This window comes from Lontra canadensis, unplaced genomic scaffold, assembly GCF_010015895.1.
Source record: "Lontra canadensis isolate GAN:19392208 unplaced genomic scaffold, GSC_riverotter_1.0 scaffold55, whole genome shotgun sequence".
NCBI classification, from domain to species: Eukaryota; Metazoa; Chordata; class Mammalia; order Carnivora; family Mustelidae; genus Lontra; species Lontra canadensis.
The window spans coordinates 7,579,148-7,651,236 of NW_022631049.1; the positions used below are offsets into that span (position 1 = coordinate 7,579,148).

Here is a 72,089-nt window from a genome sequence, read left to right on the forward strand (position 1 = left end):
AATCGTGTAAGACTGATGAATCACAGACCCGTACCCCTGGGGCAAATAATACATTGTATGTTAATTTTTTAAAACTCTGGGTTTTTTTCCCCCCAGCTTGAGGTTTGTTTTTGTTTTTGTTTTTTTACAGGTTGCTATAAATTATGGTTGGAGGTAAGTCTAGTATATCTTAATTATTAATATTCCTCAGTTTATACAATAATCCACACACACTTGAATTTCTACTTGATTTGTCTTTTCCCTGAATCACAAGAAAATGATTGTCACCAAAGTCAGAGATTTAAGTTAGTCTAAGTTAAACTAGAGGCTCTGTGGGCAGCCTCAAATTCACTCCGATGCTCCCAGAAGCGCCCGGGAGAGGCGCGGTCATTACCTGCGGAGGAGACCGCGGCCGGCCGGGAGGGGCTGGCCGGGAGCGCGCGGTGCGCGTGGGCGGTTTCCCCGGGGACCGCCTGCGAGTCTCAGGGCCGAGACTCCAAGGGCAGCTGATGGCAGAGGGGAGGCCGCTGGCCGGGCGGCTGGAGCCTGTGTCGGGGTTAGCGACAGCAGGGGCGTCTTTATTTCATTCCAGCCGGCGACGGAGGGTGGGGCGGCTGGCGCCGCGGGAAGGCGAACCCTCCGGGGAGCAGGCAGAGCCCACGTCGGTGGGTCTGGCTTTTGTGCTGTTTTTCGCTCCCCACTGGGATTCAGAGACTGTCTCCTCCGGAGAATCACCTTCACGAAGACAAAACGTAGGACTGGTGACCCCACGTCCTGGCCACCGCCGGCCCGGGTGACTGTCTTCGAGTGGAAGGGAGGGGGCGTGGGGAGGGAAAGCCTTCTGGCAAAACTAGGCCTTTCGCAAGGTGTACCCCCAAATTGTCAAAGTCACGATGAGCGGACGTAGGCAACAGCTTCCCGAGCTGCTCCAAAACACAGAGTAACTGCACATTTTTAGGGAGTCGCCTCAGGAGTTGCCGATAAATTGGAGTCTGTCTTTATTATTATTATTTTTTTATTTATTTGACAGAGAGAGAGAGAGATCACAAGTAGGCAGAGAGGCAGAGAGAGCGGGGGGGGGGGGGGGGAGCAGGCTCAGCAGGGAGCCTGATGCGGGGCTCGATCCCAGGACCCTGAGATCATGACCTGAGCTGAAGGCAGAGGCTTAACCCACTGAGCCACCCAGGTGCCCTGGAGGCTGTTTTAGAAAGTGTTTTTTAAATTAGGAAGTGTGATATCCATTGTTAAAACGTGAAAAATGACAAGCCATCAGACGCTTCCCGGCCCTTCGCCGCCTCGGTGACTCTGGGCTCGGGGGTGGCGGTGGCGGAGGGCAGCGGCCGCGCAGCTGCAGCAAACAGGAAACCTCCAGCAGCCCTCCACGCGGTCCCCGCCTCGCGGCTCCCACGCACTTGCCTCAGAGCCCACAGTTCCAGTTCGCCCCCGGCTCCCGGCCCGCGCTGGCGGCGGGATAGCGAGGCCGGTCGGGGGCGGGGTTGGGGGGTGGGTGCTCGGCTCAGGTCGCCGCGGTTGTCACGCGGCCGCAGTCCTGCCAGAGCCGCTCCAAGGCTCCTCTACAGCCCGTGTCTTATCCGGAGGCTCCAGAACATCCTCGGGGGAGGACGCAGCGGATAAACCTTCCGACTGGGTAATCAGCCCAAGTGACGGACAGACTGTTAGGTCCGGGGCGGCACCGCGCTGGTGGCCTATGAGGGGGTGGGGGAGCCCCCGCACGTGTGCCTGGGGTGAAGCTGATTTGACATAAGCAATGCCCTATTCATGATGCAGACTTAGTGAAAAGCTCTTCTCAGGAAACAAAGAACATGGAAAGCAGGCCTTCTTCCTTCTTCTTCTTTCTTCTTTCTTCTTTCTTCTTCTTCTTCTTCTTCTTCTTCTTCTTCTTCTTCTTCTTCTTCTTCTTCTTCTTCTTCTTCTTCTTCTTCTTCTTCTTCCTCTTCCTTCCTCTTCCTTCCTCCTCTTCCTTCCTCTTCCTTCCTCCTCTTCCTTCCTCTTCCTTCCTCTTCCTTCCTCCTCTTCCTTCCTCTTCCTTCCTCTTCCTTCTTCCTTCTTCTTCCTTCTTCTTTTCTTCTTCTTCTTCTGATTTTATTTATTCAGGGGCGCCTGGGTGGCTCAGTGGGTTAAAGCCTCTGCCTTCGGCTCAGGTCATGATCCCAGAGTCCCGGCATCGAGCCCCACATCAGGCTCTCTGCTCAGCAGGGAGCCTGCTTCCTCCTCTCTCTCTCTCTGCCTACTTGTGACCTCTGTCAAATAAATAAATAAAATCTTTAAAAAAAAAGATTTTATTTATTCACTTGACAGAGAGATCACAAGTAGGCAGAGAGGCAGGCAGAGAGAGAGGGGCAAGCAGGCCCCCTGCTGAGCAGGGAGCCCGATGCAGGGCTCGATTCCAGGTCCCTGAGATCATGACCTGAGCCAAAGGTAGAGGCTTAACCCACTGAGCCACCCAGGTGCCCCCCCAAAGCAGGCCTTCTTAAGTGACGTCCCTTTAACCCTCTCTCATTCCCTGTCGGGGGTCCGGGCCCTGGAAGTCCCTGCAAACCGGGTATCCTCACCGGCGTTGGCTTACCTTTGCGCTCTGTTGCTCATCGGTTTCCTCTGCTTGGAAACCTTCCTGTTCAGCTCTGGTCTATGCAAATCTGACCTCCCCCTTAAGGCCAGGTGTTCGACTTCATCCCCAAAGATGCAGGAACGTTGACCTCTCATAATTATGAGCACTTACAACATGGAATCATCCCACGTGGTCCCAGCCTCTCTGCCACGGGCACTGGTCTCAGAGTGCACGGCTCAAAATAAGACCACCTCTCCCTGAGCGTAAAGACCAGTCTCATTTTCTGCAGGCACAGACACACCCACAGGCTTATTTATCCAAGTGCATATTGTGCACCCAACACACTTTTTAGGGTTATTCACGAATATTCTGGTTTGTTTCTTTCAGGTCTCCTAACGTTAGATGTGACTTGCTTTGGCCAATGAAACCATCCGAGTGGAGGGAACAGTAAAGCAAGTTCCTCTAAGACCCCAGGATTTGAGTGAGACAGGCATGTTCTGGGGACAGCCAGGAGACCGGTATGGGAGACGGAAAGCAAGGGAGGTGTGTCCTAGAGGTCTCAGGGACTGCATCACATAGGGGGCTTTGTAGGCCGCTGTGAAGGACTTCGGCTATTACTGAGTGAAACTGGAGCCATCTCAGGAATTTGAACCAAGGATCTGAGGGGCAAGGGAGAGCGCAGGCATTCCCTGGGGATGGTAGTGGAGTTAACCCTCCAACCGAGCCTTCCCCAATGAAAGATTTTTTTAATTTTCCAGATCATTCTGTCTTGCAGACAAGTTGAGAATCAGTGCTTCAGAGAAGCCAGGGGACCAGTTAATAGAAGGTAAAACTACAATCCTTATCTAAAACTTCATTTTTATTGCTTTCCTAATCGAACCTACAACTGACAGTTGACAATTGACATTAGGTTATCCCCTGCTTCCCATTACACAGGGTCTTTGGACGGACATACTGGAGGGAGACCAGAGATGCCTAATCTGCCAACCAGGGATGCATATTGACTGCTATAAATCATAAGGATTTATGGAGCCTAAATTGATTAATTCTGTTTTTAATTTCAGAAAAGTAGAATTCTCTTAACTTAAAAAAAAAAACCTGATACCTTGTTTTTCACTTTAGAACCTCTTTTTCTTGCCCTTAGTATTTATCACCTTTCCTTCCCCTCCTCTGCATTCCCTTTTCCTCTTCCTCTCTTGCCAAAAAGAATTCTGCCAATTTCATTAAATGACTTCAAGTTGAAGTCTAAGAAAATCATAGATTCTAAGATTAAAAAGTACAATGATTTTCACATAAAGCAAATTTTTATACCTGAACAAATGATTTTTGAACAAAAGTGTTTGACTTTCAGCCCAAGAAACTAAAATATCAAAACAGTTCCAACAGATTTAGAGAACCAACTACATGATCTTCAAAAACCACTACTGCCTTCTCATCTCAAATCATGGAGACATGGAGACTCACCCTCCAGGAAGTTTCCTTCTTGGAGCCCTGCTCCTCCTGAGATGAAGTTTTACTGACACTGTAGTTCTGTCATATGCCAAATTCATCTGATCATGAAGCAGCAAACCTCTCTGAAGGTCAAGTTGAACTAGTAACACTAGTAACAGGCACTTGGAATTGACCTTGAACAAGGTTATTTATATATGCCTATGTGACACCCTTATAATCATATTGTCATTAAAAAGTCCAACCTAGAAATATTGAGGAAATCAGGACAGAGCACAATGCAAACCCTTAGGATAGGAGAAGACAGAGAATTCAACACCCTCAGACTTAAAAAAACAAAACAAAACAAAACATTTACTTAAGTCCTAAAGTGAATGTAGTCTAGCAACTTACATATTTAAAACAAAACCAAGGGAAAAACCAAGGCAAGTATTCTGATTTCAGACTTAAAAGTAAATACTAAGGAAGAAGGACACCAAGCAAACTTCCTTTCTGGGATCTAGGCACATTAGCCATTTTGTTGCCCTTATTAAATACTAACACCTCTTTTTATTTTGTTAAGGATGACTGCAGCAAAGTCTGTTAAAATACATCAAGAAAAGTGGACAATTATAAAAGTTGAATTTACATCAGCTACATGAAGACTTAATAGCAGGTTAAAAAGTCACTTCCTATGTGTTTCTACTACATCAAATCACTTGAACATTATAGTTGTTTTGTTAGGAATATTTTGGAGACTTTTAGTTAAAATCACTTTCATTAGTAAGCAGTTAAAAGATCAATGGCTAAAATAACTTAAAAAAAGCTCTGCTCTTGAGGCACCTGGGTGGCTCAGTGGGTTAAAGCCTCTGCCTTTGGCTCAGGTCATGATCCCAGAGCCCCACATGGCTCTCTGCTCAGCGGGGAGCCTGCTTCCTCCTCTTGCTGCCTGCCTCTCTGCCTACTTGTGATCTCTGTCTTTCAAATAAATAAAATCTTTAAGAAAAAAAAGCTCTGCTCTTATAATGATATATAGTGAATTTTTGTTTTCTTCATTAAATAGAATCAAATATACACTGAAGATCATTATTTGGAAAATTTAAAAGACAATCCTTAGAATGGTTTCAGTATGCTAATGGTGAGGTACACATAGAACCCATTGGACCTAGAACAGCCACAAACTCTTCCGGCAAACCTTTGATTTTTTAAACACTAAACAATTTGAGTCGACAGCAAAACAAACACAAATAGCAAAATACAATACAAAAAGGATCTTGAGGAAGGACACAGCATGGCTACAATCAAAGTCAGAATTTGACTGTCACCTAGTTAGAGCCCTCCTCCATCTATAAGAGACTACACTTAAAAGAATAATTTTCAGAGACCTCAGTGATGCCTCAGTCAGACTGAGTTGGATCCATAAATCTCAAAACCCTTAGTGTTTGAAAGGAACTCCCCACTCACCTCAGTTTGGTGTCATTCAAATCTTAAAAATCATTTTCCCATCTTTTTTTATGCTACATTATAATCCAGCATTAACATTTAAGCAATATTATTTCCTTTCTGGGTCAGCTGCTGGAATAACATTTCCTGTACCGATGTCCAAGCAAGTTGATCTAATGCTAGAACATCTAGAGGGGGCTTTATGAAAAGCTGAAATGACAAAGAATAACTAATTTAAAATAAGAACGTATCTTTAATTTCAAAGTAGGAATTATAAAGTTGGTATTGTCTGTATTTATCAAGCTTCATATATGCAAATTTCCTATATGTATGATTTTTCTTTAAGCCTGTCATCCAGTTCTAGGGGTCAATTCTAAGGAGACACGGTTAAACTGAAATATCGAGAGAGGTATTGACTCTCAATCTGATCATTCAAGAACTAGCCTCAGAAACTATGAAATTGAACCAAATAAAACTGCCATTTTTGTAGATCAAAAACTGTCAAATGAGAAACTTGAAATCAGAAATTTCAATTAGAGGGATGCCCGGGTGCCTCAGTTGGTTAATCGTCCAGCTCTTGATTTCGGCTCAGGTCATTATCTCAGGGTTGTGGGATTGAGCCCTTTGTGTCAGGGCTCTGTGCTCAGCATGGAGTCTGCTTGTCTCTCTCCCTCTGCTCCCTCCACTCTCACTCACTCTCTCTCTCTCTCTCTCTAAAAATAAGTAAAATCTTTAAAAAATAAAAAAAAAAAGAAATTTCAATTAGAAATTTCACTGGTTCAAACTAACATCTGGAAAAACTCTTTGTACCTATAAGGAAAGCCACAGAGAAAGTACTTTGGTCCCGGAGACCCAAGCCAATACACCTAAACTATAAGCAGAGGAGGACACATATGCAGTATGTTTAGATAATCTACTATCTAGGTAATGGTATAACTATTAACATGAAACACAGTCTTTTAAGAAGCTTTTTAGATACTCTGTATCACCTTTTATAAGGTATCTGAGAAATTACTATGAATCTCATTTAGACAACAGGCAGCAGCGGAGCACAAATCCCTTCCCTATCTCTGGTAAATGGGTGGTTTTGTGGCAAGTAAATGAAATCCCATGGACGGCATGCAAACTAAGTTTTTCTGGGGTAGTTCATTTAAGAATAGATTTTCACCTAGAATCAAAATTTATGGGAATTTCAGTCTAAGCAATTAAATGATAACAAGGGAAGAGTACCCCAATATTAGTTTCTTGGTAAGTAATTACTTAAAGGGAAAAAATAATTGAAATAAACCATTTTTAATTAAAAATAAAAAACCCTACTTTCAATGTTTGAAAGAATTACAAAAAACAAAAACAGTTCTCTAAGATACAGAACTACACTTTGACAGGTGAACAGGCACTAGTTACATGTAAGCCAAATAAATTATTTGCCTCAACCTTATTTCCAGAACTTGTTACCTTTAATCAATGTTTTCATTACACATTTTATAACAAAAATTGGCTTCTGCAGTTTATAGAACTTCACTTAAATCACCAACTCAATGTACTTTAAAATCCCTCTAATTCAATTACGCAAGCCTACAAAATAAGTCACACTTTCAGACATGAACACAGGTAATACAACAAAATATTAGAATTAGCAGAAGCAGTATCACACACACACTCAGACACACCCACACACCCCACTATTGAGCACTACATACACCAGGGACACTAAATGGTTAAGATTGAGACCGCTCCCAATTCCCAATTCTCCAAAGGAGTAAGAAATCTTTATCATAAGAAGACAAATGTAACCGAAGGACTTCAGGCTTCTTTGTTTCTGGAACGTTTTTATGAAAATAACCATTAATTGCAACTGACTTGCTTTCAGTAATTCTTCCTAGAATCAAGAAGGACAAGTCTAGTTCAAATTATGACTATCAGTTCTATCTTCTTTAGCCAATAAACCAAACTGAACAAAAATTCTCCTAAGGTATCCTCCTAACTTCAAAATTCCGTTTCTAGGCAGAACACAAATGCTGCCTGAAGTACCAATCACCAACACGCACACACACACGTTATGCAATTGCCTGTTTATTTAGTGGCACCAGTTTTGCAAACTAGAAATTATTTCTACTTTTCATCTCACATACAATCTGCAATCATTCACAGGCTGAATGCAATTTCTTCAACAGACTTAAAAACAGAAAGTACATTCTTAAAGTTAGAACTGAATCCACATGTCTTCTTTGGACCAGGAAAATGGTACATAATACAAAATATACATTTATGGAATTTCTTTAGAAGTTTGGATCACATAAATGGCAAACAGTGGGTGAGTTAACTGTGGAGAATTTTGTTATACACGGTTTAGGAAAAATATTTCTGCAGTTGTATTAGTTTTACATTTATAGATTTAAAAAATGAATATATATATGTATATATATATATATAATGCAACATGCTTTAACATGTACATGATCTCTCCACTCATAACATTTATACAAATTAAGTGAAATAAACCAGTTGAACAGTGAAACCAACTACTGTTGGGGCGAATTACTATAAACAAGATACTTTCCTGCAGGTATATGCTGTTGCCTTAATCAATGGCTAACCAAGTAAGACAATGGTTTGTGTTTCAATTCCCACAAATGGAAATTAAGTAAGCTGTAACTGAACATCCAATTTTGGCAACAAATGCAACAACCTAATGAATTTTTTCATGGTGGTTATATTTTAGTAGAAATCCCATTAATTCTGTATATTAATGGCTGTATGTTACATCCTATCTTATGATTGAAGTGAATTCAACATTTAATGAACTCTAAGACAAGGGAGCTCAAAACCTGAGTGAGATCTGACAGTTAAACGTGTTGTGAATATACTGTATTTGCATGACACAGGTCAGAAACGTTACAAATTTCCATTTTTTATCTCCTTTCTGTTGAGATTCAAATGGCAAAGGTGGAGTGATGTTATCCTCTAAAACCAGTCTAAATATTCTGTTTTATTCACCTTTAATCATTCACTTTCCCCCAAAATATCTTTAAAAAGGGTATTTTCATAGCCAGCTCTAGACTAGGCTCCCATCTACCTCTTCCATCTTTAAAAAAGTGAAACCCTTTCTTAAAATAGATTCAAATTATTTTGATGCCCTTGAAATTTTTATGGGCTTTGCAGGAAAAAGGCTGATGAACCACTGCAATATTGTCAGCTTTGGGGAAGTAATGCACATTATGTGAATTTTCCTGGTTAAGGAAGTTCCTAGGATTCATCAATTTCAAAGGGCCCGGAAACCTAAAAAGTTAAGAACCAAAAAAAAAAAAAAAAAAAGGGTTAAGAACCACTGCTAAAATGAGTTTGTACCCACCACTGTAGCTAATTATTAGTAATTTTGTTCTGCAGCTACCCTATCCCCTATACAACTCTTACTTCAGATAGTACCATACAAACACAAATGTTACTAAATGTCCTTTACTGGATCAGAAGGAAAAGGGGGGTGGGGGGGGGCAAAGAAAGGAAAAACATTAAACTTTTCTAAACATTTAATTCAATAAGAAAGCTAACAGAAAACAGAGTTTTGGAGCAATTAAAGAACAAAAAGATTGGGTTTTGTGGTGAATAAACATTGCATTTATTTTTCTTGGTTAAGTTGAAGCAGCAGTAATTTTTACTATTATCTCCCTTGCTGGAAAAATCAAATGATCTGAAGAAGTAAAGGTTGGTTCTTGCTGGCTTATGTGATGCAACAGTTCTTAATAATATACAGCTAGGCTCAAGAAGACCTTCCAACGGCTTTTAAAATAATTTAAGAGTAATCTTCTGTGTCTTTCTCACTGGCATCTCCCCACCCCTCCATCTCCCAATTTTTCTAATTTTTGGCTCACTTTTATATAGTGTCTATTGGCCTTGGTGAGGTAATGCACCCAAAAAATGGAATTGGCCTGCTTAAAGAGAGTGAGAGAAAGAGAGAGACAGAACCATCACCAAGAGGGTAGCAGAGGAAATCAAGCAACATTTCGTGCTAGGTGAGGGGAAAAAAAAGTCACTTTTTGTTGTATCAATTCAAGCAATATTTTTCCCCATCTAATAGGTTGTCAACTTCTGTTTAAATATATCTGAGTTTTTCTAGGTGGTGCACTCCTACATGCTGGTAATATAATCAGGAAAATTTAAGAGCAGAGGCCCCTAAGTTAACATAAAAAGCAGGTAAAAGGGAAAGAATCTATGTAAAGGTGAACAGAAGTAGAAATGTTCATTTGACAACAAAGTGGAACCAAATGGCTCTCTTCACTTCTGTATGGCATTCTGATTATCAGTAATAATACTTGAGACTTATTATTCTGACCAACAAAATAATACAGTAATTTAGTCCCAACATTTAGAAAATGTATTCTTAAATATTTCAAGCATATTCTAAAGTAATGTATAACTTAAAATACAATCCAAAACTCATGGCACATTATCGAAAGAAATAAAGTAAAATTAGGCTTCTAAAGTTTTAAACTATAGAAAGTCGTCCTATGACTAAAAGAAAAACTAATCAGAAGACTCAATTACACTCAATTACAAAATGGTCACCTCACCAGCAATATCTGCAAGCAAAAGTATGAAACACTTTAAGGTTCCTTCCAAGAAAAGCCTCAAAAGAGGAACATTTATGTACTGAAATATTTACATATTTTCTACTACGAAATCCTAACAATACTGTACAAATAACAAAACACCATAGGCTTACACCTCTAATTCAAACTTTATGAATTAAAAGTATACCCCATGAAATTTAAAATGAAAAAAAAAAAAAAGAAAACCTGTTAGCAATTTTGTCAGTTCTTTCAGAAATCACACACTGAATTCCCATATGAATTTGTCCAATAAAGATGGGCAGTAAAATTATTTATAAAAACTAAAACACACAGTAATCATTTGGCTAAAACTAGTCATTAACACTGGCAGTGTTTTCAAAAAACAGGATTTTTTCTTAAATAAGATAAATTTAGCTATATATATATTTTTTTCCTTTTTTCTTTTAAATGCCTTAAACTCAAACTCCACCAGTATTTCCCGAGTTGGAGAATTCTAAGAACTCCATGACCTATTTCTCTGACTGCTGTCAGCAGGAGGAGTAAAGGCCATTTGTTGAAGGTATTCAAGCATAATGAATAGAACTGAGCCTCTTCCGTCCAATTTTATTACTATGCTAACCAAAATTTTCTTCTGGATGAGATTTCTAACTTTGTTTGAAGAAAATAAATGGAAGAGTTTTCAAGTGAATAATGGAAGTACAAATGAGCTGGTTAGGGCAGAGGCCCGCCTTATTCAGGAAAATTACCTGGCAGAGAGTAGTAGGAGGGCTGTAGCTATTTTTTTGGATGTGTGATTCAGTTACAATATTAACATACATTAGATTATAAATTGTACTCAAATGTAAACTCCTTGAGGGCAAGGACCTCTTCATGTCTTTATAGTTCCAAGATACTTGGCCTAGAACAATGTTTTACAAATAACACTCAATACATCTTGTGGAAAAGCTGGATTAGTGGAACCAGTATGTGGCCAAATGGATGGTCATTAAAAGTGTTGGTATAATTCAGATTATTTGAATTATGTACTTGATTTAGTCTTTAATCCAAATTTCTTAATGTGGTTAAAAAAATAAGTGGCTGGAGCAGTACACTAATTGCATAGTACTCTAGAAGCAAGCATTATAATAAAAAATGTTTGAAACAGTTCTAAAGCTGAATAAGAAAAATACCACTTGGATTTTTTGAAAGTTAATGCTAATATTGAGAACTGCTTCTGTTATCTGTAAAAGTATATTCCTGAAGAAAGTGTAAATTAAGAGAGTTTACTTTGCTAAAACAATAAGAGATCAGTAATTTTTTTTTAATGTTAGGGTAACAAGAGTCTGCTACACAAAATTAATTTCCTATTAAAAGCAGCAAATTGAGTTCATCCTATGAAAACACTTAAACGAAAGTACATTTTGAATGGTATATATCATACAAGGACTTTCACCCTCCAAAGGAAATAATATACAGCGTATCAAAAACTTTTGAGGCATTGCCCTGAGATGCTAATTAGCACACAAAAGGGGGTTGGGAGGGCAAGAACTTAAGTGGTACAAAAATGAAGTGCACAACAGAGGTGCAAAAGTGCCTTTTAAAAGTGTGGTTGGTTCCCACCCCCACCCTTACCCCCAGGAATCAAGAACACACACAGTCTGCAATTATAATGTACACTTCCTTTTTTACAATGAAAAATTATATATAGTATGGCAATGCTGACTCATGTGGAAAAGATTTAGTCTTCTCAGAGAACACTTCATAGTTTTCTCTCACTTCCAAGCTTCAGTTCAGTACTATTAATTTTAACAAGGAATATCTTAACCTCCTATTTAAAAACTCCCAAATAAAAAAACAACTCTAAATATGCTGTTATGGTTTGAAATATAGCTTTCCATCACATATTTTTATACTTGTGACTTATAATTTTGCATCTCAAAAGCTAATTCACGGTTTTGAAATTTCTAGAACTAAAAAACGCAGTCTACTTTAAGTACTAAGGAGCTGGTTTCTTACACTAGGAATTTAGTTGTCAGCGCTAGTAGGTCTAGGAATCACTCTCCACCAGCAGCAGCACTGCGATCCGCTGACAGCACACGGAGGTGGCCTCCCAAGCCATAAAAGAACATCTCATACTTCGCACTCTACCACAGATTTAGACACTGAGCATTTATTTGTAAGTTTGGAACTGGTTCTGTAATTCCAACTGTTACGAATTTCTAAAGATAAATAGTTTATGTTTTTCTTCATTCATGCTGGATTGAGTTATAAATTAAATACAATTAAATTACATTGAATCGCCTCACAAATAAGAGGGATAATGGAAAGGTTTTGCTGGTATGTAACTACTTAATCTGAGACATTTCACATTACCTGGCCCACTATTCCCCTAACTTTACATTAGTTTTAAGGCTATATATACAAATATGTATATTTCCAAGTTAGGGAAAAAAACAAATATAACAAAACTGATTATACTACTTTTTATACACAGTTTCGATTTCGTGTTCAATGTTGTACTGTAATCTTACATGTTAATAGTTTTCTAGTGGGGAATCTGCCTACTGAATGATTAAATTACACGGCAATAAATACAATATCCAACCTAGACAGACAAAAATACAGAAGGGCACAAAACAGTAGTCTTTTCTGCGTGACAGATTTAAAAACTTACTTTCACATGCTTAACCAAAGGAATTTAAGCCTAAATTAAATTAGGTTATTTTTATATCTACAATTCTTTAAGCTTTGAAAGTTATTTTTAAAGGCCAACAGCTAAGTATTAGCAACATGCTATATTTCAAATCACAAATACATCTTAACTACTTGGATTCTAAAGACATGGGCCAGTTAAGAATCACAGGCAAACACACTCTCTCTCTCTCTCACACACACACACACACACACACCCCCACTAGAGTGTTAGATTGTCAAGCTCTGACAACTATTTTAATTAAACAGTAGGCAAATTCAAGCTGATCCACATCTTAATGAAAAATAAGCAGCCAGAAAGAAATCCATTAAAAAACACATTAAGAAACAACCACAGACTTAAATCTTGTAGTTTTTGTAACGGAAGGGAAACAGTTCCATCCGTGCCTTGAGTAACAGTATTTCCCAATTAAAAGAGACTAACATCTTTCCCCATGAGAAACTTCTCATTTACAATGGCATGGTGTTTTAAAAGGGCAGGGTAAAGGAGGAATTACACATACATGATTAAATTTCTTGTTTGTTAAATCAAGCTTTATTGATAAAATGGAATTCAGAATACCTTACTAGGAACAGCAGCAGGCCCAGCCAATCATGATAGCAAAAATGTGGCAGTCTCCTACTAGGTGTAGGAAGCTGCTGCTTATCAATTAGTAATTCAACGTAAGGACTTTTAAAAGAGGTGCAAAGAATCAAGGCATTTTAGCCCCAAGATTGATATTCTTATGAATATACTTATTACCTGCAATACTCCTGGCAATAAGGCGAGAACAACCTAAAAGACAGTTAAATGAAGGGACCAGCTTATCAACAGTGCCAACCCCACTGCCAAGACAGTTTTCGGTTAACTCCCTGGATGTTCGGCTTTGTAGGATTTGGAATTCTTCTCCATAATCGTGTGCACATTTGAGCATCTAGCTGACATGGCTGCTGCTCTCCCTGTCCCGACCCCAAGTCCAAACACAACATGACTTGAAAGGACTATGTATCTGTTGCATCACACAACAAACCAAACATTTTTTGCAACTTTGATAGTGATTTAAAGCAGTTCATAATTAAATATGAGCATTTTGTACAAGGACAATTACACTTTACAAAAAACAAAATCATACAACAAAAATTGCTGGAGTCTGATTTACAACATGAATTATGGTTTGAAATCACGTTTACGTAAGTCTCAAATTTACAAAAAAAAAAAAAAAAAAAAAAAAAATCAGTCCTGGGCTAGCTGTTGTACTGCTGAGTTCTCCGGTGTGATCCATTCTCACCCACGTCATACGTCCTTCTTTAAAGTTGAGGATGGATGTTTAAAAGGTTCAAGGAAGTTGAGCTGTACTCTCCTTTGGAGGTGAAGGTAAACTCCATGGCTAAATGAGCAGTTTTACCACATGTCATCAGTTGATGTAGAGTCCTTTATAAAAGGAAACAGAGCAGAACAAGGAACTACATTAAAGCTGAAAGGTGCCAAAATACATTACTTTCCGGATAATGCAGAAAGGTAAACTTTTGTAAAAGTTCACATTTAGACTGCAAGTGCTTTTTAAAGTGTGTGTGTGTGTGTGTGTGTGTGTGTGTATGAAATATCAGTATTCAATCTGCTCAAAAAACTGTTAGCCCTTTGTTTTGTTTTGGAATAAAATATTTCAAATACAATTTTACCATGAGGTTGACCAAATGTATTTCTAAACCAGTATAATTACTAAAAAAACATTTATTTTCTTCAGTTAAAACCCAATTTACCTCCAGAACACTACTTTATAAACTTGTACTACATAAGAGATTAAGGCTTCAAGTAACATGAGATTTGAGGAGGTGTCATAACGCAATTTCTATCTCAGAGCTGTGCCCAAATGATGGTAAGTTAGAACTGTTCTGTAAACACCACACTACAACTGAATTCTAACCCGGAAATTTAACTTGAGAATAGGACATTCTAATGTCTTTTTATAGTAGAATTCTCTACTTCAGCATTTAAATGAAGTATGTGTTTCAGGTTCTGAAAGTATTTCCAAACATAAAAACTACTTAGTGGAGCTGAGCATTCTGAAGTTCCATTGCAGCTGTTTATAAAACTCAGAATAATTCAAGATTCTGAGCAGAGGTATCATTTCCACCTTCCAAAAAATCACTTAGTGGAGGCAAACCTTCTGAAGCTGATTGCTTATAGAAGCTTTAAAAAACAGGAAGAATTCAAAAGGACTTTCTTTTCTGAGAGAAGTGGCCACTCACCATGATTATGTCCCCAGTCACTAGAACTGTGGTGCAGCCAGAACTCAGAGCAATCGATCAGGGGTATGTGTAAGAGAATGGGTGCAGTGAACAGCTCTGCAGAAACAGGTAGGAAGGATATGCATTTAGAGTGGAGGGAAAGGGAAAGCAGACACAGCCAAAATGTTACTTACAGTGTCATCATTTTTGTAAGGATTCAGTCTATTGTAAACGGCTTCAATTACATTCCGCCTAAATTAAAAAAAAAAATGCAGAAAGTTAATTCTTTAGAACACAGAACTTTAATAATTCAAAGTTAGGTGCTCATTAAAATGTCAAAGATAATCTTATACTTAGAATTATTTTAATTCTATTTCTCACTGTCAATAGGTATCCTCACTTTATTATATATAATAAATTATTATAAGGTATTTGAGACCCAGTGTTAAACTAGAGGTGAATTTACTCTAAAATATAACATTCTACCAGCCCAATTAATAGACTAAAAGTCATGGTTAAAAAAAAAAAAATCAGTCTATATATGGTCTACTTCATTTGAACTGGCTTATGTGGTTATGAGTCAGCAATGATGATGCAGTTTTAAGATCTAATACTATACTCTTCTTAAGAACTGAATGTTAGTTTTGAAGTAGAAGTTTGTTTCAACAGCTGTTGTGGTAAAATAATTTAGATAAATTTTACATTTAAATTTGTTTTTTTGTAATGCCCCCTTTAAAAAACTCTATTAAAGCTAAAATGTCAAATATGACATTTCCCTGCCAAGTCTAGGACATTCTGAATAACATTTTATTAAAACAATCTGTAGTGGTATTTGTAAGTTATAGCCTCCCCTACTTCCAAAATAGATTTGAAGCAATTTCATAGACCGTCATTTCACAGAAGGTCATACTGATGAAAAGATTTCCAAGAAATAAAACCTTCAAATAGGAATTTTAACAATTACTAGAGAAATGATTATAAAGAACATAGTAGGGAATCAAGGAAATTGTCAATATTATCTTTGTAGGTCCATTATATGGATATCAGAGGTAAAAATGTTTGAATTATAAAATTTTTTTTTGAATTATAAAATTTCTTAAAGTCTCCACTTTAGTTTATAAAGATGTAAAGCTTAATATCTGACAAAAATTAGTCCAGTTCTATGAACTGAAATGCACACATAAAAAGGCAACAAATGCATCCCCCTATTGTCCCTCATAACAAAATCCAACCAACCAGGAATCAACAACCAAAAACACTGGGAAAATCAGAGATGTAGAAAAATGGCCTAGATGGAGGAAGAGAAAGATGCTCATCCCCGGGGTACTCAATTTGACTGACAAAATCAAATTAAAATCATAGCAATTAAAAACAACAATCAGAATTTTGTAGTGCTGCGTAATTTAGCTTCAAAAATTGTTTCATTGTGTTAATTTACTTATCCTATAACCCAAGCCTTCGCTAAAGACAGCCTTCAGTGTAATGAGTGACATTCTGACACCTATTCTAAATGTGCATCATGTATCATTAATAGTGAAAAACATTGAACCACAGGCTAAACATTTTGAAAACATTAAACATTTTGAAAACATTAGAAATTAGGTAAGTACACATCTGATCAATGAACACCTTACATTTTTATGTACTGAGATAAATTATTAAGAGTACTCAGAATGTAACTTACTTGCTTGCCAATTCACCCCCTGGTGGGAGGCTGGGGATGTTCTCACTTGCTAATGTGCGCATCACATGGACTAAGTCAGGGACGCCTTCCCCCTGCTTCTTTATGATTTCTGGGGATCAGAAGTACTTTTTTTGTAAGTGTTGTCCAAATTTAATTAAAAAAAAAAAAAACTGAAACAAAGATAACTTAGGTTTTTAAAGATGGCATTTACCACATCTGAGATTTTCTAAGCTGGTATTAGAAAAATAAATCAAGTTGACCTTTGAAAATTTATGACAAAGGGAAGCAAAAAATGATACAACAAATGAGATACTTTCCAGATTAACTTCAAAGAATGAAAATAAACAGGATAAAAATGTGAAAAAAATTTCATATTAAAATCAATGTATTTATTACATGATCAAGGATATGGGTATACAAATGAGAATATTCTTAAAATGCCAAACTAGTTACTTTTGAGGAGGTCAACTCCTCTCTTTAGACTAGAAAGAAACATGTTTCCTGAATTTTGCACAGATTAAAAAAAAATAACAATTTCAAAATTTGAATGGAAAAAAAAAAACTCCTTTAAGTATAAGGGAATTTTTTGATTATATACTAACCAAATCATTTTTACGTATGTTTATATTCGCAAAGTGATACTTAAGTATCATGTGCAGGTTAGGTTATATAACTGAATACCATTCACAGCTTAATTTTTGTCTGAAATATCTTTAACAGTGAATAGATACGTAACACTTAAAATTAATTTCAAAACATCCAGTTATTAAATGGGGATAGTGATATGATCTGCAGTGTTGCCACAGAGATGCATACTGTCATTCATACCACAGAACACCAACAATTATGTACAACCAACTTAAAGAATTCTCAAACTGTCAAGTATAAGAAGTCTTTACTTGGAGTTTTAGCATATTTCTTCTAAATGCAAGATCATAACAAAGGTATTTGTAATTTAAAAGTTCAAGTTTTGCTCAATTATCTGTTTTTAAGCGTTTATACTAAGAAATTCTCTTTGTCATCATTAGGGCAAGAAAATTATCATTCTAGCTTTCAAATTGTAAATACCTTTGAAAATTACAATGCATATAAAGATCTTCCATCCTTCGATCAAGTCTCAAAATATCAATTCCTCATTAAAGCCACATATTAAAAGACAGACAGTGCTACCCATATTTCTTTAAATGGCTCAAATTGTCCTTTTGGAATTAAGGCCGAATTTTACCATGATTTTTTTTTTTTTTTTTTTTGGTATTTAAAAAAAAAAAAAAACAGTCTTAAATCGAACAAAAAGCAAGGATCTCAGATTTGGTTTGCCAAGTTCCTTTATTGTATAATCTTTAACATCTAGAATTCTACATGGTTCTAATGCTGGAAATCTGCTGTACAAAAATAAAGGGTTTTGATGTTTACCTAAGCTGCACAATTTCACAATCTAAAGCTGTAATACACTTAACATACAGTCTCTGCTAAGCCAATACAATTATTGGATAGATAACTAAATACAACAGAAATGAACACTGATGAGAAATTTAATCAATGAGAGTATCAGGTCTAAAAAACATTACCTTGATTCATCTATATTTGATGTATCTTACATCTCCTTTATTAAAATATATATTAGGGTATTTTAATTGTGAAGAAAATTACAGGAAGACAAACTCTTTAAAAAAAATTAATGTAAGGCTTTAAAAACAGTTAATATCTCTTATTCCACACGGGACAATACATTTAAACTGTCTTACCATTAACACTATACTAGCATTGCTTCTTCTGCTTTTAAAAAGGAAAACAAGATGAATTTTATGAAATACTTCTTTAATTGCTCTTGGACTATACAATAATTAGAACTGTAAAAAGACTGAATGCTTTTACTAAAGAATATATGTATAGAAGATCTGTTTCCCATACTCACATATAAACACATTCTGCTCTTCCCTACTCCCCTCCACACCGCGTCTGAGGGATCCTATCAGTTATCTCCAAATTAGCAACTTTAAAGCTTGGGTAGTCAACAGAAAAGATTTTAAAAGTATATATGTACAGGTACAATCTTAAATTGGCTTAGATGGACCACAACCTTAAGTGATATAGTTTAAATTATGAGCTGTGTCTTTTTATCACAACCCTAGAGAGTCAAGTATTTTGAAGGGCACAGGTAATAGGAGAGCTAAAAAGGCTTTCCTCTTTTCTGTGGCATGGACAGAGAAGCCAGAAGTATTCAAAGCAAATAAAAGGAGGTTTAGTAGGTCACAGCAATTTTGAAGCCAGGTATTTAAACAAATAAAGAAAAAAAGAAAGAAAGAAATGTTCAGTGCCTGTTCTGGAAGCTGAATGTAGTATTTTTTACTTAGAACAACTTTTGCAATGTAAATAGTTACATTCTATGTTTTAAAATACAGTAGCATTTTAATTAACGTAGTATTTATTTTCTAGTTGCAGTCTTATCAAACCTACCTCAATAAAGAATATGAAATTTGATTTGTGACATAATAATCTCAGATTGAATGATACAAGTATAATATTTCAACATATCAAAAATATTGAGATTGATGTAAACTCTGTTCAGGTAGCAATTCTTCCTTGATAAAAAGCAATATAAAACTAATATTGTAACATAAAATTATGTATCTAAAGCAATTATTTAGAATTGCACCAAAAACTTAAAGAGTGTACACTAAAGAGAAAAGCTGTATTTCTAAAATGTGATCCTGTTTCATAGTAAATAAAACTACTTATTCATTAAATCAATAAGAAAACATATACCCAAGTTACTTTTTTTTTTAAACCCATTACTTGAAAGTGCCAATAAACCACATACCAATTTATCCCAATACATATTCTTACTGTTTCATTTTTCGACTAGCCAGCAGTCTGAACCAATGTGATATGACTTGGTAGCATTCTAAATATTTTACTGTATTATAAATAAATATCAAAATGATTTTTTTTAAATATAAAAATTCCAAGAGCCTTGGGTAATAGTGAGAAAACAAACTTAGTAGATAGTATGTCCAATGAGTGAAATACTAAACAGTTCATACGCATACTAGATATATCACTATCAAGTGGGGGAGAGCAATAAAAACAAAATAGCAGCTCTAGATAGTACTGAAAGTCAAAACCAATCATGATTCTAATAGCAGACTGATTATAATTGATATCAAACAGTAAAAAGGGAGAAAACAAAATTAAAGTGCATATTAATTTTAATAATGCAGGCACAGCAGGATATAATAGTGTGTAGGTCAATGCTTACATGCTATTAGATCTTTAACGTGCAAATTCATGACATTAGGAGCCCAAAATGCATTTTAACGCTATCATAGGCATGTCAAGTTTTTCTGCTTAAAAGAAACTGCATCATCTACAAGCTTATTGCATATATGCAGCCAAATGGAATCTCTGGGGAGACTCAGCATTTAAAGCAGTAGCTTCGTAAAAGGTCGGTTATATTTTTTCAAATATTTAAAGGCATTACACTTGAGAGTTACAAACATCTTTCTAGTTGTCTCAAAGTAATTTGCAGAATTATGACAAATATATTCCTGAAATTCCCAACTTATTTCTTGCTTTTATTCAGCATTTGTATTTCTGCCAAGTAGAAACCTAATGTATCTTCTATTCAGGTCTACGTTGTCTTGGTGAGGAAGTTTATGGCTTAGTCAAGAAGCCTTGAAAACCGTTTAAATAAATTTTTAAAACTGTGGCACATGGAAGTTCCTAATACCCAGGCTGTAATCTTCAAGTTATTAAAAAAAAATCCTAAAGACCTTAAATTCATACACATAGCTTTACACAGAAAGATGGTATTCATATTATCACCATCATAAATAAACTATTTATAATTGAATAAACCACAAATCAGACTTTCCTGGCATAAAACTACACATGCCAGTGAATTCATCGAGAATTTTAAAGCATACAACAGTTTTTAGCCTTTTTAAACAAAAGTATCCTGAAAAGAATGTACAGGGTCACACTAGTTCTTATTTCTAATATAACTGTAATAGGACAATCAAAAACATCTGAACAGTTACTACAGAAATGCCCTTTCCCACTTTTGTACACTAAACACTAGATGTCAAAGGCATGTAAAGACCTAAAAACTAAAATACTAAAGTTTGATTGTGTTGAGGTTTTTCTTTAATAAAGCTACTTATTTTTTGTTAAATGATCCACCTTCTACTCTGCTTTCCAGGTACTTGTCCAATTCTGCCTCCTTCTTCACTGCTTCTGGTGATACTTTGGGTGCATTTGGAAAACAGATCAATATCACACTCATGTTGTCTCGACTTCCCTGGGAAGAAAAAAGTTGGAGAAATATTATGCTTTCTTCTTGCTCTTTAAAGCCTTGAAAACTTTTACAGCCATGACAATTTTAATTATACTTGTTCTAGTAATGACATATATATATATATATATATATATATATATATATATATACACATATATATGTATGTATATGTGTGTGTGTGTGTGTGTGTATATGTTGTTTTTAAGGAGGAAAAAATATGCATATGTGGAGAGGCACCCCCCACCCCCAAACACATACAGTGTATATGGTATACAGTATAACCAACACTCCAAAAGATAGAAGTACTACATGAATAAAAAAAATTAAAAAAAAACATAAAAAAATAAAATGATTGTTACAAATGATTGTAACAATCATTTTATTTTTAAATGCTCTAAAACAAAAATACTACCAAACATTTACTGGTGGCCTACTTAATTTGAAGATACCTAACACAAATACACACACACACACACACACACACTCTCACTCAATCAACAAAACAGAAAATTCCAGAGGATCTGACCTATCGTTACATGTATACTCAACAAATTTATATTTAAAATAAATTTGGAAGCCAATTAATTTGCTTCATAATAAATATAAATATGGAATTAGTAGTAAAACTAAATATATATAATTTAAAAACCAGTTTTTTAACTTTCATAATTAAAAAAATGGCTTAATTTTTAGGAAGTACATTCATTTTCAAAGACATCTATTCAAAATGCTGTAATTAAAATACTTGAATCAATGTTAGCCTCCTCATATTTCCCTCCCTATTAGGAATTAGAGTTAACTTTTACATATTATGTATTTGATTCCTCAAAATGGGAAAACTGACCTTATACCGTAATAAGTTTAAGCAAACCATACAAAGAATTTAATATCAAAAAGAATCTTGGAGAAAAACAGTATAAAATGTGGCAAGTGATAGGGTACTGAATAATTTTTTTAAATGGAGAATGTAGACAAGATAAAGTATTAGCTGAGTCAAAACTGACTAGTGTCTGAACGTGACAACTCTCTCCAAGAAAACAGCTTTTAATCTAGCCAACAACTATTTAGTTCTCAAGAGCTACAGAATAAGGCCAATAAACAGATACTACTTTTATGCGCACTAAAAGGGACAAAAAGCACAGGCACCACTGTTCAGCTCTCCTCAAATTCAGCAATCAATAGTTTGCACTATTAAGTCCTTGCTCTATTGGTTTTTTTAAACCTATGTGCTGGATGTTACATAAACTTGATTTGTTACATAAACCTGATTTCTAAGTATGATCAGATTTTTAATTAAGATTTTAAGTAGAGCTGGCAGTATGCTTATAACACTACAAAGAACAGTAAGATGACTTTCTATTTCTGCACGTTGAGAGAAAAATCAAATATGCAGTCTCAGAAGAGTTTTACAAAATCAACATTTGTTAGAGGAAAAGAAAGAAAATCAAAGAACAAGTTAATGAACAGTACGGACAAAAAATTTAATTTCTCAGTAGTCCTGTGAGTTAGCTACTATTAGCTCCATTCAATAGCTGAGAGAGGTCAAACAATTTGTCTGAGACTGTGGAGTACAAAAGAGACAGAGGTAAGCCTGACTCAAGGCCGGCCTCTGCAGTCTGCTTCCTCTTGCTTCAGCTTCCACATCTGTAAGATAAAGGGGCTGAGCTGGCTCATCTACGTACATGACCCCTTTGATCATCCCAACAACCCCATGAGACAGGGGGATAACATCTCTTACCTTTTTTACAGTTACAGAAACTGATTTTCCAGACAGCTTAAATAGCTTACCTGAAGTCATACTCAGTCTCATACCAAGTTCTTCTGATTCCACGTTCAAGGCTATTTTTATTACATCAAACCAAGTGATCACTAAATCTCTTTGTTGCTGCTACAGATTGATTAGACTATAGTCTCAAAGTACTTCCATGAATGTATGGTGATATCATATGATAAAAATAAAATATTAAAATTCTAAAATGCTTTTCATTTATTAGACACAAAGGCCTAACCCTCCCCCATGCCTTTCCTTTTAAGACATGCACTCTGATATAGTCTTTCTGCCTTTGATAATCTCCCACAATATTAAAAAGCTGAGGTAGTCATGGTTACTAAAAGACCATTTAGATTATAATTCTTGCATATTGGGTAATTTCTTTCTTTAAAAAAGTCCCTAAATTTTCATGATTGGTAAAGAGTATCCTACAACTTTGTGCCAAGAATTTATTTCTGAGAACTAGTTTCTATAATGATTAAATACTAGAGTAATAGTTAAGATGACATAAAACCATTTTTATCTCTTAAAAAAAAGTCTAACTACCTTATACAAACAGGTGTCGACTACTTCATTGCAAACTTTCTCAAGGTCATCAGTGACTTCAAGTCTGGATCTTACAAAATCACAGAGCTCTTCATTTCCCATAACATCCCAAATACCATCACATGCAAGGATAATGAACTGATCATCTTCTTCAGATCTTTCAATATCATGGACTTCAGGCTCTGGTGAGACAAGCTGCTCTGTAGGACCTTTTCCATGGACACATTTGTAATCAAAGTCCCCAAGGGCCCTCGATACAGCCAGAGAGCCATTCACACGCTGAATCATGACAGAACCACCTGCATTCTGAATTCGTTCTTTTTCCAGCGGATTACTTGGTTTGTGATCTTGTGTGAAGAAGTGAACTTTCCTGTTTCTACAAAGTAAACCTCTCGAGTCTCCACAGTTAATGAAATAAGTATGTTGAGGAGAAATTAAGACACCCACAGCTGTTGACCCACTTCTATCTGCACCATGTTTCTTCTCTGACATAACTCTCATGTGTTCATCAATCTCCAGAAAACCTGTTCTGATTCCATTCTTTACATTTTCCACAGAAGGTGCTCCTGCAGACCCTTTAAAATCCTGGTTATTGGTGATGTGATCTAACAAATGCTCACAGCAGTATTTGGCAACCTGAGAACCAGCATGCCCATCATACACAGCAAAGAATGACCATGTTTCAAGTCCACTTGGCAAACCGATCACAGCCGTATGTGCATCCTCCATTTCAACTCGCCAACCTTGCATGCTGCTTAGCCCATACCGCAACCCATTACCCTGCCCCTGGGCGTTATGTTTTTCCATCTTTGGCTTGTCTAAAAATGCTCCCATTATGTCGTGATATTCTAGGTCTGCAAAAGAAGAGAAACAGGAAAGTCAGTAACTATCTTATATACAAAATACAGATCCAACAATATTTTTAAGAGTGAAGAAGAGACAAAGAAAGCTTTAAATAAGAAGTCACAACTCTCATAAGCAGACACTCCTTGTGTTGCTGACTTGGAACCTAGAGATTAATAAGAAAGAACTGGAGAAGAGGCTGATCAGGCAGAGGTTAGAATGAACAACAGGCAGAGAGAACTAAAGCATCAGAATAAAAGTAGCTGACCTGACACTCCCCCACCAGGCACAACGACCTGAGGCAGAAAGGAGACTGGCAGTGGTCATCAGCTTACATGAACCAGGCCAAGTGTTTCAAGATGCAATGAGTATGTGAATCTCTTAGGGAATCTCAGACCTAAATTATATGTGTATGTTAATCCAGAAAAAGCCCAATGAATTCATAACATACCAAAAGCCTACTAATTCAAACATCTTGGTTGAACATTCAGGATTTTCCAGTTTCATTCTGAACTACCTAGAGTTTTATTGCTACTACATGAACCCTCTGAAAAAGTAAAAAATGACCTACTCACAATGATCCAAATTTACACACTCATTCCTTTAAGCCTTTGCTCATGTCAGTCCGCTTAACTGGAATCCCCTGTCCCTCCTCCCTACTTACAGAAAAATGTATATCCATCCTTTAAAGTCTAGTTCAAATTCTACCTTCTCCACAGGTTTTTTTTTGTCTCTGACAAAGCCATTAAGTTATTAAATTATCAAAAGGAGTACAACCTCAATTATCAAGTTGTAAAGCAATTATACATAAATACAACAGTGCTTATTACATAAAACAAAACCAGCCTATTGTGATCTACTGATGCCCTATTACTTTAGCAGTTATAACATGTATATTTATTATTAGTATATGCTATGACCATTAGGTGTTAATAGTAAAGGAGACTAGAGGGCCTAGAAACAGCCATGTGGACAAGGATTAGCTAATGTAATCCTTTCCCAATAATCAAAAGCTAAAAACTCTGGTCTGAAATGGGCCCACACAACACAGGGGGACAGTTGGTTAGAACTTAGGTTGACCTTTACTTGAGCAATAGCCTAGGAATGTAGAGACGTGGGGTACAAATCATCAAATAAGTCACAACTGAACTCAAACCAAACTGAAAGAAGGCTAGAATTAAATTTGATGGAGGTAAAGTGGGGAGGCAAAATACGGCTTAGGTCAAAATACCTAGGTAAATCAGGATGCAGTTATGAAACTAAGGGATTGATGATGCTAGTGAGGCTAAGCTTTGAGAAGAAGTTGGGAGAGAAAAGGTTAAGAAAAACTCCTTAGGAAGGTCACAGTGTCCCAGTAGCCTTTCCCCCCCTTCTTCTCCTACCAGGGCCAAACCTATAGACAGGAGAGAAGTCTGTCTGATTAGTGTGATAAAACAATCTTCCGCCTACTCCTCTGTCCCCTATTACAATTCCACTAATGAAGGTAAATAAGGAAAACTAGTCATCATTTACTCCTTATGGCAGTATTCATCAGATTACCAGATACCAAGTTGATATACATTATTATGACAAGAGTGCTTTGACTGGACAAAGGAATAACATAATGATAGTAACTTAATAGCAGACAATGTTTAATAAGTCTGTATCATTCATTCTGAACAACCCTCTAAAGTGAGTAATAATATCTTCAATTTGTAGATGAATCTCAGTGAGACTAAACAATGGCCAAGGTAACTCAACTGATAAATTTAGAGGAATCAAGACTCTAATTCAAGCCTCTCTGAATCTAAAGCACCATTTACTAAGGCAATGGTCTTGATCATGGATATACAAAAGGATTATTTATGGACTTTTTGAAAAACTACAATTAACAAATCAGAATTTCCAAGGTAGGGTTGGAACCAAGGCACCTGCATATCTGTAAAAAAGATTAGATGAGATGCCTAGATAAGTACATCCAGATGGCTAGATGATGACTGAGCCATTGTGAAGTCATCTGCTGAAGGTCAACAGCAATTTGCCTCATCTCTGTACCTCAATTCCTTTAGCTAGGCTAAAGGGAAGGAGAGAGATATAGTTAAGATGCGTGATAATCTAGCATTCCTTGTCTGTACAACGAACATATTTATACTTACCTCTGAATGTTGCTTCAAGATTTAAATGAGGTAGGCAAAAATAAGGTATTCAGTGAACTATTTAATTATTACTACATTCCTACATATATAGTTACATTAGATTCTGGTATTATCTAACAGGGAATTTACTTTCTTTTGCAGAAAAGCCCAGTAGCTATTTTCCAGATGTACATATAAAACTACCAAATAAATAATTATTTGAAGACAGGGTAAAATTTCTAAAAACAAAACCCAAACTTTTGAAAAATATGTATTAGAGATGTGAAAATGTAACAAACCAAGCCAGCCATCTGATAAAATTTTAGGTCCAGCCCATAGCAAATACAAAAATATACATCAAAGACAAATTAGTAATTTAGTGGTTGGACTTTCACATAGTGAAAATAGACAATTCAGAAATCTTACCTCCTGGGATTCTGAGTAATTTGTAGAATCCTAGTGAAGCAGCCAACAATAGCTACATAAATACAGCAGATGGTTATGTAAATATAATACCAGAAACTACTTACTTATAAATACTATGTTTACATAGTCATCGTCCAGAAGTGGACTACTAATTATGTAGTCAAATTATTAAATTGGCATCTATCTATAAATAGTAAATCCCAAGGGGTTTAATTTGCCCAAGAAAGCTTAATCTAGTTTCTGAGAGAAATTCTAGTTCTTGCATTGTCTAAAATCTCCTCTGAGCACATGCTGGATGGATCTCACCACAACACTAGCTTATCAGTTGATCTGAACTTTTCAAAACAAAATACTATGACAATCACAAGACTGAACTCCTCTTTGATATAACCAGAAATTTTGGTGAATACTTTTTGTCTTTGAAAACCAAACTAACTCCTAAATTGAAAAATTCTAAGGCTGGGCCGGGAAGTCATTCATTAAAATTCAGCCATTGGCTTTTATTAAGCAAAATTGATCTCATAATCCTAGCAGAAAGTCTTAAACCTGTTATTTGGTTTAATCTGCTTATAAATCCCCCCAATAAAAGATCTATATATTCAACAAATTAGCCCAGAAATAAGAGTTACTCAAGTGACAGTTTGAGCAGTCTCCTAGTAAAAAAAAAAAAAAAAAAACGGAGGAATAAAAACATGTAAAGCTTTTTTCTGTTTACCTATGGGGACACAAGCTAATACAGAACTCCTCCAGGGTCCACAAACAGAGGACAAAATAAGACATGTAAACAATGTGGAGAAATTATATTTTAAAGATTAGGGATAATTGGGGGGGGACTATATAAAAGAGAGACTAGGGGCTCCTTGGGAAAGGGGTAAATGGAACAATACACAACAGTGTACACAATATGGCAAATTCAAGTCATCTGCAGTGGGATGTGAGATGTAAACTCTCCACTGCTACCAAATATTTAGCGTATTCTACACTGTCTACTAATGCTTATATGTGAATAGACTTTGTCAAACATGAAGACAAATGTTCACCTGACCTCTAAAATGCACATTTACTGAACGATAGGATTTGTAAGTTTTTTTTTTTTTTTTTAAGATCTGTTTATTTGGTACAGAGAGCGAGCTAGCAAGAGAGACAGCTAGCAAGAGAGCACAAGCAGAGGGAGAAGCAGGCTCCCTGCCAAGCAAGGAGCCCCATGTGGGCTGGAGTCCTGGGATCACGTCCTGAGCTGAAGGCAGACTGACTGAGCCACCCAGGTGCCCCCTGAATGACAGGATTTAACCAATATACTGCAAAGCTGGGGTTCAGTGAAGAAACACAGACCCCTTGTGGCTGAATCTCTGCAAAGGATAATTTAGAATACACAAACTACTTTTGACTTCCCAAGCTTTAAGACATGGTAATTCATAAATTGTATTTTGTAATCCAAGGCAGCCACATCATAGTTATTTATGGTAATGACAAATAAGTGCATCGACAAAACTTTATACCAATTTGAGAAAGGAAAAAGGCTAATCTTTGGGTAATTTTTCTCTCATTTGAGTCCGAAATTTCTCATTGACCTTTATTTAAAAAAAAAAAAAAAAATGATTATACAGGGGTACCTGGGTGGAGCAACTGGTGAAGCATCGGACTCGATTTCAGCTCAGGTCATGATCTCAGGGTCCTGACTGAGCCCTGCGCTTAAGACGCTCTCTCTCCCTCTCACCTTGCCCTCCTCTCTCTCTTAAAAAAAGAAAAAAAAAAAATTACACGTATTTATATTTACAAATTTAATTTTGATTAACTTGTAAAACACATCAGAGCCAAAATGTAGAAATGGTCTGTCTAAATCTATTTTACAAATGAGAAAGCACACATTTGCTGAAGGTCACAAAGCTGGTTCTACAGTAAAAGCTGAGAATAGGAACCCATGTTTCTGGAACTTTACTGCAATTCTATAAATCCTGTCCTGTGTACTAACTTGCAAATGAAGTTAACGGGAATCTAAAAACAGGCTTTTTAAAGGACACACATAAGTAGGGAAGATTGTCACAGAACAATGCTGAAACTCCCTTAAGTGCCCTTTTTTCCTCTGCCTACTCTAACTTGTTTTCTAAATTTCTATACTGCCAAAGATAAAGGATGAAAAAGAAGGAAAGGTAAAGAGAAAAGGGAAAAAAACAATAAATCTAAACTTTGTTTTTTTGTCTGGGACTGAGGGAAAACCAGAGTGAACACTTTCTGGCAAAGCTAATCTCAAATACTCAGGGGCTAAATAAAATGTAATAATGAGCAAAGAAAAATAAGAGGATATATTTTTAAAGGTTCAGAAGATATGGGGGAGAAGGGGACACATACCTCAATATTCATTATCTCCAAACTAGAAACAACCCATTAAGATACGAGATGACACTCAATGAATGAAACTACAGGCTGTCAACTTTAAGTAAGTAAGTAAATAAATAAAGGTGCTCTAAAAGTGGGTACATGGAAATGAAAAACAATTATTGAACTAAAAATTATAACAGAGAGAATGAATAGCCAACTGGATACCATGGGGCGGGGGAATCAAACCAATAAATGAGATCACCTCAAGGAATTCTTTTAGAACTCAGGTCTTTCTTCATCTGGTTAATTCCAACATACAAACCCACCCACATCTGTACCCATCCTATCGCCATACCTTTCTGTTATAAAAGAGGACTCTCTGTGTTCTCACTTAACATAAATCACTCTACTAGAGCTTCGAGGCCCATGCTTCAAAGGAATCTTATACTACTTACATGTCTTCTCTGGAACCTTACACTATTATCCTCTTCTTTATATTTAACCTCTCCTTTTCAATTGGAGTACAATTTTTAAAGACACTCAGATGCCAACCATTACTAATTAAGACTTTATGTAACTCCTTCTCCTGTAGCTACCCTTCTGTTTTTCCCTTCCCTTTGGAGTCTAACTTCTTAAACACACGTGTTTATGCTCCACACTGCTGCATGGCCATCCCACCAAAATAAGCTCCTCCACAAGTTGCTTAATCCAGTGGACTTTTTAGTCCTCGTTTCATTGCTTACAACAGCATTTGACATTCCCTCTTCCAACTTCCCACTGGCTTTTCAAGATGCTACACACTCTCAGCTTTCCTCCTGCCCCTGGCTTTTCCGTCCTTGTTCCCTTTGCAGGCCCATCTTCATCTTCCAAGCCATTAAATACTGACATTCAAGGCTTAGACCTAAGCCCTTTTCTCACTTTATGTTAGCTTCCAAACTACTATTCATGTGTATGGAGGAAAGGGAACCGGAGGGTATTTTAAAATACACAAGAACTCGAAGAATACACTCATAATTTTTTAATAAGAAATCCAGCCAAGCAAACATTTACTCACTGTTTTTTTGTTTTGTTTTTTTTTAAGATTTTATTTATTTGTCTCAGAGAGAGAGAGAGAGAGAGAGAAACAGCGCAGAGGAGCACAGGCAGACAGAGCGGCAGGCAGAGGCAGAAGGAGAAGCAGGCTTCCTGCCAAGCTAGGAGCCCAATGTGGGACTCGATCCCAGGACACCGGGATCATGACCTGAGTCGAAGGCAGCTGCTTGACCAACTGAGCCACCCAGGCGTCCCTACTCACTGTGTTTTAAAACTAAGTTCATCTCTACGACTTGTCATTTGTTTAACTCTTAAATAACTTGCTTCTTAAAAATAATCTAAAAAACAAAATCCCATATATAAAGTAAAAAGAAGTTGGGAAATTGCCTACTTATCCAATTTAATACTACGGAGACACTCCCTTTATGTGTATAAATACAAATACACAGATTAAAGTAAAAATTTAGAGATGTATCCAATATATGACTTTGGACAAACCCTTTAGCTTAACTTCTAACTCTCGAGATTCCTTGATAAACAAACAAGAATGATTAGCCACTTTCAGAACAACTACCTTGTTCTGAGAAATGCACAAAGCAAGAAGCCTAAAGTTCTAAGAGTACCTAGGTAAATGGCATCAGTAAATAATACTTCAGTCTAAAATCATGCTGATGAATTCCACTTAAAAATACTTATTCTTAATACCAAGATAAAGATTGTGAGATTAAATTATTCTGCAACAGAAGAGTCAACTTGTAGAGAATGAAAAAAGAAAAAACCAGCTACCAACTAGGACTACAAGCTGGTAGCCTGAATTTGATCTTCACATACATTTTTAGCCTCTGCCCCGAACAGGGGCAGTCTCCAGTGCCCCTACTACTCCTTACGGACCACATGGCATCTGAGTTTGCATCATTTGATAAAGAGGACAATACATACAATCCATGAGGATTTACTCTAATCTGATTTTTAATGAAGTGGCCACCTCATCTCAAAGTAGCAAAACAAAATGATACCTGTAAAAGGCTGAAAAATGGCTTCAAAGATACCAGGTCCGAATCCTATAAAGATCGCCTTATTTGGAAAGAGTCTTTGCAGGCATGGTTAGTTAAGAAACTTGCAATGAGGGGATTATTTTGGATTATATATTGGGGCCCTTAAATGCAATCTCAAGCACCCTTGAAAAAGAGGCAGAGGAAGAATTCTTACAGAGAAGTGAAGATAGAGCAAAGAGAGATTTGAAGATGCTAGCCCTTGAAGATTACAGTGACATATAGCTACAATCCAAAGAATGTTGAATTCTTCCTAAAGCCTCCAGAGTGAACACACTCCTGCCAACACCTTGACTTTGGCCCAGTGAAACTAATTTTGGACTTGTGCCCTCTAGAATGGTAAGAGAATAAATGTGTACGACAAATAAGAAACTAGAATATAAAAAGTATTAATAGAGCTAAGGAAAGAAATTTTAAGAGATTAAAAATTATTGGAATGTTTTAAATGGCATGAAAAACAATAATGAGCAAAGAACCTATAGAAAACAATCTGCAAGGGGTAAAATTTAAAATAAGAGAAAAATCATCCAATATGCAGGTAGGAATAAAGAGATAAAAGTGAGTAGATTGAAGATAAAAACAATGCAGATGCAACAATTTAATTCGTATACCGTAAAAAGAAAATCAAATAATGGAGAAAAAATAGAACTTCAAAGAAAAAAGAAATTAATCCAAAACTGAGTGAAAAGCTGAACTGATGATTGAAAGTGTTCATCAAGTAATAATTTTAGTAGAAAATGATCAATACCAAAGTAATGATAATGAATTTCAAGAATACAAGAATTTAGAAAAATAACGCATGCCAAAAAATAAAAACAAATCAGCCTGGCCTCAAACTTCTTTGTCACATGATATGCAATAATGAAGTAATGTCTACAGATGTTGAGAGTAAAGAGGGCTATTCCCAGAATTCCATACCCAGCAAAGCTGGCATGTATATGTGAAGGTAACAGAAAAGACAGCATCAACTATGCCAACACTAAAAAAGTATCATCCAGGGGCGCCTGGGTGGCTCAGTCAGTTAAGTGGCCAACTCTTGATTTCGGATCAGGTCATGATCTTGAGGTCCTGGGATAAAAGCCCGATGTCAGGCTATATGCTCAGCCAAGGAGTCTGCTTGTGGATTCTCTCTCCTTCTCCCTCTGACCCTCCCCACACTCAAGCTCTCTTGCTCTAACAAATAGATCTTAAAAAAAAAAAAAAAAAAAAAAAAAAAAAAAGTATCATCTGTGTACCATTCATGGAAAACCTATTTAAAGGAAGATTAATGCCGGGGTGCTGGGGTGCCAGGGTGTCGGGTGGCTCAGCTGCCTTGCCCCACATCCGGCTCCCTGCTCAGCAGAGAGTCTGTTTCTCCCTCTCCCTCCCTGCCTGCTGCTCCCCCTGCACAGGCTCTTGCAGGTATGTTCTCTCTCTCTCTCTCTCTCTCTCTCAAATAAACAAAATCATAAAAAAAAAAAGATTAAAAATGTACAGTGTCCAGTATTGGCAAAGGAGTAAAAAAAAATATGCTTCTCATAGGTAGGAGACTAAACTGCCACCTTTCTAAAGGATATGTAGGACACACATCAATTTTAAATGTTGACTTCCATTTAAATAATTTTCTATACTCACATTCTGAAGTGCCCTTCTATTCCAAAAGTATTTTTAAAATAAATGGACTATAAAACAAAATTAAGAAGACCAAACCACCTGCTAAAGATAAACTCTTAAAATACAAAGCTTTTTGTGAAGCTAAAACTATACAAGCCTCCTGGATGCGACTAACAGAGATGGGTAAGAGTCTACATCCTGCAGGGATAGTAACAGAAATTAAAAATGCCCTGTGCAAAGCTGGGATAGAACTCAAGCTCACCGAAACTCATGCCTGGGGTGAAGGGGGTCTGCTGCCTATAAAAGGAGATGGAAAAAGCTACTTATTACCATAACCTGGAGCTATCATTTAGATGAAATGAGGTGCCCAGTGAGTAGAAGAGTATAGCTCTTTTGGTTTGTGTCTTTTCTTGGAGAGATAAACCTGAACCTGATCTTATCCAGAGTCAGGAACCACACCTCCAATGTAAGACACGCTTTCAGACTGGGCACCCCACGGCCAAGATGTAGACACATGCAAAAACATGGATAAGAAGGGTAAAAACAAAGAAAACAAAACAAGAAACTTCCATTTAGTAAGAGAACACAAAACCAAAGTCCAAAACACATGAGGAAAACAAAAACTGTGATGGACAGCCAACAAAATCAACAATTGTAGGAATTCAAACTAGAAGGAAAAACAACAATCTGAAAATAAAATGTGTGTTTAGGATCCTTCCAAAATTAAAAAAGACAATAGACTTGAAGAGGAAAAAAATTTAAAACAGTTAGAAATCAAACCAGAATAGGTGGCTATTAGAGACAGTGAGAACCTGAAAATGAGAAAAATATTCATTGAGAAATAAAAACTGAGACACATGAACTCTAGCTGGATAAAGTCAAGGGGTTAATAAGTAAATTGAAAAATGATACTTAGAAACTGCCTAGAAAATAACACAGAGATTAAAAAGGAATACTGGAAAAGCAATATTCCAAAATATAGGGGTGTCTGGCTGGCTCAGTGGGTAGAGAGTATGATTCTCTGGGTGAGAATTCACTGGGTGTGGTGCAAAAACAATGAATTCTGTTATGCTCAAAGAAATAAAAATAAGTAAATAAAATAAAATCTTAAAAAAAAACAAAGAAAAATATAAAAGTTAAATTATTTCTGGAATTGAAGATAATGCATCTTTAGATCAACAATATATCTCAAAGAGTACCTCTATATAGCACAACATATGCACACCTCCTAGGCATAGGGGAATGTGCTCAAGATATCAAGTATGGTAGAACAAATACTAATATTTATTCCATGATTAAAAAATAGGGCTCTGGGGCACCTGGGTGGCTTAGCCCTTAAGCAGCTGCCTTCAGTTCGGGTCCCTGGGATTGAGCCTGCATCAGGCTCCTTGTTCAAGCAGGAAGCCTGCCTCTCCCTCTCCAACTCCCCCAGCTCCTGTTCCCTCTCTGGCTGGGTCTGTCAAATAAATAAATAAATAAAACCTTGAAACACACACACACACACACACACACACACACACACACACACACACAAAAGCAGGACTCTGTCCTGCATATTATTTTACATATATTAACGTAATCACTGCTACAAACCCATACAATCTCACTATGATACTATCTCACTATGTCTGTTTAGAACTTGTCCAAGGTCACAATAAATAGTGGTGACAGGACACAGAAAAGGAATCTTTTTAAAAACTGGTAGAGAGAAAAATTATATACAAAGGCCTAACAACCAGGTAGAAACCAGACTTCTTAGAGATCCAAATTTCATAATACAATCAAATATACTGAAGGTACTAATAGGAAGCAGGGGGTTACCTATTAACCAAGAATTCTTTATTTGCTTAAGAAAAACAGAAAGTAATGTATAAAATATACTTTCAGATAAAAATTACAGACATTACAGGCCATCCTGAAAAGATTACTAAAAGATATACCTTAGCAAGAAGAAAGGTAATTCCAGGAGTGAGATACAAGGAACAGTAAGGACAGTGAAATATTTGGCTGATTAAAGTAGGTATTAAATATAAAAAAGAAAATGCAATCTTTAGGCTACAAAATGAGTAATTGTACAGAGTTATACAGATGATGAAGGAATGTTGTGTTTAATCAAATATCAGCACATAGGAAAAAAAATCACCACATATACAAGGATACAAGCTGCAGTGAATAGGAGTAACAACAAATACAAGATGTAAAATAACTATGAAATGTTTAACAAGATTTTTCACACAAACACAGACACACATACACACACCCCCGGAAAATGAGAAGAAATTATTTAAAAATTTATTTCGGAGGAAACTGGGAAAGAATTAAATGCCACCTTTGGAAATTAAGAATTAAAAACATTGATATTAAAATTTCAAAGGATGACAACAGATTAGAAACAAATGCAATAAATGTAGTTCACTGAGTTGAAGAAAAAAAAAAATAAAATTATGTTCACTTCAAAAAACTTAGAACCAAAGGATGAGGGGGGGTTAGGAGAAAAAGAAAATCAATTCTCCAACAAGTTAAGTAGCATCAATAGTCCACAGAAGTAACTCTAAGAAATGTTAAGAGTTGGACTTTGCAGTGCTTCTGAAAGTCCAAGAACTATTAACTAATCTCTCTGCTGAGGACAACTCCCTAGAACATGGCTCTGGTAGTACAAGAGTTCTTTACTTATTTATTTCACTGAAAGAATCAGAAAACACCGATGAAACAATGGCACCTTACTCTATAAGGTACAGCTTCATCTCATTTAACAAACGCTCCTCTGGTATCTCATTTTCTAAATATGCCTAAATCATAACAATCTTTAAATTTGTATATCTCTGGTTAGAGGTAGATGTTTCTTTCCTATGGGGTCTATTAGTTTGCAGCTCATAGGGCTAAGGCCTCTGGAATGTTGTTCTAATCTCCCTCAGGCCTAAAATATTTTCACATGTTTCTCTAGTTAAATATTCTTATAATAAAGCTCAAGTTTATAGATGAGTCAGTTAAATCAACAACTATTCTTTAATTTCTTCTCCAAATACAAGTAACCTGTAAGTTATGAAGATTTATATAGAGTTTTTTTTTTTTTAAGATTTTATTTATTTGACAGAGACAGAGAAAGTGAGAGAGCACACAGCAGGGGGAGTGGCAAGCAGAGGGAGAAGCAGGCTCCCCACTGAGCAAAGACCCCCCAATACGGGGCTGGATCCCAGAACCCTGGGATCATGACCTGATCTGAAGGCAGACACTTAACTGACTGAGCCACCCCAATGCCCCTATAAAGTTCTTTTGAATAGAAATACTTATTATTAAAAAACCAAACAAACAAAAAACACATTTTGTAAACTTGGGTTCCAATACTAAAAACATTCACTTAAGTCACATGATATTTTAAATGTTAAATAACGAATCTCATTGTTCTAAAGAAATTATCTTCATCACCTGCTCCTTTAGAAAGTTATATACAAAATATTATAGGCAATATTTCTGATAAGGGACTGATTATGGTGTTTTAAACCTATCATCCAAGATATAAAATACAAGTACAAACAGTTCCCATTAGTTTACATTCCCCTTCTCACAAATTTTGAGTTGGCACTTTTACTGATTGTACCTAAAATCCCACTAACAATTCTAGTCCAACCAGAAGGCCCCAATCTATCAAATTGAATTAGATTTTCTTTGGCAGCGGCATCCCTCATTCCCCTGGCTAATTCTAGATCCCTGAAGTAGTCCACTGAGTATGGAGGCACCAGAATAGATAGGTAGGATTCTACCCCTCCAATTTGAAAACCTCATTGCTATTTAAATCTGTGGGATTTTTCCAAAGTATTCTAAGGTGATAAGGATTTCCCATGCTACCCTGGTTCAAACCTGACCATCTTCAAACCCCGCCCCCCCCACCAAAAACAATACATGACTTATAGTTCAGCTTTAAAATTCCTATACAAAGTTCTGGAAAGAAACTATGTCAAGGGTACCAAACCTCCTTCACTGACATTGTGACTAAAATTTGAAGTTCAGAACGGAGAATTAAAGAAAAAAAATTCTTATCTTCTACTACATGGTAACATCTCTGCCTTTTCTTTCTTCCCTCTAGGTCTTATTCTCTCCTAAGCAACCTCCAAGTTTCATTCTTCTGTTCACAAATTCAGTCTCCTTGCAAATTTTACACCATTTCTATTCCTGTTCTCACCTAGAGAACTTTGTACCTCCCCAACCTGATCAATTCTCTTCTATTTTCCTGTTCTTGCCTTTCTCATCCTTGGGTTTAGGAGAGTAAGAAGGTAGAGTTCAGGCAAGTCAGCTGCTAGGTGAAACATTTCAGTTAACTCATGCAAGCCTGAGTTTGAAAGGTTAGCTACTAGAGCAACACTTTAGGGGAAGTTGAGGGACTTCTGGATGAGGACTAATGGTACATATTCTTTGAACCTGTAATACAAGTGAAGAGACTGATTCTTGGTTTAAATTTGGATACAGTCTTCCAATAACTGAATTAATTTTTCCTGGTCAGAGGAGGAGGAAACAACCATTATTTAAGCTATATAAGGAGGCACATTATTCATCGTTGGTTATCTCATAAGATACACAAGAAGTTTATAATGGCTAGAAATCACCTGATCAAAAAGTTATTTAGATTGCATTTATATGAAATATCAAAAAAATGTATAGAGACAGAAAGTAGATGAGTGGCTGACAAGGGCTGAGGGAGAGGAGAATGGGGAATGACTGCTAATGAGTGTAAGATTTCTCTGGAGGTGATGTAAATGTTCTAAAATTAAATTGTGGTTAATGGTTGCACAATTCCATGAACACACTAAAAATTACTGAGCAGCAAACTTAAAGTGGATGAATTTTATACTATGTTGAGTTATATCTCAATAAAGTCATTTTAAAAGACTGCTATGGTTTTCTGTATTTTTATTTTGCATAAAAGATTTTATTTTTTTCAAGATTTTATTTATTTGACAGAGAGAGCCACAGTGAGAGAGGGAATACCAAGCAGGGAGCCCAAAGTGGGGCTCGATTCCAGGACCCTGAGATCGTGACCTGAGCCAAAGGCAGACACTTAATGACTGAGCCACCCAAGTGCCCCTATAAAAAGATTTTAAAAGATGACTACAGAATATATGGTCCAACACATAAAATACTATATTAAATTTTTTCAAAGATTACTGGAAAACTTCCTCCGCTGCCCAATATTTCTTCACCTTGTAGCTTCAACCAAATACTGACTTCACTCTTCAAATGAAATATTTCTTCCAAATAATCAAATGAATTATAATGCAAAAGACTGTTACTGAGTTAAAAAATACCTAAATTTAAATGCCCTAAATTCAAACCTCAAAAATGAAATTTCAGGGGCGCCTGGGTGGCTCAGTGGGTTAAAGCCTCTGCCTTCGGCTCAGGTCATGGTCCCAGGGTCCTGGGATCGAGTCCCACATCGGGCTCTCTGCTCAGCAGGGAGCCTGCTTCCTCCGCGCTCTCTCTCTCTCTCTCTGCCTGCCTCTCTGCCTACTTGTGATCTCTATCTGTCAAATAAATAAATAAAATCTTTTTTTAAAAAAAAAATGAAATTTCAAAAAGCAAACCAAAAATGACCAAGCAAACCAACCAAAATAAGTCAGATACAGCTCTTCTATGCTAAATAGTATTTCCATGAAGTCCACAACAAAAGGCATTTTTTTCTACAAAACTTCATTCAAAAATAGTCTTTGCTGAATTAGATAAAAAATTACAACTACCCAAACCATAGTCCCTTGTGCAGTAGTCTCAATTTCATATACTAAGCGTAGACAGAGCTTGCCACTTTTGATGTTTCCTTCATGTTTAATGTATCAATATCTTCTAGACATGTACTGTGATATGAATTACATGCTCTATAAGGCAGTCTTCTTAAGTTTTTACAAAGGTATGTACTGCACAATTTTTTTAAAGTTAAACTTTAGGGTGCCTGGGTTGCTCAGTTGGTTGGGTGACTGCCTTCGGCTCAGGTCATGCATGATTTCGGAGTCTGGGGATCGAGTCCCCAGTCTGTTTCTCCCTCTGACCTTCTCCCCTCTCATGCTCTCTCTCACCGTCTCTCTGTCGATACATAAATAAAATCTTAATAAAAAAAAAAAGTCAGAAGGACATAATTGCCTGAAAAATATTTAAGCTCAGGGGTGTTTGGGTGGCTCAGTGGGTTAAAGCCTCTGCCTTCAGCTCAGATCATGATCCCAGAGTCCTGGGATGGAGCCCCACATGGGGCTCTCTGCTCAGCAGGGAGCCTGCTCCCCCCGCCACCCTCTCTGCCTGCCTCTCTGCCTACTTGTGATCTCTGTCAAATAAATAAAATTATTAAAAAAAAAATTACTAAGCTCAATTTAGTTGGTGGGTTCTACTGACTGTAAAAATTAGATACTGACCTATTATCACTAACCATTACAGTGTGAGCAAAACATTGAAAAGATGTGGAAAGCACAGAGCTATTTAGTTTTTAAAGTTTTCTAAGAATGTTCTACAGTATTCACAATCTCAATTTGCTTCATCTGTTAACTATTTCAAATTTCTGGGGTCTTTTGGTTTTGTTTTGTTTTTAAAGATTTTTATTTATTTATTTGAGAGACAGAGATCACAAGTAGGCAGAGAAAGGTGGAAGCAGAGAAGCCCGATTCAGGGCTTGATCCCAGAACCCTGGGATCATGACCTGAGCGGAAGGCAGAGGCTTTAACCCATTGAGCCATCCAGGGGCCCCTCAAATTTCTGTTTTGAATAACTTGTCTAAAGAAGTGGATTCAATTTCCAGTTTGCTATTTTTTAAACCTTGCATATTTGAGGATTCAAACTCAGACTGACCTAGAAAATAATAACTGACTCCCTTAGCCAGTCCATTCTTTTTCCTTTTGCTTAAAACAAACAAAATCCCCTGCGTGACAGCACATTTTAAAATGTATGCTGGTAACCTGAAAGAGGGGGAAAATAAAACTTATTAAATATTTAAGATGACAAAAGGTTTATTCAAAAACAAAATATGCAGCAGTTTTAAGTATTTTACACATATGAAATGTCACTGCTAGGAAAAAAAAAAAAATCAAGAAGTATTTGCCCCTAAGAGAAAGACTTCTGTCCATACAATCTAACATTTTTCCAAAACAGATTCATTAAATGAGTCCACAAGTTTTGATGAGATGCTTTGTGTATATGGAAAAGGGTACTGGGAAAGTAAGCGAAAAAAAAAAAAAAAAATATATATATATATATGTATACACATACACACATGTGTGTGTATATATATATATATATATATATATATACCTCCTGTACTTGATTAGCCACATCTCAAATGACATGACCTAAAATGAGTTTCTCAATTCCGTGCTACTTCTCCTACCCAGCTCCCTGTCTCAGGAAATAGATCTACCATTAGTCATAAGCTCGCAGAATCCTGTATTTCACCCTTATCACAGTATGTAAGACCCTGTGAATTCTTCCAATTTTAGATTTTCAGATTCATGAGGGAAGGAATCATGTCTTTTCTATTCATACTACTTTGCGTATGGAGAGTAGGACAAAGGAATGATAGTAGGACAAAGGAAATGATAGCCATCATCATGACTTCTCTCTTGTCAACAGACTCAGGAATTCTTTTCTACCCAGGAAAAAGTATTCCCATAGAAGAGGATCTGCAGACTAACTCTAACCTACCATTTCCATTTTGTTATTCTACAGAATGCATAGTTCTAATATTTAAGATCTCTACAGAAATATAATTGATTTCTAGTAAGAAAACATTGGACTCTAAAGCAAATATGCAGCTTACCAATTAAAAATCTGATTTTCAGATTGTGCTCATTAATGACTTAAAAGTTTCTTGACATCATTAGTTGACACTCTCATTACTGAAAAATGCCACATAAGATATATTAGAGATGACAAAAGAGAAAGATGTAGTTTTGACTAGAAGTTAGAGCCTATACATTTTCTTTTCCTGAGCTATTTATTTATTCATCTGATCATCCAATCAATAGTCACGAATGGGTAAATTTCTTAAAGTGTTTTCTGTATGGGAAGCAAGGTATAAAGTAATTTAGGAATAATTTCTGAGAGCTAGGAAACCCACTTTCAATGTATTTTAGACAAAAATATCTTTAACTTAGTCTGGGAGTTTTACTATATATAAAATGAATTGATCCCATAAGCACTTAAGGAGCTCCTTATTCTACCGACTATAGCAAACTAGTACAAGATCACACCAGATGGCTGACTAGTTGTTATAGTGCTTGCTTATACCGTCAGGAAGCATTTACACAGAGAAAAATGAAGATGAGATATGGAGTAACAGAGGGTGTTAAGCAGAAAGTTTCTGCTGATAGCAGAAAAAACCTGCCACTTCTAAGATCAGCCCCTAACATCCAGAACAGCCTTACTCTCAGCAAGGATAATAATCTACTGCTTTACAAAAAGTGAAAATTTTATTTACCATCTATTTATATTCTGAAGCATGATAACATACTACAGAGATAGTTTTCTAAAGCCTGGTAAGTTTTGTAATTGTTTGCAAAACAAAAACAACAACAACAACAAAAACAACGAAGAGCCACTCCTTGCTTATCCTTATAATTAATATTTTCATTTTTGGAATTTGGTAAAGGAAGCTGTAACTTCTGTAGACATAATATCAAATTAAATGCAATTTTCTACCACTCATGCTAAAGAAAAGGAGAAGTGCTAAGAAAAGGGGGGGGAAGCCAAGGCATTTATTCAAAATCAGTAATGAATTACAGTCTTAAAAATACCACAATAGATTTTGAATAACATATTCTTTAAACAAAATAACTAAGCTACATACAGCCTGATTCAAAACAAAATACACACCAAAAAAACCCCATTTATCTATATTCCTGCCCGAATGGTCATATTACAGATGAGTAAAAAGAACTAGGTTAAATATAAAATAGATTACCCACGACCTATGCTCTCATAATTTGCTATACTTCTGGTTCACATTCAATTTTCTTTGTCATGTGTTCATCAGAAAATAAGTAAGGAGACTATAAGATTAAACAATGAGCTACTAAAAACAAATAAAACCCTATCCTTGCTTTCAAGCACTTTATTTTTAATAAATCTTAATATTGAAGTATTCCATTTATAGTATAAATTCTACTTTAAGCCGAATTAGGTAGCCTGTATTTAAGACCATCTTAAATTCACTAAGAATATAATTTGAATAAAGGACCGATGAAAGCAGTTGTCAGTGGGTTGCAAAGTAACGAATAAGCCTTAAGGCAAAACTGTCTATGACTTGTGGTAATAGCTGCATTATGCCCATATCTTATATTTTTCTGATATTACAAAATTTAATAGTTCTTGGTAAAAAGTTCTAAAGTGAACGGACATAACACATAACACTATACTTTTCAAATTTAGTATACCCTTCCACCTCAGACCTCAACTCCATCACAAGATTCACTCACAGGGTACAATGGAAATGTAGTCATAACCTTCAAAACCAAAGATTTTCTAAACCATCATAACTGCCAATAGTTTCTCTCAGCAGGAGCAATAAAACTGCAGTGTTCCATATATATAATAACAATGAAAAATGCAAGGACTGGAGTTCACTTTCTATTACCAGCTGTGAAGCTTCAGACAAGTAACTTAACTTTTGTCTCAATTTCCTCATCTGCTAAGATCCAAGTAGTAATATTATCTATCTCATATATAGAGATAGGAAGATTTAAGGAGACAGTAATTAAAATTTTTCTACAATAATACCTGGCCTACTGCTCAATGTTAGCTGTCATTGTTAATAGCTAACATTAAGGCTAGAAAAACTTAAAAGGTGCACAAAGAATCAAATTTATGATTCTGGCCTCATTAGTATCATACTCCAATAAATGGATCTCAGCAACCAGACTGCTCATATAAAACTATCCATTTAAAAAGTCAATATTACCATGCATTTTCCAAATACTGGAATCATTTTTAACAATTTGATATGGCTTAAAATTTAGCTTTAAGGTTTATATGAACATGGACTACTCATATATTAGATACTTGTTTTGGTTCAAATGAAATCAGGTGAGCATATCTCCCTTCTTTAACTAATACAACGTCTCATTTCTGTGACTCCACAACTCCCATTTAAAAGGTTGTCTAGTTCACAGTATCTGCGAACATAACTCTGGAAAGAGATGAAAGTCTATGGAATGTCCTATTAACCCTCAAAGTGAAAACACTGGAAATTAAAGTGAAACCTTTAGGTCTAGAATCAATCAACCTAATTTTCTATACCAGCATTAAGAACTCTGCCACATTTCTGGGGCGCCTGGGTGGCTCAGTGGGTTAAAGCCTCTGCCTTCGGCTCAGGTCATGATCCCAGGGTCCTGGGATCGAGCCCTGCGTCGGGCTCTCTGCTCCGCGGAGGGCCTGCTTCCTCCTCTCTCTCTGCCTGCCTCCCTGCCTGCTTGTGATCTCTCTCTCTGTCAAATGAATAAATAAAATCTTTAAAAAAAAAAAAAAAAAAAAAAAAAGAACTCTGCCACATTTCTGATATGTATTAATCTTCACACTTAAATATCCAGGTTCAGCCAAAATAATATACGGGAAGAAAAGTCAGAAATGTCTGCTACCCGAAAGCTCTGAACTTTTTCTACCACTTCCTACAACAATCACTTCCACTTGCAGGTAGATTTTGTCTAATATTTACAAAATATCTGAGTATCTACTATCCACAAGGCACTGTGGTAAGTTTTGAGGATAATAAAAAGCTACTGTATCTTCCCCTTCAGAATTTTATAAGTTGAACACACAGTTATAATTAGAACACAAATACCTAGCAATAAAGCATACAACTAAAGCCATACAAGTAATACAATAGATACTGCCATAGAAGTACAGATGAAACACAATGATCAGAGAAGGTATTGTGAAAGAAAAAATATTATAAATGAGCTTTGATAGAGGGGAAAGCAAAAGCTAGAAAAAGAAGGCCAAGAATTCCAACTTACCAATTAGCATGAACAACAATCCACTGAGATAGGACAAGGTATGTCCCAGAGATGGCAAAATGTACTGGTTTGGTTGAAATTGATCTGTCCTGGGATACCTGGGTGGCTCGGCTGGCTAAGAATCTAACTTGTGATTTGGTTCAGGTCCTGATCTAATGGGTCCCAAGACTAAGTCCCACCTCTGGCTCCCCCCCCACCCCCGCCCCGCTTGAAATCCTCTCCCTCCGCCCCTCCCCGCATACACTCTCCTCACTCTCCCCAAAGCAAATAAACAAATCTTTTAAAAAAGAGAGAGGGGCACCTGGGTGGCTCAGTGGGTTAAGCCTCTGCCTTTGGCTCAGGTCATGATCTCAGGGTCCTGGGATCAAGCCCCAAGTTGGGCTCTCTGCTCGGCGGGGAGCCTGCTTCCCCCCCTCTTTCTGCCTGTCTCTGCCTGCTTGTGAACTCTGTCAAATAAATAAAATCTTAAAAAAAAAAGAGAGCAAGAAATAGATCAATCTTCAAGTTCAATTACGGAAAGTGTCAAAACCCCAGCAAAGTATTCTAAACTTTATCCTAGATGAAAAGGGAATCACAAGTATATCAAGCAGAGAAATAATATGATACAGTTTTTTAGAAGGAGTCTGTGATGGTTTATTGAATGGGGAAGGGAGATGCAGTACAAAATAAAAGTGGAAAGACCAGCTGGAGTGCTAAAACCAATGGTCTGGGTATGAAGTGACTAAGATCTGTACTATTCTAATACAATTTTTCAAACTTAAGTAACACAGGACCCACCTGTAAAGCCTTAATACTTTCTATATGAAGACTATTTTTTATAAGATCTGAATTAATTACAATTTAGTTTTCTTACTTTCTCTTCCCTTTTTTCCATAACAGTATCTTCCTGCCCATTTCTAATCACAAACTGTAACTTCTCTTCAAAATACCAACCCTTGTCTTTCTTCACTTACTCATCATTCTAGTCTGAACATTCACCTTTGCTTTTATTACTCTTTATCCTCTATTTAACCATCTCTTCCCACCTAACAATTAACTACAAACCAATCACCTCTCTAGCTTCATACAGTCAAATAAAGCTGCTCAAATTCAACTTTCTCTTCCACTACCTCTTAACGTTTAACTTTTATTTATAAATTCTATATGCCTACAACCTTTGTAACTTCTAAAGTCTCTACCCAATCTCTTACAGTATGATTTCCAGGCTCACTGCTAAAACTGTACTCAAAGACACACACTCTGTTGTTTCTATTCCTGTATCTCAAGATTTCACAAACTCAAAAGCAGCTACTATTTATTTAGTACTTTCTTCATGGTAGAAAACATCAAGTATTTTACACAATCATTTCACTTAATCTTCAAGAATACCTTATAAGGGGCGCCTGGGTGCTCAGTTGATTAAGCAACTGCCTTTGGCCCAGGTCATGATCCTGGAGTTTCAAGATCTAGTCCTGCAAAGGTCTCCCTACTCAGCAGGGAGTCTGCTTCTCTCTCTCATCCTTCCCCCTCTCATGCGGTTTCCAATAAATAAATAAAATCTAAAAAAAAAAAAAAAAAGAATACCTTATGAGAAAGGCTTTCCCATAAGACAGATAAATATGAGGCTTAGCGAAATCGAGGAGCTTGTCCAAAATCACCCCACTAGGAAATTTTATCACCTCCTCTCTAAAGCCTTTAATGTATGTACTTAGAACATTACTCTTAGTCCTTCATTAAGGACATCAACCATCTGAGAATTTAATATTGATTTCATTCCTCAATTTAAACAATGATAGTTGAAGACATAAAACTGTTTAGCTCTGCTGACTTCGGAAACTTTAGGGAATGAGAAAATGAACTCCAGGAACTTCTTAAATCTTTTTGGAATGTTTCAGAAGAGACTGAAACATTGGAAGGCTTAATTTATACATAAATTATATATAAAGACTTAATTTATACATAAATTTATAAGGTGTCTTTTAATTCTAGGAATCTGAATCTTAGTGTTAACATTCAGATTCTCAATTTTTTGATTCCTAGGAACAAGAAAGATAATCTATTTGGGAAAAATTCACTCAGGAATATTTTGAAAATAACTTCATATCTACACAGTTCTGATCTTGGCATGTTAACTTAGATTCTCTGAGTCTATATTTCTTCACTTGTAAAAGAGAAATAACATCATATACTTTAGAGGGTTGTGGGGAAAATTAAAGCCTGACAAATGGTTAATACACTGTGACTTTGGGGCGCCTAGGTGGCTCTGTTGTTAAGTGTCTGCCTTGGGCTCTGGTCATGATCCCAGCATCCTGAGATCGATCCCCATACCGGCTCCCTGCTCCGTGGGAAGCCGCTTTTCCCTCTCACATTCCCCCTGCTTGTGTTCCCTCTCTTGCTCTGTCGAAAAAGTAAATAAAACCTTAAAAAAAAAATACACTTTCACTATATCTTTATTCTGTATCTAGAAGTAGTTTGTTCTCATAGGATTTTAATTCAAATCATATCACCTACAAAAATTCTTTCAATCCAGATCCTAAATACGAATAGTACATAAACTTGGTCAATGGATTCCAAATAAACATATTTAGAATTATAAAAACTCAAGCTCCCTCCCTTATTATTCAAGGAATGTTTAAGACACCTCTAATTTCGTAAACACAGTATCAGTAGTCTACTTTACTAATACACATTAAGATCTAGCACTTTTCTCTCAGTTTTTAAAAAAAATTCTAAAGTCTATTACATTTTAGATAAAGGTATTCAGAAGCTCACCTCTCTTAATCGTTTCCTTTCTCTAGCTCCTCCTACCTGCCTCAGCAAAAGACAAGCTAGGTAAAGAGATTATCTAGGTAGTACAGAGATAGCTAGGACATGCAAAGGTCAAAATCATCAAGGAATAAATTCTGTAGATTCAATAAAATATGAAATTGTTACTTGTGTAATATGAAGTACATTTGAGAGCAAAAGAGGGGCTCCTGGGTGGCTCAGTGGGTTAGGCCTCTGCCTTTGGGCTCGGGATCAAGCCCTGGGGGGGCTCTCCGCTCAGCAGGGAGCCTGCTTCCCCTTCTCTCTGCCTGCCTCTCTGCCTACTTGTGATCCCTCGCTGTCAGATAAATAAATAAAACCTTAAAAAAAAAAAAGAAAGCAAAAGAAGAATATAATCAACCTTTTGATTTTTATATAAATTTAACCCAAGCTTCTTTTATGTAAATAAGGGTGGTTAGTAATCCCTGCTAGAAATTCAGGGAATTTCTTGGCTAACAGTGCAATAATAAATGAAGCAACTGAATTTTAAAAATTTGTCACCAACATTATTCGAAATGAAGGAACACATTCTGGCATAAAGTTACCACCAAAGGTACAGGAGGGTGCAAATTTTACCTAGTTGCCTCACACCTTCCCCTCACCCAAGGTCCACATATTTCACAGGCCACACCTTGTTTTATCTTAACTTTTTTTAAGATTTTATTTATTTATTTGACAGAGAGAGACACAGTGAGAGAGGGAACACAAGCAGGGGAGTGGGAGAGAGAGAAGCAGGCTCCCCACTGAGCAGGGAGCCCCATGTAGGACTCTATCCTGGGACCCTGGGATTAAGACCTGAGCAGAAGGCAGACCCTTAACTGACATAGCCACCCAGGAGCCCCACTTCTTGTTTAACTCTTATAGGACTCCACTTCAGCCGACTTTCTTACTTGGCTGCCTCCCTTCTTTGATCTAAGGATGGAAAGTAATCCGTAGATTATTTTACAGTACCACTCAAGAGTGAGGTGCCCAGGCAAGAGTTAGATAATCATGGGGGGGAGGTCATCAAAATATCACCCTCTAATTATCACAGACTTACACTTTAAGAAATTAATTCAGCTCTCATGGGTGAGCATTTCAGGGACAACAAGCTCCCTGTGGACATATGTCAGTCTTCAGTTTTAAATTATTAAATAAATCAGCATTCACAGCTGAGCCAAAATCAGCTACACATTCTATTAGCTACTATAATAAATAGTGTAAGCATAATGTGAACAAATTCAAAGACTGTTTTAAGTTTTTGGTAACTGCTTAGCAATGTTTACCATGTAACAACATGATGTTGCTATAGAGTTCTTTGAAAAAAATTAGGCATTAGGAAACAAATTTTCAGACAAAGGTTTATTAACAAGTCAAGATAAGCAAGACCCAGCTTGAACTCACAGAAACTTCTTCATAATGTGTTCTTATAATGCCCTTCACATCAAACTACGAAGGGTCCTGTGCTTGTTCAAACCTGCAGTTTCATCCACCCTTTATTTCTTGTGGAATCCCCATCCTTCTTCCTCCCAAGAGTTTTTCTAGACTTCCCAATCCCAACAGAAAAATCAATAAAGCCTATCTACAGGAGTATCATCCCTAAAGATCAATTATCACCTTAAAATTCTTTTAAGGAAGACACTTACTTTTAAATAACATGCAGATTTAGCTGAAACATCTAAGTGCCTGACATATACTAGGCATTTGGTCAAGGCATACTGAATAGACAGTGTTAACTGAGTAAGAAAATTTAGTAACTGGACATGCATTTGATAATACAGTATACCACTATGCTTTACTGATTTGTAAACTGAGACTCAAACAGTTAAAAAGGACTTGTCCATGGACACAGCTATTTTGGAGCACAGCCATGACTAAACAATTCTTATCTCCGAGTACAATGTTCCCTTCAACAGGTTATACTGTAATTATGGTCATCACTCTAGCTCTTCAAACCGAAATATAAAAAGATACAACCTGTGTTAAAAAAAAAAAAAAAAAAAAAAAGAATGTCTAAAGAAATTTATGTAAATTTCCACCAAAAAAGAAAATAACACTTTTTTAAAGCAGGCTCCATGCCCAGCATAGCCTCCAAGGAGGGGCTTGAACTCACAACCCTGGGATCAAGACCTGAGTTGAGAGCAAGAGTCAGAAGCTTAACCAACTGAGCCACTCAGGTGCCCCTAAAAAAGACATTTTAATGACTAGCATTCAAGCCTGTTACTTTGCAAATATATACTGAGGTAGCTAGCCAAGCTTCCTGCTCTTATATACTTCTCCCTAACAAATTACTTCACTAATGTGAAAAATGATATCAAATCAAAAACGTCTTCAGTAACTTCCATGTGCACTTCTCATTACAGTTTCAATAATGTGTCACTGCAGCAACTTGCAGCTTAAAAGTAATCATCTCTACATGATTCAATGTTTATTCAGATATACAAGAGTCACACATAAGAACAGAACTACAACATCAGGCAAGGAATGTTACTTTGTGCTTCAACTTATTTACTGACAAAGAAACATTAAATCAAGGGTAACATCTATGATTAGAAAATAGGCAGTGGGGTGGGTCACCACCTTCCTAATCAATTTTCTAATCTGTAAAGTGTTACAGAAATACAGTATTTGTAAAAGACCCAGTATGTAAAAAATATAAAAGTTGTAATAGTGAAATTGTTCCAGTTGAAGAGGAATTGGGGAGTAAGCCCTGCTGAACACCTATGAGCTCTGGAACCCCTATGGCTCAGCAGAGTACCATTTAAATAAATAAATACCCCCTTACTTTTCAGAGCTCTTTGCATCTAAAAACTGATTGTGTTTAAAATTCCACCATGCAAGTCTGAAAAGATTAAGCCTCTTCCTCCAGAACAATTTTTGAAATTTTTAATTTCTTTCAATAATGTCAAAATCACCTACTCTGGAAAAGTAATACCTATATCCCATTGATTTTTACACCTCCCATCACTCTTTCAATCCCTTCATAAAATTCATTACGCTCATTAGTGCAACTTGCAGAAAATTCAGGGGTGGGGATGGGGGCGGCGCATGTATTTCTTGGCTTGGACAACTTAAGTATGACCTTTGTGGATTTGTAAGTACCATGCGGCGCTTGAGAAGGGAGAAGGAAAAATACCTCAGGTGATGAAATTTTCAAAACGTATCTAAACTGCGGTTGGTAGAAGGCTCTCCACAGCCAGCTTGTCTTTCAAGAGAATATTTAAATCTACAAGCACAACAGAACCATACCTCAACCACCGAACTCTAAGAACTTCATCACACAATTCACACAGTTAAAATACAAGAAATCAGTGTGATTTACTTCAATGGATTTGTTCGATGCCTTAATAATGAATGAACTGCAGGTATCACCGACTTGAGTTCTTAAGGAGCCTCACTCTCAGCTCAGACCCTGAAGCAAATCCTCCAGAATTTGGAGCCTCGAGGCCAAGTCCGGTCCAAAGGAAGCCTACCCCCTTCTTCCTCCAGGCCTCCGTCCCAGGGGTTGGAGCCCTGGGCGGCCCTGCGGGAGGGGGCGCCGCGACGCCCCACTCCTCGCTCGGGAAAAGTTCCGCCCGCCGTTCTCGGGCCAGGCTGCCCTGGGGCCCTCGCCCGCGCCACGGCCACACACACTCGCCGGGCGTCGGCGGCGGGAGGGTCGCGCCCCCTCCCCGCGCCGCCGCCGCCACCAACACCCCGCCCCCGCCTCCCCGCCGCCACCGCCCTCGCTGAGCGTTAACCCCTTGCGGCCCGCCGCCCGGCTTCGGGGAGGAGGCCGGGCCAGGGGGTGGAGTTGTCGTGTCTCCTCCCGGGAGCGCCCGGGCAGACGCCCGGCTTGTTTACAGGCCCCAGGCCCAGGCCTGGCCGCCACCGCCGCCGCGCAGGCCCGCCCGCCCGCCCGCCCGCCCTCGGCCCGAGCGTCGCGCTTACCCGGAGCAGCCGCGGGCGGGCAGGTCCCTGGTCGGCCAAGGCAGCGGCGGCGACGGCGGCCGGGGAGGGGGCTGGAAGGGGGTCACCGCGGCGGCTGCCGGCCAGGTCAGGCCGGGGGAGGGGGCGGAGGAGGGGAGGAGCCGGGCTGCGTCCGGGCCCCGGCTCTCGGCGCCCTCGCGGCTCAGATCATCCGGGCGTTGGAGCGGGAGGCGGAGAGCGGGTCCCGGAGGAGGAGGAGGAAGAGCCGAAGACTCATCGCTTTCGCGCCCCACCTGCCTGGCGCCCCCCCACCCCCCCTCCCCAACCACCCGTTCCGGCGCTGCAGCCGCCCGAGCACCCGGAGCTGCGGGCCCGGCCGGCGCCGAGACCACTGCTCCCTCGCTCCCGCGCGCGCTCCCGCCCCTAGCGCCGCCGCCGCCTCGAGCGCGTCCCCGCGCAGGCGCGCTCACGAAGGCGCCGTGCGGCCCCTCCCCGACTCTTCTGTCCGCCCCGCCCCGCGGGCTGGGCGGCCGCTACAGCTGCGGCGCGGCGGAGCAGCTGCAGAGACCCGGATGTCGTTGGGCAGGAACTGCGGCGAGGGCCAGCAGGCGGGGGAGGGGCAGCCGCAGATGACATCACTGCCCTACCCAGCTTCTCTCGCCGCAGCCCCCTCGGCCCAAGGCCGAGGCCGAAGGGAGCATCCGAATCCCGGATCGGAACCGGGACTGGAGCTTTTATGCCCCCGGCCGGGGGGCTGGACAGGGTGCGTAAGTGTAAGGAGGCCCGGACATCGAGAGCTTCTCCAAACCCCGCAGTCTGTCGAGCCGGGACTCGGGAGCTCCCCCTAGGGCGTCGGCTCCTCCCGCTCCGGCGCTTCCACTTGTCTTAAATACACACCCCACTCCCTGCAAAGACGCAGTTCTCAGAACCTGGAGGACCGGCCCCGTGCTTTCGACCTCTCTCGGACGCAGCTGCGGCCTAGTTGCCGCCCGGTTGCCGCGGCTAGAACGCACTGTTGCACCAGGCATCCGCCAGACCCCCTCTCTTCCGGGGCCCCAGGCCTCTGGAGCCACCCTAGCCAGCGACCCCGGGAGCTTCACGCAGGTGCCCCTACCACACACCTCTCGTCCCGAAGGGCAGCAACACCCTACCACCACCCACCCATACGCGAGTGCAACTGATACACGCACGGGGCACATGTTCTGAGTTTCTGGCACGTTGTCCATTCGTAGCTCATGGGATTCCACATTGTATTTATTTGCACATGTTAGTCACGTGATTCTGTCACAGGGGCCCTCCAACGACCTCCTGCAAGGTTTAAGGAACGCAAGATTTTTCTTGAGAATAATCAGAAACGTAACAGCTGCTTCTATTAAGAGTTAGAAATCAAGTGAACCTAATTGAAACTGCATATGCAGGCGGCCAAAATCCAGTTTAGCTAGCTGGACTACAGAAAACCGACCCACGCTGTTTGCAGACGCCGGGATAGAATGACAACCCTAGGCGGCCAATGAATCTGAACTGGGAGCAGTACATCACCAGCACGATTTCCCATTGGCTGGAGTGTCTTTTCCTCTCGTCAGAGACTTAACCTGTTCACGGATTTGACCTATACCGCACGGGCTGCAAAAGAAATTTAAAAGAAAAATCCGTGTTTTAAAAAAATGGTCGCGTATATATAAAGAAAAACCCAAATAGTTCAGTGTAGGAGGCAAGTAATTTAAAAAGAACACCTGAAAATATTAGTCAAGTTGGGTTCTGGCCAGTAAAGAGGTAAACTTGCGATGAGGCCTCTCTATTTTAATCTCAGGAACTCACTGTAGCAATTTATACCCTGTTACTTTGTATATCCTAAAAGCACTTTGTTGCCCCAACTCTTAGATCAAAAGCAATCTGTTTATTCTTTCTGTCATTCAGCGAGCACTTAGCTGTTTTTGAAGCTGTGAAAGCCATCTCCAATTTTTTCTGCATGACTTTTTTGGGAAGATTCTGTTCCTTTCACATTTAGGCCTGGAATCTGACAACAGGATAAAATAGTTTCACCAAACAGTCACTGGCTGGCCAATTCTTCAAGAAACCCAAAAATCACTCTACCCAATATCTATGGTGTTAGAATTTCTTAGAGTAAGAGGAAGATGGATCTTTTCCAGGTATACAACGTGAAAATAAAATTCATTTATGCACTTGATCCCAGTATCATCTGAGGACACATTTCCTAATTACTTCTCCCTATGCTTGCCAAAATGGGGGAAATTAGATCAAAGATCTTTGAAACTGTGCCGTATTGAAATCCTTAATACTTAAGACAAGTAACAGCATGATTAGCATGCTGGTGGACTCATTACAATTGTGCAATTAAAAAGCCCATGTGGCAACCACTATTTGAAGTGCCCCTGGAAAGCAAACTTTCTTATTCCCAAAGCAGAGCCTGGGTAGCCAATGACAGTAGAGGACAATAGAAAACTAGAAGGACTAGCTTATCTTTCTGCTTCCTTCCTTTAGGCTTCCATATCTTTGTCTCTCTGTTCTATACTTGTAAGAGAATCTGGGTCAATTATAGCAGAAAAGGCAGAAGGATAGAAAATAAGAGCATAAAGAGACTTTTAAGGAGGCTGCACAGTGTGCCACAGACTACTGATAAGGCTGTACCTTCCTACTATTTCTCTTTTCTAGATACAGTTTGCGGGGACATTTTGGTATGAACTAAGAAATTCGTGGGTTATAAGGTAACATTTTCAAGTTTGGGACGAAGGTATCAATATTGTCTGAATAAATATGCTTGATATTATAACATTCCCTTCCTTATTATTATATTAAGTACTATGTTCCCAAAATGTTATGCTGTAGACAAAACCCAACTATTTAGAAAGGAGAAAAGGACATTGAAAAAAGAGGGTTAAAATTTTTTTTTGTTTGAACTACAGGGGGCCTCCTACATGTATTTGGGTTGTTCATAGTAAATTTCTGTGAAACCTCAGTGAGAACGTATTCTCATAATTGTATTTTAGTAATTCTTACAGGTATATTGTAAAACTATCATGCTCTGCTTTGGAAATCTGTTTACATTTCAATTACCAAAGAGGAGGAGGATTTTCTTATAGATTGGCTTTCAGGTCCTAAATTTAACTGTGTGCTATCAGCTTAGTAATTGGGAGGCCTGGCGTGAGGAGGCGGCTGAGGTGAGGAGTCTGAAGCTTAATCTGGTTAGCAGTACTCTCTCCTCTTTTCCTCGACAATCACAGTTAAAAGTGAAGGTTACATTACTTGTTACCAAATTGCTATTGTGAATCAATCCAGGAGGGTCACCCTTGAGACAGCCTGGCTTAGGCCTCTCAAAATAAATGTCAACAATTTAAGTGACCCCTCCAGGGAGTACTGGAGAATTCCCCTCACCTGAGCTGTCCACCCTTTCACACTGAGTCAGTCACTACTCAAGAGTCACAGAGCCAAGCAGAACAGAGTTTCAACTCTGCCTGCCTCCTCCACCTTCACTACCTGTTCCACGTGTCTTTTTCCCAAATATCCTCTTCATATGTCCTCCTCTTCTCTCTTTTCTCCTTATCACTCTTCTCCCTTTCTTCTGTTCTTTCTTAGTCCCCTTTGTCCTTCTTTTCCCCATTCTTCTCTTCTCACTTTTTCCTAGCTTAGTCCAAATAACCCACTTTCTCCTGAAATAGTACATTTCAGTGGATAGTGCCCCAAATTAATTTTGTTGGTGGGGGGTGTGCCCCCCACCCTGGCCCTCTTCCCTCCATCCTTCCCCCCCACCCCCAACCATATAGGGTACCGAGAAACTTAGGTCTTTAAAGTTCTGTCACAGAATGAAAAGGATTAGAAAATCCTATCCTGTGTGACATCACTGAGGCAGCTCTCTCAGGTGGAGCAGGGAACTAGCAGTCTTGTATTGTCCCTGTGACTCCTCCTGGACCTTTTAAGAGAAATGTGGGTCACCCTGAACACCACAGGCCAAGTCCTAGGGAGTCTTCAGAGTAGGTCTCACCTCAAGAGAACTGTATATGGACAGCCCCACGACGTTGGTGCATTGCCTTTCAGGCAAATTCACTTGTTCAGCAGATAGTTATTGGATGCTAGGCTGGTAGTAGATAAGGACATGACTAGGCAAAAAGTCCCACCCTCAAGGAGCCGATATTATAATCAGGGATATAGACGAAGAAGCAAACAAATAAGGAAATTAAGATTATGATCGGTGCGGGCCGCCTGGGTGTCTCAGTTGGTTAAGCGTCTGCCTTCAGCTCAGATCATGATCCCAGAGTCCTGGGATGGAGCCCCATTGGGCTCCCAGCTCAGTGGAAAGCCTGCTTCTCCCTCCCCCACTCCCCTTATTTGTGTTTCCTCTCTTGCTGTTTCTCTCTCCATCAAATAAATAAAATCTTTAAAATAAAATAAACTTAAAAAAAAAGATTATGATTAGTGCTATGAAGGACATAGATTGTGGACATGACTTGAAACAGGTGTTCAGACAAGTCCTTTGTACAAAGGAGTCAACTTTGCAAAGAATCAGGGAAAAGCTTTCTTGGCAGAGGGATCAACATGAGCAAAGCGTCTGATGTAAGATAGGCTTTGGCAGAAAAGTTGTCTACAGACCAAAGAGAAGTTCAGAAAATGCAACGTATATATTTTATAAAGAGTCACATTTAGAATTTCAACTTGGGATATTTGGGATACTTAATCCAATTCGCTGTTAGGAAACCATCTTGAGCAGAGAAGTATGGTCTATGCTAAATAACTTAGTGAATTGGTCTGGCCCCAAAAGCAAAGCAGCTTGAAAAATCAAAATTAAAAATCAAAGGACCTTTATCAGCTATTGAAAATAAGAAGCACTTTACAACCCGAGGGAGTGCTCCCCTCAGACAACCCAACAGCAGCTAGAAATGGGTAAAAAGAATCATTTTTCTTCCAAAATAGTTACTCTGAGCAGGGGAAGACTAACAAAAATTTGGACTTCTCAAGGACAATTTTTCTGGGTGTTTACTGTCTACTATAGGCATTAGAGAAGATCTCAAACCGTATCTTTGAAAGCTGCAACACATTTTACATCCTTAATGATGGTGGCCTGGTTGAGAACCAGTGATGAAATGACCACCATGATAAAGGCTTTTTTCTCTATCTGGCTGTGTAGTTTTCAAAGCACTGTCCCTTCGGGCAGGCCATTTAATCCTCACAACATCCCTTATGGGTGGGCGGGGTAAGGATGTTGTTCTCACCCTTTACAGAAGAGAAAATGGAGTGTCAGGTAGCAACAACACAGGGGCACCAGAAGTAATCATCAGTACCTAGGTTTCTTCCCTGTCTGCTACAGATCGTTTCTAGCATTTACACGTCACTAATAAAAGCAGCAGAGACACTCCATGGAAAACACATGGACTTCGATCCAACAGTGGTGTGTGGTATTGCCTTCCGCTAGCTCAAAAGAGCCGACTCTTAAATTTTCAGGAATTTTGCTAGCTGTTTCTTAAACAGAACAGTTATGAAAAATTAAATTATGTAAAATTTCCAATTAAATAAAATTTAAACAAAGCTAATGTCTATTTAAAAACTCATCACTTCCAAATTATTTTAATGTATCTTATTATTATCTGTGCTCTTGAGGTTACTTACATATATTGTGCCTGTCTGGTGAAAATTCTCTATACTGTGTTACTGCACATTTCTTCCTAATGCTATATTCAGTGACTTCACTTTGGTGGCTTGAAGTTGGCTATGAAAGGAGTATTTACCCCATGGAAATCAGCAAGGGCCACAGACCAGGGCTTGACTTAGGCTTCGTTGATTGTCTAGACTTAAGAAAGGACAGAGAAACTGTTAAAGCAGATTCAACTTTAAAAAGTGTGTTGTGTCTATTCCTGTGACATGGTGAATGGCACAGGACATCCAGTTCAGCAAAGGAGCCCTCACATCATTGACAAGTAAGTTCCCATATACATGTTTGCTATTTTAGTTTTATCGTAAATACTAACCAAGAGGCATGCCAGAACCACATTTGGACAGGTGGTTGTTAAACATTTATCAGCATACCACTGGATCTGCATCTGCTGTGACAATTGGGACACTTCCTGGCTCTGTGACCTTAAATAACTCACTTAGATCATTAGCCTCAGTTTCCTTCTCCATGTTCAAATGCCTTGAACACGGCAGGAGTTTAGGGGGACCGACCCCTGTGCAGTTGAAAATCAGCACATAACTTTTGTTCCCCCCCAAAACTCAACTACCAATAGATTACAGTTGATCAGAAGCCTTACCAATAACATAAACAATTGATTAGCACATCTTTTATGTATTATACATATGTAAACTTGAGAAAAAAATGCTATTAAGAAAATCATAAGAAAGAGGAAATATATTTACAGTACTGTACTGTAGAAAATCCATGAATAAGTGGACACATAGTTCAAACCCATGTTGTTCAAAGGTCAATTGTATTTCCTCTCACTGTATTGTAAGATTTAGAATAGATGAGATGCCCTTGACCATCATATTCTTCTTCCTTCTCACTGGTAGATCCCTCTCTCACTACAGTTTGTATATGGATAATGCTCTCCCAGTCTCCCTCATAGCCTCGAGCACAGCGTCCCAATCCATGTGCCAGCACACACTAGTTTGTCCTGAATGGGCTAGAAATGTGACAAAGTATTGATCCCTTAAGCCCTTGGAATATTTGAGTGAGGGTCAGCTGCTGAAACCTGAGACTGTCCTGTGTGGCCACAAGCAACCTCATTCAGGTACCCCTCTATGTCATAAAAATATTCTCTTTCTGTTTGTGTCATGATGTGAAAAAATTGGGAAGCATTAGCTTAAGGCATGGGTACATGATGCAGTTCTGACCAATGGAACTTGGGGAAAAGTCTTGGGAGATGGATCTTGGAAAGATTTTCTTCCCTAATAAGAACAGTCACCTGAGAGACAATGCCTTCTTCAACCATATGCTGTCACACTTATGTATGAGCTGCAACTTCTGAGCCATCTTGCAAAGAACCAGTGTAACATGGAGAAGGTGAATAATGACAAAAGGTTGGGTCCTGCACATTGTTGAACCATTGAGCCATCCCTGCAACGCCTGCCTTGGGAATTTACTTTGGGAGTGGATAATATTTCTCATTGTTGAAGCCACTTTTATTTTTGTAGTCAGTTATTTGTAGCTAAAAGCAACCAAATATAGCAGAACTGGTACATCCTTGACACCCAGTGAGCGCTCAGGAAGGTTTGCTAATTACCAAATTAGATCTTTTGCCTTTAGAAAATCTGATGAGGTGAGGTGTATACTTACCTTATCCCTTGATATTTGAAGGATTTGTTTTGTATGTAGATTCACTTTTAACCTTTATCTTGCTTCTTTCTTAGAAGTGTTTTTAATTGGGTAGTAAAAACAGTAATTGAAAAATGAAGTCATTTTAGGTTTGAGAGCAATTGATTCAGAGACGTTACGCATTTTCTTTTCTTGAAAGCTCTAGACAGACTAGAGCATTATCACATGAAAAAGGTGATAGAATCCCATCAGGTTCTGCAGAGTAGAACAAGAACCAATTCATGGGGATTACAGAGAGCACAATTCTAGTTCAGTATGAGGGAAAGGGAAACAACAGGGACTAGAATATGCCAGGCTCCATACCAGGCCCCTTATGGGTGTTATTTAATTCTCACAACAACTTTGCAAACAAAGATCCTTCCCTTCTCTCTCTCTCACCCCCCATTTTACAGAAAAGGAAACTAAGGCTGAGAAAAAGAGCTCTTTTGCAGACCTGAGACCATGAGTCCAAAGTCACTGCTTTTTCAGTCCCAGAAGCTGACTGGGCCTTCTTGCGCTGTCTTTCTCTCTTCTTGAGGAAGTTTCCCATCCACGAAAAAAAGAACAAGTCCAAAAATGGCGCCCTTGCTGAAGATGTATTGGAAAAGGAGGTACGCAGCACATCGAACAGCAAAATATTTCTCAAACTCCATATAAAATCATCACTTATCTTAGAATTTTGTTTGCAGCTGTCACAAACTCCATTCTCCTGCCCTCTCCACTCAAGGAAAATTTCTCTCCTCCTGTTTCCTAAAACTCTGTCCTTTCTTTTTGGCTGATTCTTTACAAATCCTACTTAGCAAGACAAAAACCAGCATAACAGCCATTGACGGCCACCCTAGGGATTCTTAGAAAGCACCCCGCCATTGGTACAAACAGGGCAGAGGCCTCTTTGTAGAGAAGTAGCAGGTAGAAGGAAGAATTCAGATTAGCACGAAGACTGACAACTATAGAGCCTGGCAGGCGGGTCCATGGTAAGTGTGAGACCGGGCTCGGTATGACGACAGGCAGTAGCGAAAACTTCATTTTGTTTGAAGATATTCATAACAATCATTTTTAATATTTTAAACATGTGAAAGCCAAAGAGGATATTCCAAAGCCTATCTCTGCTGTTTATCCTGTGGACAAGTCATTAACCCCTCTCAGCCTTGGTTTCTTCATCAGGAACACAGGAATAATCACCTTGCAGAAACAGATATCTTGCACACAAAGAACCTGCCACATGGCCCAATACCAGTGGCACAAGAAAATGTAACTGTTACTTTAAAGCACATCATGTGATATTTTTAATAATAACACATTGTAAATGATTGGACACCTTCCATGCAATATTTTGTCTCTTCTCTAGGCCTACATAGGCATAGGTACGGCTAAAATTATTTTTTTTTTTAAGATTTTATTTATTTATTTGACAGATCACAAGTAGACAGAGAGGCAGGCAGAGAGAGAGGGGGGAGCAGGCTCTTGCTGAGCAGAGAGCCCAATGTGGGGCTTGATCCCAGGACTCTGAGATCAAGTCCTGAGCCGAAGGCAGAGGCTTAACCCACTGAGCCACCCAGGTGCCCCTAAAATTATTCTTTTCAAGACTTGTTTTGACATCTAGCCCATTGGCTTACTGAGGGCCTGTGGGAATGTATGTGTGACCTATGACAAGGGTTCTCTCCTGGAGGATTCTGTCACCCTCACCACTGCCGACCCTTTTTACGTGAATTTCCACTTCATGCAGTCTACACCAGAGGTGACCCTTTGGTTCTGAACCTAAACTCTAATTGTTCTTCTTATACTTCTTTAAAAGAAGGACTCCAAACCCCATGTTTTATGTGTTATAGTATTTGTAATTTCCAAACCCTATGTTTAATGTGTTGTAATGTTTGTAATTTTTATATTGCAGACTTGAGTCACCATCATGCATTTTATCTAATCGATAAAGATAAAAGTATTGAGTACCTCAAAAATGCCAGGCAGTGCTCTAGAGGCTGGGGATACTATGGTGAAGAAGAAAGACAGTTTGCATAGAGCTTACTTGGGGTTAACAGAAAACAAACAAGATTTTTACAAAGGAATAAATACTCTAAAAGATGTAGAGTGTAAGGACCTATTTATAAACTGTCCCTGCTCCCCTTCCCCCAGGGGATTTACTTGGAGACAAGTCCCGGAAACCAGCTTCAGGTAACAAAGCCCAGATACAAAGGTGGGTCAGGCCAGGTGGAAACATCCGATCAGTGGGGGAATGCATACTGTCTCCCTGGTTACCAAGGAGTATGGGCCCCACCCTTTGGGTGCCAATCCCAATCAAGGTGTAATAGGCTGGTTCAAATGTCTACTAGGGTAAATTGTAACTCAATTGGTCACCTAGCATCACTGTGGAGTTTCCTGTGTGTGTTACAGTCTCATTGGTCACCTGTGCGTGGCCAGGCCCAACCGCATGGCCTTTGCCCTTAAAAGCTAGACTGTGAAACAGAGAAGGGTCAACCTCTCTTGTAAGAGGTGCGGCCCCAAACGTTCGGTTAGATTCTTGATGCTTGGCGTGAAATAAAGCTTTGCTTGACCTTCGCTTTGTATCAGTCTCGCTCCTTTAATCACGGACCCATTATTGGGGCATAACATAGAGCAAAGTATGATGTGGGCCAGCAGGATGGGAGAGGGAACAAAGGAAAGGTTACTTTACAGCAGCTGGTCAGAGAAAGCCTGTTATAGGGTGGCAGCTGGGCAGGCCTGGATGACAGAGGAAACCACCATGTAAACATCTAAGGGAAGACCCACGTAAGAGCAAAGGCCCTGGGGTGGGAGTGCTCTTGACATGTCAAGGAACAGAGAGAACTGGAATGTTCCGGGCACGGTCAAGGTGGGACAGAGTGCTATGTAGACAGGGTGCGTATAGACCACAGCAAGCATTTTGATTTTTTTTTTTTTTTAAGTATGATGGAAAACACTGGAGGTTTTCATGCAGGGGAATGATATGATTTGATTTATGTTTTGTTCTTGCTGCAACATGGAGAAGAGATTTTAGAAAAGTAAAAGTGGAAGTAGAAAATTCCTTTCATGTCAGCTTCATAAATCCTTAAAGAGGAAGTGAAATTAATTTTCAGCTTTAAATGGCATAAAATGATTACATATTGGTGGTAGGAATGAGGTCTTCTAGAGAGCTCTTATTACTGGAGTTTCTGTTTTCATTTTCTGAGAAGGATGCTTAGACATTTTTGCCAATGACTCATCACGTAACCTTTCTTGGTTAGTATAGTAAAATGTAGCAAGGGTACCTTGTAGGAAAGGCTAAATTAAGGGTAGGTAAGATAGACACACATTCAAGTGGTTCAATTTCAGATGAATACCTCCCTCAAAAATACTCTCCAAGAACCTTATTATCCTCTCCCTCCCTACTTAATGATCTCTAACACACATCTGAAGGCTGAAGACCAAAAATCCTACTAGTTATTTAGATCTTGTGCTATCCAGTGAGAATAGTAGTTTAAGTGTCCTTACCTAAGGCAGAGATTTTTAATATGAAAATCTTTAGATCTTTTGATAGTTAAATTTTAATACGTGGGAAGCAAGTTGTATTGACATGCATTAGTGGGGTAGGGTAAAGCAAATTTAAGAAGGTACTCGGTTGAAGAGGTGGGGGGATGAGAGGTTGAGAGAACCAGGTGGTGGGTATTAGAGAGGGCACGGATTGCATGGAGCACTGGGTGTGGTACAAAAACAATGAATACTGTTATGCTGAAAATAAATTTAAAAAATGATTAAAAAGAAGGTACTCGGTAAAGACCTCAATAAAACAAAGATGAATTCTACTTCTTCCACTGCCATATCTAGGTTCAATCTCACTTATGGACCAATGAAAGAAAGACAAGTACTTCACATGTTTAGTCTTCTTATTTGCTCCTGAGATTTCTTCCTTTAATTTAAAGGTCATATATTGGTAATCTTCAAGGCCTTTTCTAAAGGCCAGAATAGGCCTTTAAAAAAGAACCATGACTAATTTTATGTTTAATCTTATAATTAGTACATTGTAGATACCCAAGAAATATTTCATAATAAAAATTATTATGGCTATTGTATTATACCTGTAGAATCTATGATCTATGCATTGGTGAACCAAGCAACAATTTCTGCCAATAGTGACAGATTCAGCCTGTGCACCAGCTGATATAAATCACAAGCACCTATCATTGGGAAAAATAATCCATCATTCAAAACTAAGTACTGATTATGAACCTACAATGTGTCAAATGACATTAAATATGGATAAGGATGCATATAGTAGTTGCTATAACATATCGCAAACCTCCTGTTTACCAGACTCTGATATACGTATATCAATTCTATTAAAAATATCTTTTAGGGCACCTGGGTGGCTCAGTCAGTTAAGTGTCGACCTTCAGTTCAGGTGATGATCAGGGAGTCCTGGGATCAAGTCCCGTGTCAGGCTCCCTGTTCAGCAGGGAACCTGCTTCTCCAGTTCCCCCTGCTTGTTCTCTCTCCATCAAATAAATAAATAAAATCTTAAATATATACATACATATATATATACATATATACATACATATATATATACATACATATATATATATGTATGTATATATATATATCAATTAGAAATAATTTGTTGTTTAGATTACATTTATGGCCACCAAATTTCTTGAAAAGAGTATTTAATAAAATATATGGATCTGTACTTTTAAAGAACCATATGTACATCTTGAGGTGGAGGGGTGTCAGTAAAATTACTGACCTTTTTCCAAGTAGGCAAGACATACAAAGCTTTTTTGTGTTGTCAATCACAACAAAAGCATGGGAAGGTTAAAGGGAACAATGTGAGTACTTGAAACATGGGAGGCCCCCCCAAAAATCTGATATAAATATACTGATATATAAAATATCAGTAATTTATATGGCCTGTGAGTCATGTGTATCATATCTGAGTTATGTACCCATAAACATTGCCTTAAAGGCAGTCAGACTATTTGGACTGTCATCACTAAACGCACCATACATGTCAGTCCTGCCTGAATTCAAAAGCAAAAACTAAAATACAGAAACACATGGAACTGACAACTAAAATTTCTGCTCTCCTGTACTTAGATTTCCAAGGGCAGCATTACAAAACGGTGTTTAAAAGTACATGAAATGCTCCTTGTAACTCTATTGGATTTGGATTAGATGGATCCTTTTTGTTTATTAATATTTGTTTGAAGCTGTTAAAGGGTAAGAAATTTCATTGACTTAATAAAATGCTCTAGATGATGTAAATCACAACCCCCACACCTATGAAAAGAATTATTAGTCAAATACCAAGTTGGAATAAAAACATAGTTTGTGTTAAATCCCATTAAACATGGCAAGAGACACAAATGATGGCTACCATTTATTGAGTGCTTCCTTTTTTGTTAGAATCGTTATTTCCACAATATCTAATTTAACCCCAACAATATCCCTTCAAGGTAGCTGTTTTTACTATATTTCATGAATGAGACATGGAAGCTCAGAAGGGTTAAGTAACTTGTCCAAATTCATAGAACAAGTGAGTGCATAGAATTTGACCACCATGTGACTCCAAGCTTGCTGGTTTTTATAATGCAAATTTGAAGTTTAAAACATAATCCTAGCTCTATTAAGACATCAGGTTAGGGCGCCTGGGTGGCTCAGTGGGTTAAGCTGCTGCCTTCGGCTCAGGTCATGATCTCGGGGTCCTGGGATCGAGTCCCGCATCGGGCTCTCTGCTCAGCAGGGAGCCTGCTTCCTCCTCTCTCTCTGCCTGCCTCTCTGTCTACTTGTGATCTCTCTCTGTCAAATGAATAAATAAAATCTTTAAAAAAAAAAAAAAAAAAAAGACATCAGGTTATTCAAAGACCCTGTGGCCTGGGGAGTCAGAACACAGGGTTTTAGTTTTGGCACTGATGCTATGCCACTGTATGCAATATAGGCAAGTCATCTCATCTTTCTGAATTTTGAGTTTCCACATATGTAAAATGAAGGGATTGAGTCAAATAATCCTTGCAGTTCCTTCCATCTTCAACATTTCACTACTCTAGCAATGAAAAACCCATTACTCTGGAACTGAACTTCTTTTTCTTCCACCTTCTACATTTCCTTAGGAGCCACTACCTCTTCCTCTCAATAGAATTCTTTCCTCTGACCCTAGAATCTGGTGCATGTTTAGGCACATGACCTGAGTGGACCAATTAGAGTAAATCCTAGGAATCATTTGGGAGTCATTAGAAGAAAGACAACCTGTTCCTCTATGGTTGTTAGCAGTAAGGATGGTGAGAGTTTGGAGCTTCTTGGGTCATGTGCAAAGATAGCTTCTCCTCTGGAGTGTTTAGTTCCTTGAGGCAATACATTCTCTATTTGGTTAAGCCAGTTTAAATTGTGGTTTCTCTCTGGTTCGTAGAGTCACAATAGGGGTACTCCTTGAAGGATAGGTTGAATTTGCATTTGGTTGGATTTCAGTGGGATGAAAGCTCTGCCCAGAATCTTTGAAATGGGCATGAATCTCTTAACTGGATTAGAAGCAAAGTATGAGGAGGTAGTTAGATACCAGGGATGAAAAGCAGTATGAGACCGAATTGTTAAAGATGTTGTAAGTGTCCAGGAGGATTTTAGACTTGGATGATTATGTCAGATTTTATTTTTCAAAAAAGACCCCTATGATATTTTGAGTTCTACCTCTCCTTTTCCAAACCTTGCCATTGTTGCATCACAAGGTGGGAGAAGATATATCTCTTTACCCACTGATCTTAGGTAAGTCTTTAAAACTGCCTCAACAAATAGAATGTGATTGAAGCAGCACTGCATCACTTCCAAGGCTTGGTCATACAGGCAATATGGTTTCCATATGGGTTCTCTCTCTTTCAGAACATTTGCCCTTGAAACCATACTACCATGTTGAAAGCAGAGACTGTGTGTAGGTATTTTAGTCGACAACCTGTGTAATAAAGAATTCGGTCTTTCTCCCTAGTTCCTGGGAAGTAGCCTTTAAAACCTTGGAACATCCCAAGTGATAGGAGTATCTTTGTTATTCATCACATTCCTGATAGTTTATGCTAATGAGTTGACTAACAGTGGGACCTTTCATAATTTAAACAAACGTGATGACTCAGGATCCAAGCTGCCCATGCCAGAAAGACCAATCATGAGACTAGAGGTTTGGGGTTTTGAAGTGGGTGAGATTAGCCCAACCTATGGGAAGGGGTAGGGGATGGCTGGAGGTTGAGTCACATGGCCAATGATTTATGGAAGGCAGTGATCATGGAGGTTTAACATTATGCTCAGAGTTGGAAGTCATTGTAGGGTTTGTCAGCATCAAAAAACATATTAGAAATGACAGGATCATTTCAAAGAGCTTGTTGTATCCATTCCCATAGTAATAATGACAAATCCAGTGTGACTAGCAGCCACAGTTAAGGGAAAAGGGGTTGGGGAAGTTGATAGAGTCACAAAGAAATAGTAGGGGAGGATCCCAGAGCCATCTAACGTAGACAGCCTTCTAAAATGGTTACAACAATCTCCATCTCCTGCTACTCACATGGTTTTGTAATTCCCTCCCCTTGAGTATGGGCTAGACCTCCTTTCTAACAAACAGAATGTGGCAAAAGTGATGAGCTGTTACTTCCAAGATTAAGTTGCAAAAACCATGGTTTCTGTCTTGCTAGAACTCTGTCTCTCCTTCCAGCTTGTTTGTGCTGATGAAGGAAGCTGGCAGGTGTGAGCTGTCTTCTCCATAGAGAGGTCCATTTGGCTAGGAACTAGGGGCAGCCTCCAGCCAACAGCAAGTGAGGAACGGAGGCCCTTGGTCCAACAGTCTGGAGAAACTGAATCCTGCCAGAATCCTGCCAACAACAGCATGTATGAGCTTGGAAGTGGACCTATCCCCAGTTGAGCCTTGAGGTCACAGCAGCTCTGGCCAACATTTTGATTTTAGACCGTGAGAAACCTTGAGCCAGAGGACTCAGCTAAGCCACTCCCAGGTAATTGACCAGACACTGTGAGATAAGATGAGTTTGTTGCTTTGGGGGTAATTTTAAAGCAACAATTGATAACTAATATGGCATTAAGCCCATGATTTCTATACCACCTCTAACAATATTGCAATGATGATTAAAAATGTTTTTGCAACACAGCTCTTTCTGTGTCCCTAAATATATGTGGTATATTTGTTTAAAGTTATGGTAACTAAAAATAAGTTTCATCTTGATACATTTTTTAAAAGTTAACAACATCTTTTGAAGTAGTTAGAGAAATACTGTATGTAACATCCCAAACCCAGGGGCGTCTATAATTTTGGAAACGAAAATGGACTGAAAGAGATTATATTCTCTTCTTTTCTGAAGACATTCAACTCTGAGCAAGTTTATTCCAGGTTTGTTATTTATAGTTTTCTTTTTTTATTTTAAAAGATTTTTTTTAAAAAGATTTTATTTATTTATTTGACAGACAGAGATCACAAGTAGGCAGAGAGGCAGGCAGAGGGAGAGGAGGAAGCAGGCTCCCTGCTGAGCAGAGAGCCCAATGCGGGGCTCAATTCCAGCACCCTGAGATCATAACCTGAGACGAAGGTGGAGGCTTAACCCACTGAGCCACCCAGGCGTGCCTATTTTTATAGATTTTTAAAAATTTATTCATTTGAGACCTAGAGGCAGAGAGAGAGAGCATGAGCAGGGGAGAGAGGCAGAGGGACAGGAGGAAGCAGGCTCCCTGCTGAGCAGGAAGTCTGACTCTGGGCTGGATCCCAGGACCCAGAGAGCCAAAGGCAGATACTTAACCATCTGAGCCACCCAGGTGCCCTGCTACTTATAATTTTCTTAACAGAATATCAGAATGTAGATTGGTCTAAAGAGTCCAGAGTTGTAAATAAGGAGTGTGTGGCCCATTAACATCGCACAATAATAATTCTTCTTTAATTCTCTCTCTCTCTCATATATATATATATATATATATATATCTCCCACCAAAGTGTGCCCCTCTAATCCCTGGAACGTGCAGTTATGTTACCTTACATGGCAAAAGGAAAAGGCAGATGGCGTTCAGCGAAGGGTATTGAGCTTGGAAGATTATAGTGGATTACCCAGGGCACAGTGTAATCACAAGTGTCATAACAGGAGTGAATCAGGAGGAGTGGAGTCAGAGAAAAAGATGTGATGATGGAAACAGAAGTCAGAATGATATGAAGAAAGGGTCACAAACCAAGGAGTTAGGTGATCTCCAGAAGATGGCAAAGGCAAGGAAACTGATTCCTCCCTAGAGCTTTCAGAAGGAACATGGCCCTACAGGCAGATCTTATTATTTCTGATTTCCAGAATGGTAAGATAATACATTTATGTTGTTTGAAGCTACTGAGTTTATGGTAATTTGTTACAAGAGCAACAGGAAGCTAGGGCATATACTTTACTTATTTAGGATCTTAATTTGCTTGTTACTGTTATTAGGAGATATTTTCAAATCTAATTTAATAATGGCATTTTAGTACAGAAAACCAACTGAGCATCAGCATCACTTGGAAAGCTTTTTAAAAATACAGTTCCCTGACAGAAGAAAGAGGAATTAAGGAGTCAATCCCATTTACAATTGCACCCAAAACCATAAGATACCTAGGAATAAACCTAACCAAAGAGGCAAAGAACCTATAAAGTAAACTATAAAGAAAACTATAAAGTACTCATGAAAGAAATTGAGGAAGACACAAAGAAATGGAAAAATGTTCCATGCTCTTGGATTGGAAGAACAAATATTGTGAAAATATCTATGCTACCTAAAGCAGTCTATTCAAAATCCCATCCATTTTTTTTTAAAGAAATGGAACAAATAATCCTAAAATTTATATGGAACCAGAAAAGACCTCGAATAGCCAAAGGAATATTGAAAAAGAAAGCCAAAATTGGTGGCATCATAATTCCAGACTTCAAGCTCTATTACAAAGCTGTCATCATCAAGACAGTATGGTACAGGCACAAAAACAGACACACAGATCAATGGAACAGAATAGGGAGCCCAGAAATAGACCCTCAACTCTATGGTCAACTAATCTTTGACAAAGCAGGAAAGAATGTCCAATGGAAAAAAGACAGCCTCTTCAACAAATGGTGTTGGGAAAACTGGACAGCCACATGCAGAAAAATGAAACTGGACCATTTCCTTACACCACACACAAAAATAGACTCAAAATGGATGAAGGACCTCAATGTGAGAAAAGAATCCATCAAAATCCTTGAGGAGAATACAGGTAGCAACCTCTTCAACCTCAGCCACAGCAACTTCTTCCTATGAACATCGCCAAAGGCAAGGGAAGCAAGGGCAAAAATGAACTATTGGGACTTCATCAAGATCAAAAGCTTTTGCACAGCAAAGGAAACAGTTAACAAAACCAAAAGACAACTGACAGAATGGGAGAAGATATTTGCAAACGACATATCAGATAAAGGGCTAGTGTCCAAAATTTATAAAGAATTTACCAAACTCAACACCCAAAGAACAAATAATCCAATCAAGAAATGGGCAGAGGACATGAACAGATATTTCCGCAAAGAAGACAAGCAGATGGCCAACAGACACATGAAAAAATGCTCCACATCACTCAGCATGAGGGAAATACAAATCAAAACCACAATGAGATACCACCTCACACCAGTCAGAATGGCTAAAATTAACAAGTCAGGAAATGACAGATGCAGGTGAGGATGTAGAGAAAGGGGAACCCTCCTACATTGTTGGTGGGAATGCAAGCTGGTGCAACCACTCTGGAAAACAGCATGGAGGTTCCTCAAAAAGTTGAAAACAGAGCTACCCCATAACCCAGCAATGGCACTACTGGGTATTTACCCTAAAGATACAAACGTAGTGATCCGAAGGGGCACATGCACCCAAATGTTTATAGCAGCAATGTCCACAATAGCCAAAATATGGAAAGAACCTAGATGTTCATCAACAGATGAGTAGATAAAGAAGATGTGGTATATATATACAATGGAATACTATGCAGCCATCAAAAGAAATGAAATCTTGCCATCTGCGATGACGTGGATGGAACTAGAGTGTATTATGCTGAGCGAAATAAGTCAATCGGAGAATGACAACTATCATATGATCTCCTTGATATGAGGAAGTGGAGATGCAACAGGGAGATTTGGGGGATAGGAAAAGAATAAATGAAACAAGATGGGATCGGGAGAGAGACAAACCGTAAGAGACTCTTAATCTCGCAGAACACACTGAGGGTTGCTGGGGGGAGGGGGGTCGAGAGAGGGTGATGGGTTATGGACATTGTGGCGGGGGGTGTGCTGTGGTGAGTGCTGTGAAGTGTGTAAACCTGGCAATTCACAGACCTTTACCCCTGGGGCTAAAAATACACTATATGTTTATAAAAAAAAAAAAATACAGTTCCCTGAGCTTTATCCCCAGGTAGTCTAAGTTGGGAGGTACAGCTCTAGAATTAAGTGTCACTTGAAAGGAGAGCCCACTCTAACAGGGTAGATGGTTAGAGTGTAAATGGCACTTTTAAGCTCATTTATGGTTAAGGTATGTTTTTAACCAGACTTTTACAATTACACTAATTGTTTTTTGTTTGTTTGTTTTTTAAAGATTTTATTTATTTATTTGACAGAGATCACAAGTAGGCAGAGAGGCAGGTAGAGAGAGAGGAGGAAGCAGGCTTCCTAATAAACAGAAAGCTCGATGTGGAGCTCGATCCCAGGACCCTGAGATCATGACCTGAGCAGAAGGCAGAGGCTTAACCCACTGAGCCACCCAGGCACCCCAGACTAATTGTTTTCTAAACCTAGGATCTGGACTTCTCCAGCATTTACAGATTTCCCTTTTTATGACTCTATTTGATGAAGGAACTTGGATGCAAGCATCACAGAGAGAAGCTGACTGCTATCCAGTGATGGTGAAAAAACAAAACAAACAAAACAAAATGAAACAACCCTCAATGGGACTGGGAATAGGTACTGACACAGATGTACCAACACCACGGTGGGTTGAAGATTGTTCTAGTGCCCTGGGGCTACCATGACAAAGTGCCCCAAACAAGCTGGCTTGAACAACCAAAACTTACTGTCTTACAGTTTCTGAGCCAACCGTAAGGTGTTGGCAGGGGCATGATCCCTCTGAAGGCGCTAGGGAGGGATCTGTTCCAGGCCTGTCTCCTAGCTTTTGGTAGCTTTGTTACAGCAGCCTAATGAAAATCTTCATGTAGCATTTTCCCTGTGTGTATCTGTTTCCAAATTCCTCCTCTCTCTTTTTTAAAGATTTATTTATTTATTTGAAAGAGAGAGAGAGCACACAAGCAGAGGGAGCAGACGCCCTGCTGAGAAAGGAGCTTGACATGAGATTCCATCCCAGGACCCCAAGATCATGACCTGAACCGAAGGCAGACACTTAATCAACTGAGCCACCCAGGCACCCCAAATTCTTTCTCTTGATGAGGACACCAGTCATATGGGAAAAGGGGTCCATCCTACTTCAGCAAGACCTCAATTTGAGTCATTACATCTGCAAAGACCCCATTTCTAAATAAGGCCATATTTTGTAGTCCTGAGGGTTAGCATTTCAACCTATGAATTTGGGGAGGACACAATTCGAACCCAAAACAGGGATGTAGGTCCTGGGAGACTAAAAACAAGGCTTGTCAAGGAGATGGTGGGATAATCAGAGCCACCTTTTTTATTCTCACAGAGACTGTCCCAAGTAGGTGTTTTTCTCCTTTGCTCTGAGACGAGGAATCCAAGACTGAGGAGGACGAGGCAGTTGCTCTGGGTTCACGCAGCCAGGGGCAGAGCTGGGCGCCTGCCCAGGTTTCTCTGGCTCCAAAGCCTAAGCTTTCAATCACTTTACTGTGCCACCTCCAGGAACAGTCACAAGAGCAAAAGACCTGGTTTGTAGGCCCAGTTCTGCCACAAAATAGCATGAGACATTTAATAAATCATTGAACTTCTCTAGGGCTTAATTTTCTCTCCAGTAAAATAAGCCTAATAATAATATATGGGGAAGCACAGGTACTTCATAGACTGTAAAGCATCCTGCCATTGTGATAAGTGTTATTAAGAGCAGCATCAGCATAAGGCAAAGACAATTAACATGTTCTCAGCGGAGAATGAAAATACGTTTCGGTTCCCTCGGTTTTTAGGCTTTGTATTGTTTTTATGACCCTCCACCCTCCCTATGTGGGCCTCTCCATCAGTCCATACACCTATCATCTAATCTTTCACTTAATTTAGACCTCCTGCCTTGAAAAGACAATGAATTCTAGGCTTTTTTTTTTTTTTTAAACCAAGTTTCCTGGGGCACGTGGGTGGTGCAGTTAAGGGTCCAACTCTTGGTTTCAGCTCAGGTCCTGATCTCAGGGTCGTGAGATCGAGCCCTGTGTCTGGCTCTGTGCTCAGTGGGGATTCTAGTTAAGCTTCTCTCTGCCCCTCCCCCCATGTAGGTGTGCGTGCACATTCTTTCTCTCAATAAATAAATAAATATTGTGTGTGTGTGTGTTTCTTTAAACAAGTTTCCAAAATTAAAACTATTGTTTTTTTGAGACAGTTCTTTGGGTAGCTAAGAAAAAAATATATAGTGTCTCAGTTCAGGTTGTTATAACAAAGTACAATAGACCAGGTGGCTTATAACAGACATTTATTGCTCACAGTTCTGGAAGCCGAGAAGTTCAAGATCAAGGTGCTGACAGATTAGGAGTCTGATGAGGCCTGCTACCTGATTCATAGAATGGCTACCTTCTCCCTGTTTCCTCATATGATGGAAAGGATGAGGGAGCTCTCTGGGGTCCCTTTTATAAAGGCAATAATCCAATTCATAAAGGCTCCATTCTCATGATCTAATCACCTCCTAAGACCATCACTTTGGGGCTTAGGATTTCAATATATGAATGAGGGGGTAGGATACATGCATTCCGTCTAAAGCATACAGAAAATGGGGCATTGGATCTCTCTCTCTCTCTCTTTTTTTTTTTTTGGTAAAGATTTTATTTATTTATTCATGAGAGACAGAGAGAGAGGCAGACAGAGGCAGAGGCAGAGGAAGAAGCAGGCTCCCCAAGAAGCAGGGAGCCTGATGTGGGACTTGATCCCAGGACCCCAGGATCGTGACCTGAGCAGAAGGCAGATGCTTAACCATCTGAGCCATCCAGGCGCCCGCATTAGATCTCTTCAGAAGCTTGCTAAATTCTCCACCATCCTTTGCCTGTTGAATATCTACTACCAAAGTGCAAAAGGCAAACACAACCAAAGAGAAGATCAATTAACCCACTTGACAACTTCAGGTAAACCTATTTTTTTTCTAGTTTAGCTTTTGTTTACATTTTTGAATTGGCAAAAAATACATGTTCATTAAGAAGATTAGAAGTTACCTAATAAAGAGGAGCCTGGATGGCTCAGTCAGTGAAGCCTCTGACTTGACTTTGTCTCAGGTCATGAAGTCAGGGTTGTGAGATTGAGTCTCCTGTGAAGCCCTGCAAAGGGCTTGGAGTTTGCTTAAGATTTTTTTCTCCCTCTCCATTTGCCCCTCCCCCTCTAAAAAAAAAGTTACCCAATAAATACAAAGAAAACTTACCAATAATCTCATATCCAAGAAA

The 72,089-nt window shown here is 38.6% G+C and overlaps 1 protein-coding gene across 3 annotated transcripts; it reads right to left on the bottom strand.

The window, feature by feature from the left end:
• Positions 1–13,190: 13,190 nt before the first annotated feature.
• On the bottom strand, positions 13,191–53,788 carry PPM1A (protein phosphatase, Mg2+/Mn2+ dependent 1A). 3 transcript variants are annotated; one of them, XM_032875266.1, is made up of 7 exons: positions 50,236–50,654; positions 49,442–49,531; positions 23,185–24,038; positions 20,753–20,870; positions 16,571–16,679; positions 15,081–15,138; positions 13,191–14,089 (listed from the first exon to the last, which is right to left on the bottom strand). In XM_032875266.1, the coding sequence occupies exons 3-7, from the start codon at positions 24,016–24,018 to the stop codon at positions 14,060–14,062; spliced, it is 1,149 nt and encodes a 382-aa protein (XP_032731157.1). In that variant the 5' UTR covers positions 24,019–24,038; positions 49,442–49,531; positions 50,236–50,654; the 3' UTR covers positions 13,191–14,059. The 3 variants fall into 3 exon arrangements, with proteins under 3 accessions (XP_032731157.1, XP_032731155.1, XP_032731156.1); XM_032875264.1 differs by lacking the exons at positions 49,442–49,531; positions 50,236–50,654 and adding an exon at positions 53,710–53,788; XM_032875265.1 differs by lacking the exon at positions 49,442–49,531.
• Between the last annotated feature and the right edge of the window lie 18,301 nt (positions 53,789–72,089).

Bases quoted from the DNA above. Each gene is read 5' to 3' on its own strand.
- PPM1A (XM_032875264.1), bottom strand. From the start codon at position 53,746: ATGAAGAGGATATTTGGGAAAAAGACACGTGGAACAG. The intron at 24,039-53,709 runs GTAGTGAAGGTG...CTTCTTTTGCAG, and splicing joins GAAAAAGACACGTGGAACAG to ACCTAGAATATCACGACATA. The intron at 14,090-15,080 runs GTAAGTAACATT...CCTTTTATAAAG, and splicing joins CTTACAAAAATGATGACACT to GACTCTACATCAACTGATGA.